Source organism: Lissotriton vulgaris, chromosome 8 (genome assembly GCF_964263255.1).
Source record: "Lissotriton vulgaris chromosome 8, aLisVul1.2, whole genome shotgun sequence".
Classification (NCBI taxonomy): Eukaryota; Metazoa; Chordata; class Amphibia; order Caudata; family Salamandridae; genus Lissotriton; species Lissotriton vulgaris.
In genome coordinates, this window is record NC_141696.1 from 351869152 (window position 1) to 351941240 (window position 72089).

Here is a 72089-nt window from a genome sequence, read left to right on the forward strand (position 1 = left end):
CACCCATCACCATTTGGTAGTCAGGGCACCTCAACGCCGGCGCTGACATCCCATAGTTCCTTGCCCTGAGTGCACATTGCCCTGTTCAGTGGCATCTGCAGCCCTGCCATGATGCACACTACGGCGCCTGTCCTGTGGGAGCTGCAGAGTGATGCTGCTACTGCTTGATTGGGCGCCCTCCTCCAGTGAACTGAGGACTCTTGTTCCACCAGTAGCAACTGTCCGCAGCTGGTCCACAGCACATGTGACCTGGACTATTCCCCTGGCCACGTCCTGGCTGCAGTGTGCCACCTCACTCTGCATGCTGATGCTACGCCTTGATTGCACTGAGGTGGCTGAGGCTAGACAGTTGACTTCCCTTGTAAATAGGTCAAGGCGTGTGTGGAGGCGCTGCCTCTCCCTGCACCTAGCATCATGGTCCTCCCTTATCTCAGCGTGCCTCCAGGGCACCCGTAATGACCCTGAAGCCCACCCTAAGCTGTCTCTGAATTGACCTGATGCTTCTTCCCTGCAGGCACTGCACTTCAAGCATGTTCCCTTCAAGGCCGCTGAAGACTGTCTCCTCTCCTGCGGCAATGTACTTGGGGATGGATGTGCCCACAGTGCCTGCCACACGGTGCAAGGATTGGCCCACAACCTGAGGCTGCAAGGAGAAGGGGGTTCTGCTAGGGCCCCCAAAGTTGCTTTCCGACAGGCTTTTCTTGTCGGAAAGCCCAACATGATAATCCTGTCCGAAACCAACATCAGAATCCTGATGACATAACCAATGTCCGTAGGGGATTATGTGTGGCCCTCTACTGGCCGACGGGCTCCTTGAGCCCATTGGAAGCCAGCTGGAATGACCGTTCACTTTGATTTATGTTATGTTAAGTCCACTTGTAGTGCATACGGATACTCATGAGTGTCCCGGCGCAATGCCTGAGAGGTACAAGAGGAAATTAACAAACAAAAAAGTTCGTCTTGAGTTTCTTTTTGAATATGGCAGGATTCTGAGTAGACGGCAGAGAGAGGGGGAGGGCATTCCAGGCTGCGCTGGCTTTCACTGTGAGGGAACTATCACCCATCCTCTGAAGCCTAAAGCGGGGCACCCGGGCAAAGCATTGAGTCCCAGATCGAAGAGCACGAGCCGGGGAGTAGAAGGAAAACCGCTTCTGAAGATAGAGGGGACCAAAGCCATAGAGGGTATGGTGGGCCAAAACTAAAGATTTATACCTGACCCTATCGGCAACAGGAAGCCAATGAAGAGAGCGTAATTGAGAGGTCACGCTATTCCTAGCCGAGATGCCCAATAGGAATCTCGCGGCCGTGTTCTGGACTACCTGAAGTTTTTTAAGCAGATATCCAGGGGACCCAACAAAGAGAGCATTGGCGTAATCCAGGCGGGAAAGGATCAGAGTGCAGGTAAGTAACGGTTTCTCTAGCAGCTTGAGGAAGATACAGGAAAAAGGTCCGCAGAGTCTTAAGGAGACTGAAACAGCAGCCTGCCAGTTTCTTAATATGGGCAGAAAAGGAGAGACTCTCATCAAACCATACTCCCAGGTTTTTTGCAGGCTATCCCGACACAGGGGGGATCTGGGAGTCAGGGTGCCACAGCTGGGAGCGAAAATTTGCGGGAAACCTGCCAAACAGTAAGATCTCTGATTTTTGTTCATTGCATTTCAGCTGTGCATCAGCCAGCCATTTAAAGATGGAGACTAGGCACTGTTGAGCTGCTGAAACGGAGCTGGAGGTCTTATCCCAGGTGAACAGCAACTACGTATCATCAGCATAGGCCATCACCTTAGCCCCAAGCTCCTCTTCCAGATGTAAAAGAGGTGTAACATAGATGTTTAAGAGGAGCGGGCTAAGGGAGGAGCCCTGAGGGACTCCAGTGGTGAACATCTGGGGGGAAGAAGAGAAAGGGGAGCCAAATCTGCTCAGCCCGCTCTTCCAGAAAGGACCTAAGCCAACCCCAAGCCGCTCCCAATACCCCAATCTCAGCCAGTCGGGCCAGAAGGAGAGCATTGGGGACCGTGTCAAACACGGCCGAGAGGTCAAGCAAGATCAATGCTGCGTCCAGACACTCCCGAATAGCCTCCACCACCTCCACTAAGACAGTCTCAGTGCTGTGAGAGGCATGAAACCCTGATTGTGCTGGGTGCATGAGTCCCTCTGTCTCCACATACTCTGTGAATTGATTGTTGACAACCTTCTCATGGACCTTAGCAATGGCCGGAAGAAGGGAGATGGGACGATAGTTCCCTGGAGTAAGGGGATCAAGAGAGGCTTTCTTAAGAAGGGGCAGTATCTTCGCCTGCTTCCACCTCAGAGGGACCACTGCAGTTTGAAGGGACAAGTTGACAATACAATTCACCTCAGTATTCACACTCTCTGCCACCGCTGCCAGGAGCCTAGCCGGGCAGGAGTCAAAAGGAGAACCAGACGAAAGCCCCCTGAGGATTTTAAGAGATTCCAGGGGAGCAGTTGCTCTTAAAGCTGAAAAAGAGCAGGCAGAGGCGGCAGGTTGAACAGCCAAAGGTCCCATGCAGCAGCCATTGCCCGAGGAGAAGGAAGCCTGAATGGTCTGAATTTTCTCTCTTAAGCAGCGGGAAAGTGTGTCACACCAGGCGAGGGTAGAAGGAATAACACTCGCCTGGGCCCGAGGTGATGTAAAATTCTGCACTATGGAGAAAATTTCTTTAGCATTATTCCTAGCTGAATCAATGCGGCAGCAAATAATTACCCTTTAGCCACGGCAGTAGCCTCATAGTAGATTTTTTGCGTGACTCTCAATTTCCTCTTAGCTATAGGGCAGTAACCGCTCTGACGCCAGGCATGCTCCAAGACCTTGCAGTCATGCTTAGCACCTTTGAAAGTGGCATTAAACCAGGGTTTGGACGGGGAATCTCTAGCAGGTCTGAGAGGCCGAGGAGAGGCTGCAGAAGCCGCCGACTTGGCAACCCAAGTGGTGAACCCTGACAGACACTCCTCCAGTTCTCCAGGCAAAACAGGTCTAGAATGGTCAAGAGCCAGTTTAAATTCCAAAGGATCGATCCTACCAAAAGCAGGTTTCTGGCAGGATTGGACCCGTGGAGCTACACTAAATAGCACCCAGGAGAAATGGGATAAAAAAATGGTTGGACTAGGGCACAGGGCAGGGATCTCCTATGAAAAGTGGAAAATTAGAGCAGATAGGATCTAAAAGATGGCCCGCCTAATAGTCGAAAGGTGGACGTGCTGGACAAGTTGGGCCAGATGGAAAATATCCAGCAGGTCAGCCGCTTCCCTAGTGTCAGGACAATCCAAGTGAATATTGAGGCCCCCCAAGATCAAATAATGCGGGAACCTGACCGCCCTAGAGGCAATAGCATCCCCACAGCTCAAAAGAAATGAGCCCACGGGGCCAGGATGCCTTCAGATCAAAGAGGTCCCCAGAGTGAAGTGTGCGGAGAAGCGCACACTAAAATCAAGTACCTAATAGTTAGCCCAGGCAGAAGAATCCCCTAGACGGAGTTCCCAAATGTCTTTAAAAGCTACGGCGACTGCCGTAATCCTAATACAGCAGTTGGAAATCAAACCAAGGATGTCAGTCGGAAAACCTCCGCCTTCTAACCAACATCCTAATGGGAGCCCGAGTAATAAGACAATATTTATAGAGAAAGCAGCTAGAAGGCTAGCCATATCTGTTTACGTTTTAAGGATACTAGGTTTAGATCTCACACTTCTCTGGAAACTGAACTCATGTTTCAAATAAATTTGTAGAGAATGCTTAATATAGCATAAATCTGCAGCAAATGTGTATTATTGAGTTCTTAGGTGAGTTTTCTTTGTCTTGTTTTCGCAGTTACAGTTCACAGGTTTTCAGCTTTCTGGCGTATTTCAATGTATGTTTGTGTTTTCAAATTCTTACAGACCTTTCTTTTGTTTTCTGCTTTGATAGTGTCCCATTATTATGACAGTTTATCACAGTGTTTTTTGTGAGCTTGACTCTTTGAAGCAAAAAGCTTGATATGCTTTCCCCCAGTCATTAGCTGCTGCTAAATAAGTCCACTAAGGTGCCACATAGCTTCAATTTGGTACTTTGACTCTTTTCAACTTTCTCACAGTTGCTCCATCTTCATCAATATCCCTTTATTCAGATTAACTCCAGACTTCAATAACAGTTGGGGGTACTCAGCCTTCAGTCAGAATTTGCTCAATCTGTCAGTTCTCTTAGGCCAATGGTCTTCATGTATCACTCGCTTTTTGCTTGCACTGTTAACAACAGTTGGATCAATATTTCACATAGTGAGTTCACTCTTTCCATTAACCTCAATACCAACAGGGACTGACTCTCTCAGACCCTCATTTGAACCAGTGCCTTGAGACCCAATAGCTGGCGGCCACTCTTCTGTGTGACTGACCTGAGATGGATGTCTCACTGTGACCACTGGTACATCCACTACAGATGTCGCATTTTTAAGGGGACATGTGACTCGGCGAGTGTGGGCAGCCTGTACCTAATTAGGTTGACCACCACATTTGACAGCAGTTGTGGTAACAAGAACCACTTGATATGGCCCACGCCAATAAGGCTCCAAACATGATTTGCACATTTTATTTTTTACCAGTACCCAGTCACTGGGAGCAAGGTCAAGGCACTGCTCCTTTTGAGGTGAAATGGCAGCTTTACCAGTCTGCTGGGACAAAGAATGGACCACTTCAGCCAATCCTTTACAGCAATTGAGTACCAAATCATCAGTAATATTTACTAACTGGTTTGCTGGGACTGCAAGCTGTCTCATAGCCATCTTCATAATGATTTCATGTGTGGACAGTCAAGTTCTTCTGCCTGGGGTATTTCTCAAACTCATCAACACCAAGGGCAAAGCATCAGGCCATTTCAGCAAAGTGGTCGCACATTCTTTTGGCAATCTGGATTTCAAGGTTACATTAACCTGTTCGACCACTCCAGATGCTTTTGGTCGATATGTGCAATGCAACTTCTGCTCAATTTGTAATTTTGTACAAAGCATTCCTACGACCTCATTATTAAAATTAGTTCCTTGTCCTGATTCTAAATGTGGTATGAGCTCTCTAAGGAGTAGTTTAGCTACAGTTAAGCTATCATTATGCCTGGTTGGACAGGCTTCCATCCAATGAGAGAACAAACACACAATAACTAGAACATATTTCTGAGCTTTGCAAGGGGGCATATCAATGAAATCAAGTTTCATCCTATTAAAGGGTCCTCCGATATCCCTATATGACACTTTGTGACTACTGTGTTTTTCCCAAGTTTTGTTGCTGACATACTACACACCTTTGGCAGACCACCTCTGCAACTACTCTGAATCGAGGATTAAACCAAGTTTGTCGAAGAGACGCATCATAGCATCACTCCCAACAGGTTCAGGACCATGGTTGTTTCTTGCCATAGGTGACAACAAACAATCAGGTAAAACAGTTCTTCCATCTGTGCATACCCACACCTCATCTTCCTGTCTTTGTGTACAACCTGTTTTGATCCATCCTTGTCTTTCAGTTTCTGGCACTTCATCCTGCAAAGCCTTTATTTCTTCCCATGTTTCCACAGCTGACAACATCAGCCTACATCTGTGACATCAGTTTTCTCTTTTAATGGACCTCCATTGAAGTAATAAGAATATAGGGTGCAATAGCGTCCACATAGCGGTTTCGACCATTACGTAATCATTGTCTTGTTGATGGGCTGGGCTTTTTACCACTGCAATTTGGGCAGGCAGTTGTAATGACAGTAGTAGATTTTTCAAGCACTCTCCGTTTCGGATGGGTGAACCCGAAGACGTCATGAATCCACGCTGAGACCACAACAGCCCAAAATCATGAACAACTCGGAAGCAATATTGGCTGTCAGTGAAAATGGTAACGAACTGTTCAGTAATGCTGCAAGCCCTGGTTAAAGCAATCAACTCAGCAACCTGAGCTGAATTTATCTACTAGCAACCACAAGGCTTCCACCCCTCCCACAATGTTACACAGCTCTCAGAATTCCTTATGCATGCCTCAAGCACGATCCATCCACAAACAACACATGATCTGACTCAGGTAGGGGAACATCCAGAATGTCCGGTCAAGGCTTTTACACAATTCATTCACATTCAAACAGTCATGATCTTCCTCATCAATCACAACTTAATTTCCTCGGAAGGGTACCAGTATAGCTGGATTTGAACGTACATCGCACCAATGACAGGTTCTTACCCCATATTTGGTCAGTTGCTTACTTGTGAGCTGTTGTGTTCGAGTAAGAAAAATCTCAACAGAATGTGGCAGATGCACTTTCAACAGATTGACCCATCACAATGCTCTCACACTGTTCCAAAATCATGCATGTAGTAGCAACAGCTTCTAGACATCCAGGCAATGCTGCACCTATGGGATCTAATGTAGCTGAGAAATATGCAGCAGGTCTTTGTGTAGTTCCCTGCATCTGAGTTAAAACTGACAATGCGCTGTTTTCGCGCTCACTGCAGAACAGAGTGAAACTTTTGTTGAAGTCAGGCATTCCCAATGCTGGAGCTCAACATAAACCCTCTTGCAGTTCATTAACCCCTTCTATGCTTATGACGAGCTCAGGTCGTCATGAGGCCCAGTGGAGCTGTGCTCATGATGAGCTGAGCTCGTCATAACTGCTGTGGCCCTCCCACGCGTGGCTAATTCCACGCCAATGCAGGAGTTCTATTTGAGGGGGTGGAGTCGTGACGAGCCTAGCTCGTCATGAGCACAGCACCACTGTGCAACATGACGAACTGGGCTCGTCATAAGTACCGCTGCGCCGCGCGGCCTCTCTCCCCCGCACCACGGTGGAAATAGCCTTGCGTGGAAGGGGTTAAATGAGTGCATGCATTCGTCATTCCATGGAACTGAATCTGACACATCTTTGTGTTTAAGTCTCTGAAGTGGTTTGGCTGTCAAGGAGACATTTGGAATCCATTGCCGACAATAGCCAACCATAACGAAGAACATGCAAACATCCTTTTGTGTGCTCGGTGAAATCATCTGCAGAATTGCAGTAATCCTACCCTATGATACCTTTCTGGCTCCCTTTTCAATGTGATGTCCTAAATAGAGGACTTCTCTCCTCCAGAATAGTAACTTCGCTTTTGACATCTTATGTCCGCTCACTGCTAGATGATTCAGTAATGTAACAGTGTCACATATACAAGTCTCCTGAGTGCCTGTTGCTACCAACAGGTCATTATTGTACTGAACCAGCACAGAATGATTTGGCATTACCAATGACTCTAGGTTCTTCTTCAATATCTGATTGAAGATGGATGGACTCTCTGTATACTCTTGTGGAACTCGGCACCATGCCAAGACACAGTTTCCGAACTGGAAAGCAAATAAAAATTGGCTATCCAGGTGCAAGGGCATGGAGAAGAAAGCTTGGCATGAATTGATTACAGAAAATCATCCAGCTTCATAGGGAATCTGATACAGTATCACAGCTGGATTTGGCATAATAGGATAACATGGAATCACAATCTGATTAAAGCTGGGCAAATCCTTTACGATTTTATACTTATTGTTTGGTTTTTGAATTCCCATAATAGGTGAATTACATGGACTTCCCATTATCTCTCTCAAAATCCCTTGTTCAAGCGATGACTAGATTAAAGGTGTTATGCCTGCAATCGTCTCTCGGCTCAGATTGTATAGTAGGATTCAAGGTAACTCATCACTCATTAGAAAAAGGAAATAACCCTTCAGCTTCAGAATAGCTTCATCTTTGGTGTGAAACTCTATTCCTTTCACAGTACAATAAATGGAACAGTTTAGTTTTCAAAACAAATCTCCTCCCAAAAGGTTTACTAAACTACAATCACAATATTGTGCAAGTCCGCAAATGACCCAATTTGTACTTTAAAAGGCTCAGATACAGGGGTTGACATGAATCAATTAGAAACTCCTCCAACTTGGATACTTTCTCCTGAGAGGGGTAGGTTGGTAACTTCTGCTGTTCTCAAGTGGAATGGGTAGCACCAGTGTCAACAAGAAACGAAATAGGTGTTCCACTTACCTTGCCATCCATATAGGGACAACTGATCTACCTCTAGGGATGCGCCAAACACACACTCCTCCTCCCCTCTCAGGCATTGTCATGGTGATACATCAGAATCACTGTCACCAATCTGTATCAGATAATGCTGGGTAACATTTGAGGTTAAGTCAGTTTGTTCACTAGTGTGGAATCCCATGTTCATGTTGTATTTTTGAACCTGACCAGTCATGTGGGGCATAGGATCTTGCAGCATGTTTAAATTTAGATTATTTTGTCTTTGAGTCTGCTGATTCTGCCTCAAATCACCCGTTGGGACTGTGTATTTTTACTCTGGGACTCCTGTCCATTTGCTTGATTTAGGGGATTAAACCTACACTCCCACTTCCAGTGCCCTAACTTGCAGTAAATATGACATGTTTTGGTCTTTTTCAACATTTCTATTGAAGTTCCTCTAACTCTACCCTGAATCGTCACATTCTGTTGCTGTGCACCTGCTACTCTCCGCATGCCTGTATTAATTTGACCATTTCCCTGTACAACAACAGTGATCCTCACAATCGGACTTGACAAAATCTTATCTTCATCATTTGAGGCATACCTAGTGGGATTTGGTCAGGGGAAGTAAGGGTCAGACATTATCCTCATACCACTTGTCACAGAATAAAACACTTGACAGGGTAATAGGGTACTTCTTGAACAAGTCTGAGAGCCTAAATATCAGTCTCCCTTCATAGAGGATATTGGAGCTCAAAGTGCAATGTCTGATGAAATGGGCCAGCAAATCAATCAAACTCTCCATATCACAAATCTGGTGGGGGAACAAAGGCAAATTGTCCTTCTTTAGAGAGCCAGATAAGGACAGACCTTGCAAAATGGCCTAACCTATACATTTGAGCATTTTTATTGAATTTTGGATTCATATAGTGCATCAGTCACTGACATGTATCAAGACATTTCATAAACCTCTATGAAAGCCTGCTTACTCATATCACAGAAAAATCTGCTCATCTTTTGGAAGGATCCAGGTTTTCACATATTTTCAGAAAATTGTCAAGGAAAATTCAGTGCATCGATTTCTTGGTTGGCTATTACACTATTCGAACGTCACCACAGAAAATGCTTTCCCATCAGTGTATTGCCGAATCTGGGCATTTGTGCCAAACATGCTTTTTCTGATCAGAGATTGAGCTTTGGTTTGTATATCACTAATTTCTTTGACAACAGATCCTGTCTACAATTATAAAAAAGCATTATAAACTAAGCAAAATGTCTAGAAAATAATTCTTTGTTGTTCTAGGAGCTAGTGCAACTTGACCAATGCCACTGAAATAGAATTGCATTTTTTCATATAAAAATAATCATGCAGCTGAACTTTGTACATTCAATTATTTATACAATTTCTTTGTAGTACCAAGAAAAGGTGTTATAATGTCCTTCGAAATGTGTTACCCATATTCACAACTTGTAACCCTCATGATTACTTGCTCTTTTACTGTAAGTTGCTAGTCAGCCTTTTTATTTTAATTTAAAATTTTCACTTGAAAAAAACTAGGCAGGTTCTTCACCCAATGCCCAGGAAGCGAGCTCTTCTATCAGGTATTCTTTGTAAGGGGCCAAAGCCTCTGTTTTGTTTACAGCAAACTTAAGCTAATTCCAACACATCAATCCCTCAACTCTTTAGAGGCAGTCATATGGTTTGACTGTCCTTGTTTTCAAATTATCAATATACTAGAAAACAATCTGTATATTGTCCTCATACAAGATTGAATACCAAAATGAAGAGACCGGTGCTGCCGAATGGGCAATACATACATTAAACAGTACTGAGGACAGGATATATCCTTGAGGTACTTCACATGACAGCCTCCTTGGATGTTGCTGTTCCAGTATTAACAGTTTTCTTGGTGGAGTCTTCGCAATCAGGACTGGATCTCTGAACTCAAGCCAGGGCAGAATCTTCGCACTGCAGTTCTCAATCTAGACATCCCGCCCCTAGTGTAGAGACTCCATCATGAGTACAGAGACTTCACACTCGTAACTTTACTACATTTGGGTACTTTTGCGAAGCGCGCCCTGTGTGTCTGGAGAAAAATCCACTTCCAAAATCAAAGGAATAAAATAGCGATAGCACCAAGGGTTAGCAGAGGGGACTGATGGGTAAGTCAAAGCAATACATGTATCATTATAACTCAGAATATCTATTGTGGGCCCTTCTCTTTGAGTAGGGTCACAAGGTGAAACATTGAAGTTAAGTAGATAGAGTCAGAAAGTCTCCGAAATGCCTTTGTGCAACATTTTACACATTATAATAAAGAATATTGAAATCTCTGATGAATATTTGTTCACTCTATTAGTGGCTAGATTGCTAATATAAGCTGATAGGCTGTCATATGCCTTACTGGGGCAACTATGATGCAGTGGATAACAGAAAAGTTAATTCCATTGCTTCTGCACATGGTCACCGAGTATTGAAAGAGAGCAATGTAAGCCCTCCAAGACTAGAGAATAATTGAACACTACTTAAAAATATTCAATATACCACCTACCCACTCTATTTTCCCCACTAATTGCTCAAATTATGCTACAGTCCTTGGGGGCAATGTCACTCAACAATGTACAACAGTGCTCTTTCCACCATGTCTCAGTAGAACATAGTTGGGCCTGATTCAGAAAGGTAAACTTGTACTTTTGTGTAAAATTACAATTTTGTTTGCTATTCATAAACTCATAATAGTAAGTTTACGACTGCGGAGACACCACAGTCAGGGCAGAGAACCCTGCACATAAAAATATAGGACACGTCTATCTTTTTATGTGTGGAGTTCTCAGCCCCAACTTCAGATTCAATACAGACTTTAATATGCTCAACTCAGATGTTGTGTCATTCAGCCATAAATAGAACAGCAGCTATAAGGCAAATCACCCCGCTAAAGACATATGGTATATAAAAAATCACAAAAGGTCTCATCTTAATGATCTTCTCCATCCTGAACATTGCCGCAGTGATCAGTAGATGGGTCCTCTCCAAAGTTACTACAGATATACCCAAAAGCATTGAGCTAGTGTTAAAGATATGCAGAGGAAGTGGAGCCAATGATTCATATATGGTGGGAATGTGCATCGATCCAAATGTATTGACAAGAAGTGGCTACCCATGTTGACACAATTATAGATTCTGCCATATACTGGTATCCCAAATCCCTTCTATTACACACTAGGACATTGGTCTTTTCTATGAGTGCAAGAATACAGAGCACTCCAGTGTATCAACGGCTGGAGGCTGCTAAGAGTGTGAGTAATGTTCATTGGAACCAAAAAAGCATCCACATGACCATGATTACCAATTTCATGCATTTTGAAATGTTTAGATGTGGTTGTTTAAGAATAATCAGAATTGAAGAAAGTAATGCATAAACTAAATTTTGTTAGTTTGTTTTATATCACAGGGGTCTCACATTTAGTTGCAATTTTGTATGAAAAGTTATGTTTGCGATAATGGATGAAACAGACACGTTTGCAATATTTGCCCACTTGGGCAGAATTAGAAAGGTTGGAGCATGCGGAATCATATATGCCCACTGAGGCAAAATTGCAGATGTTGCGTTAAAAGAGATACGAGCTTCATTTGAATATATAACGTTCAGCGCGTGTCTTGTATTTTGGAACAAGATTTGCACTGGTATGCACTTTAACAGTTGCTCACTTTATCGCACCAACTTATATTTTATATTGTATTGATTGTCATTTTGTAATAGAATGTACAAAACTACGAGTCTGTTTTCTAATGCATTGCATTTGTTGTTTGACATGGGATTAATCACAGGCACAGCATAAAAATAGTGTTTTTTGACAAAACAATGTTGGTGAGCAAGCCTGCTGGTTCAGGCGAAACGCGTCCAACACTTCTGACGATTAATATCTAATATGAATTGTCAAGACATGGCGTTGTCAATCCTTATTTGCTGAGGAGTCAAGTCAAGTCAAGTTTAAATTTGTATAGCGCACTACTCACCCAGAGGGTCTCAAGGCGCTTGAGGGAGTGGGGAGTTTTACTTATCAAATATCCAAGTTTTTAGTTGTTTTCTGGAGGAGAGGTGGTTCTGTGTGAGGCAGAGGTGGGTGGGGAGGGAATTCCAGGTCTTGGCCGCTAAGTAGGAGAAGGATCTTCCTCCCATGGTGGATCTTTGGATGCAAGGAATGGCGGCGAGGGCTTGATTGGACGAACAAAGTTGGCGGGTGAGGGTGTTGAAGGACAGGCGCGTGTTGAGGTATTCGGGTCCTAGGTCGTAGAGGGCTTTGTGTGCGAGGGTGAGGAGGCGGAACGTTATTCTCTTGTTGATGGGGAGCCAGTGTAGGTCTTTCAGGTGACCGGAAATGTGAGCTTGGCGGGCGATGTCTAGGATGAGTTCGGCTGAGGCGTTTTGGATGTGTTGGAGTTTTTTCTGTAGTTTGGCTGTGGTTCCGGCGTAAAGGGTGTTTGCGTAGTCTAATCGGCTTGTGGCCAGAGCATGGGTGACCGTCTTTCTTGTTTCGGTGGGGATCCAACACAAGATTTTGTTGAGCATACGTAGGATGTTGAAGCATGATGATGAGACGGCGTTGACTTGTCTGGTCATCGAGAGGGAGGAGTCCAGGATGAAGCCCAGGTTACGTGCGTGGTCCGTTGGTATGGGTGCGGTTCCCAGGGCCGGTGGCCACCATGAGTCGTCCCAGGCGGAGGGGGATGATCCTAAGATGAGGACTGCCGTTTTGTCCGAGTTAAGTTTTAAACGGCTGTTCTTCATCCACTCGGCTACTTCTTTCATCCCTTCGTGTAGGTTGGTTTTGGCGGTGTTTGGGTCTTTGGTGAGGGATAGGATCAGCTGAGTGTCGTCTGCGTAGGAGATAATGTTGAGGTTGTGTTGGCGCGCAATGGGTACGAGGGGACTCATGTATACGTTGAAGAGGGTGGGACTGAGTGAAGACCCTTGGGGTACGCCGCAGATGACTTCGGTGGCCTCTGATTTAAAAGGGGGGATGCGGACTCTCTGGGTTCTTCCGGCGAGGAACGAGATTATCCAGTCCAATGCTTTTCCTTGTACTCCGACGTTGCTGAGGCGTTGTATAAGGGTGTTATGACAGACTGTGTCGAAGGCTGCGGAGAGGTCGAGTAGGATGAGGGCAGCAGTTTCTCCGTTGTCCAGTAGAGTTCGAATGTCGTCTGTTGCTGCGATGAGGGCGGTCTCGGTGCTGTGTTTGGCTCGGAAGCCGGACTGTGAAGGGTCGAGGGATTTGTTGGATTCAAGAAAGGCGGCAAGTTGACTGTTGATGGCTTTTTCAATGACTTTGGCAGGGAATGGGAGGAGCGAAATGGGGCGGTAGTTCTTAAGTTCAGTGGGGTCTGCTGTAGGTTTCTTCAAGAGGGCGCTGAGCTTGGCGTGTTTCCAGCTTTCCGGGAAGGTGGCGGAGTTGAGGGAGCAGTTGATGACGTCTTGAAGATGGGGTGCGATAGTGGAGTCTGCTTTGTTGAAAATGTGGTGGGGACATGGGTCGGTTGGCGATCCTGAGTGAATGGTGTTCATCAGGCGGATGGTGTCTTCAGTGGTGATTGGGTTCCAGGCGTAAGCGTTGTTGGATGGGGGTTTTAGTTCGGAGGTAGGTGGGGTGGGCTGGTCTCCAAAGCTGTTATGTATGTCAGCGATTTTGTTGTGGAAGAACAAGGCTAGAGAGTCGCAGAGGTCTTGGGATGGAGTGATGTCGTTGGTGCCGGCGGTGGGTGTGTTTCTAATTTTACGGACCGAGGTTAGGAGAGCTGCTCGACGATGCACCCGCTGTTCAGGAGCTGCAGCGGCTGTGCGCAAGCATTTGGAAGCAAAAAAAAAAAAATATATATATATATATATATATATATATATATATATATATATATATATATATATATATATATATATATTTTACAATCCACAATTCTGCCAATAAGCAAGGTCGCGCACTCAAGGGGATTCAGTCAAAGCTATTTATTCACCGGAATTCGCTACGCGTTTCGACACACCAAGGTGTCTTGATCACACGATAACCTTTCCCCCGTGTTGAACAATTTAAATACACAGTGAATGTTACAAGGATAGTAAACATAAATGACGTGCATATCCCTCAATGCATACAAGGCAGTTACATGTCGGCCATATTGGAATGGAGTATATGCAAAGCAAAACATGATTTAAATCTCAGTTATATGTCATTGCAATTGGTAATAATATATGAAAACTAGGATAATTTACAATAAAATTCATTACGCCTAGTATACTAAATTAAACGACCCATGTGGTAATACTGAACAAAAAGGTCTAAGTAAAGCATATATACGGACAAATGACCTCTATAAATTATATACATATTACCCAGCCGGCAATTATTAGAACACCAGTAAACAAGGTAGAACAGAACCAAGTGGTACAGTTCCCTATTGGTACTCAATTCATAGTTCCCAGGTGAGGAGCAGAATACATTCCATTCATAATAAGTGCATTCGGTCTAGTGCCTTGGTGTCAGAAAAAATTGTAGGGAAGCAAAAAATATCTCGCAGCCATCTATGTAAACCGGGAATACTATCAGTTCAAAAAAGAGAGGAAAAAAGTGCCCATAGTGAGAGTCTTATCTTAAACAGGGTGACGTGATATCTTCCATTCAGACTGGAGAAAGGAGGGGCCGTGGTGAAGTGAGGAAGTGAGTGCAGTCCCCCATCCTACTCTCCTGAAAGAGACATAACATAAACATGATTAAAATCATTTAAAATATATACAAAAGTATATCTGATACACATAATATTTGCAAGATATTAGAAACAAAGATCAGCTATGCACAGTGGGAGAACATGATGACTGTCCTGCAGTAAATCTTTGCAAATAAGAATAATAAGCAACATAAGAATAATAAGCAATAAATACAGTCACAGTATGCATCTATTATTCATTATGAAGATGAGTTGCCAGTTCCTCATCCATGTTGTGCCCCCCCGGGTATCTGGTCTCGAGCTCCATGATCCATCTTGACTCCCTTTTACGGAGGGCCAGTTCCCTGTTGCCACCCCGTTTACCTATATGCACTTGTTCTACTGCATAGTATCTTAACAAGGAATTGTTGGAATTGTGGAAATCCTTAAAGTGTCTGGCTATGGGATATTTGGTATCTAAGTTGGTAATAGCTCTGAGATGTTCCAGAACTCTTTTTTTGGCCATGCAGGTGGTACTGCCAACGTATCTGATGTTGCAGGGGCATTCTAAGACATAGATGACATAGTTGGTGGTGCATGTGAGGAATTGCTTAATCTTTTTGCGTTCAGAAGTACCAGGGATAACTATGTCTTTGACCATGACGCTGGCTTTACATGCTCGACAATGCCCACATGGGTAGAAAACCTTGAGTCCTTCTATATGTTGTGTTTTGGTCTCAGTGATATCACCTTTGACCAAGATGTCTCTAAGGTTTCTACCTCTTCTGTATGTAATTTGTGGTCTTTTAGTGATTTGTGGGCCTATGATGTTGTCTGCTTGTAGTATTTTCCAGTTTTCGTTAACAATTTTCTGGACTTTACTGGATTGTTCGTGGAAGGTGGTAATAATTCTGGTGTCAGTGGGGGCAGATTCACTTTTGGTTTTAGGTGTCAGAGTACTGGATCTCTCTATCTCTTTGACCTTTTTAACCGCTTTAGTGAGGACCCATTCTGGGTAGCCACGTTCTCTGAATCTAGACAGCATGGTTTCTTGTTCTTTAGCGAAACTGTCCGGGCAGCTACAATTTCTCCTTGCTCTTAAAAGCTCACCGTATGGTATACTCCATTTCAAGGGATCAGGGTGGGCGCTAAGAGCATGGAGTAAGCTGTTCCCTGATGTTTCCTTCCTATGAAGTTTGGATGTTAAGTGCCCATCCGTGATTTCTATGGTGGTGTCCAGAAATTCTACACTGTTGTTACTGATGTTATAAGTCAGAGTTATGTTATAGCTGTTAGAATTCAATTTGGCAATGAACTGTACAGCTTCTGCCTCCGTGCCCTGCCAGATGATGAATAAATCATCGATATACCTAATCCAGGTTTGGACTTTGGTGAAGTCTGACCCAAAATCTTTTTCTCCTCTTATTTCCTCCTCCCATTTGCCTAGGAACAAATTAGCAAAATTGGGGGAAAAAGCAGACCCCATGGCCGCACCTCTTGTTTGTTTATAGAGTGACCCGTCAAATAAGAAGATGTTGTTTTTGAGACATAATTTCATCATGTTAACAAGCATGCATGTATGGTCTCTGTATCCCATGTCTCTTTGTTTAAGGAAATGGTAACAGGCCTCCATGCCCTGGACATGGTCAATTATGGTGTATATAGCATTTACATCCATAGTGATGAGAAATGCTCCTTCTTTCCATACAATGTTTTCGATTTTATTTAAAAAATCTGTGGTATCCCTGGTGTAAGATGGGAGAAGACAAACATATTCACGTAGGAAGTGATCAATGTATACCGATAGGTTCTCATTGATACTTCCTATGGAAGAAATGATGGGCCTCCCAGGAGGTTGGTTAACGTCTTTATGAACCTTAGGGAGAAGGTAAAAAATGGGCATCTTAGGGTAATCGTTTTTAAGGAAACAAAATTCCTGCCATGAAAGGAGTCCCTCATTTCTCCATTCCAGAAGATTATCCCAAGTTTCAGAGATACTGGAATTGTACTCTTCAGAATTGGACTTACTGTAAAAGGCACTTCCTTCTAGTTGTCTAAGGGCTTCAGTGATGTATAAGTCTCTACCCCACAAAACAATGTTACCCCTTTATCAGAGGGCCTAAGAATGATGTTTTTATCATCTGCAAGCGAAAAAATGAAATCCATTTGTTCTTTTGATAGGTTGTAATTTTTTGCTGCTGTTCTGGTTTGTTTATGTTTGAGTTTGATAAGTTCCCTGGTCACTACTTCATGAAATGTATCGATTGCATCATGTGGTAGTATGGGAAAGAAAAAAGATTTGGGTTTAAAAGGAGTACATGCAGCCCTGTCAGTTCTCGTTTCTCTAGCTCCTATTAAAGAGATATCATGTTGGCTGTCACCGGACACTTCAGCCAAGGAATATACATCTTGGAGAGTGTCGAGGTCACCAATAGTAAGCTCAGGAAGACCTTCTTCTAATACAATTTCAGGTTCTATATTGTTAGGTCTTAAAGAATGCCATTTTTTCAATTTCATCTTACGGACAAATTTGAACATGTCCACCCTTGTACCAGCATAGTCAAATAGTTCAGTGGGGCAAAATGTTAGTCCCAAGCATAGGGTTCGTTTTTCTTTCAAAGTTAGTGATCTAGAAGATAAGTTAATTATAGTTTTGTTTACCGTTGTGTCATCCATGATTATCTCCTTTTTCTGTAACCACCTCTTTTGGTTCCCACTGGCTTTTTGTTGTTTCCTTCGTCTCTGCTGGAGCTTGATGCGTCTCTGGCGTGATCTCCCCGTCCTCTTGCTCTTCCCCTTGGCCTGCCACGTGTTGCTCTTGTCTGGAAGGATTGTTGTTGAGTTGTTTCTGTTTCCTTCTTGCGCCGGGTTCTGAGGACTCTGAATTCGTCTAAAAAACTCGCCGGTCTTTTGGTGACTTCAGTTTCAGACAGGGTGCTTGTAGTTTTTCTTGAACCATCTGTATCTGACCCACTTGTGTTGCTCAGTGTTGCGGTTTCAACCCTGGTTTCTGTGTTGTCAGATGCTTGTGTTTGTGGGGTTGGTTGCTTATATAGATAGTCATATTTGGGGCTGTATGTGAGGATTCTTCCACTATCATAATCCCCACAGTCTCTATGCAGTTTGCGCTGCTTTCGGTATTTGATGTCATCCTTGTGGTTTTTTAGTCGGCCTTTCAATTCATCCATGAATTTATTTATTATATCCTGATCTCTGCTGTTTTTGAACTCTTCTTCAAGTTCTTTAATTTGTTTCAATATTTCTTCTCGATCCTCCCATGCATATTTAATCAGTATGCATAGCATATTTTTGCTACTAGCTGCTGAGTTCTGTGCCCATTCCTCGAGCATTTTGGTGTTAGGGGATTCATGTGATGGTGTGATGTAAATCCTGAGGCCTCGTGGGACCATCTCTTTTTCCACGTAATCTTGTAGAGAGGTGGCTTCCCACCATCTTGCGCTCTCCTGTTTCTTGAGCTTTTCATATTTTCTCAATTGCATATTAAGAGGATTGGTGTTAGGTCTCTCCATTATTGCAGCCCCTCCTCCCCCTTTGCCCGGTGCTCTGGCAAAAAGGGCTACTGCCTCCTTCCGTCTTTCTCCCTCTTCTTCCATCTTATAGTTGTTATGTCACTGTGAGCTGACTGCACTGATCTTGCACAATTAAATCAACGCTAGGCACTGATGGTAATAATCCGGTGATAAAACGGAAAAGCTTGCCGTTTTGTACGTTATCTAGGACTTAAGTCTCTAAACTGAATCTCCTACTGCTTGGTTAAGCAGTTCCTGATGCCGCTTATGTCCCCACAGAGAGTACACCTCAAGAATTGCGGAGATCAAAAAGTCTTAATTGCGACTTTATCGAGTCGGTATTTACCTCCGTCTAGAGAACCCCCACTCAACCGGGGCAGCACACTCTCCTCGCACGCCCCCGGTCTCGGAGGAGAACAGGCACGGGAATGCCGGCTCCCCCCTCAACACGGCGGCGAACACAGAAAGGCTTACCCGTACGGGAGTTGGAGGCGGTACTTCTCCGAGGTGGTTCCAAATTAAAGTTGTAGGTGGTTTCCGCGGCCGGCACTGGGTCCCTCCGTGAAGTATTCCAAGTACACTGGGTCTTGCTGGGTACCTCCTCCCGTCGTCAGGTGGCGCGAAATTCGGCAAACCCAAAGCCGAAAGATTCAATTTACAATCCACAATTCTGCCAATAAGCAAGGTCGCGCACTCAAGGGGATTCAGTCAAAGCTATTTATTCACCGGAATTCGCTACGCGTTTCGACACACCAAGGTGTCTTGATCACACGATAACCTTTCCCCCGTGTTGAACAATTTAAATACACAGTGAATGTTACAAGGATAGTAAACATAGATGACGTGCATATCCCTCAATGCATACAAGGCAGTTGCATGTCGGCCATATTGGAATGGAGTATATGCAAAGCAAAACATGATTTAAATCTCAGTTATATGTCATTGCAATTGGTAATAATATATGAAAACTAGGATAATTTACAATAAAATTCATTACGCCTACTATACTAAATTAAACGACCCATGTGGTAATACTGAACAAAAAGGTCTAAGTAAAGCATATATATGGACAAATGACCTCTATAAATTATATACATATTACCCAGCCGGCAATTATTAGAACACCAGTAAACAAGGTAGAACAGAACCAAGTGGTACAGTTCCCTATTGGTACTCAATTCATAGTTCCCAGGTGAGGAGCAGTATACATTCCATTCATAATAAGTATTCTGCTCCTCACCTGGGAATTGCCGGCTGGGTAATATGTATATAATTTATAGAGGTCATTTGTCCGTATATATCCCCTTGAGTGCGCGACCTTGCTTATTGGCAGAATTGTGGATTGTAAATTGAATCTTTCGGCTTTGGGTTTGCCGAATTTCGCGCCACCTGATGACGGGAGGAGGTACCCAGCAAGACCCAGTGTGCTTGGAATACTTCACGGAGGGACCCAGTGCCGGCCGCGGAAACCACCTACAACTTTAATTTGGAACCACCTCGGAGAAGTACCGCCTCCAACTCCCGTACGGGTAAGCCTTTCTGTGTTCGCCGCCGTGTTGAGGGGGGAGCCGGCATTCCCGTGCCTGTTCTCCTCCGAGACCGGGGGCGTGCGAGGAGAGTGTGCTGCCCCGGTTGAGTGGGGGTTCTCTAGACGGAGGTAAATACCGACTCGATAAAGTCGCAATTAAGACTTTTTGATCTCCGCAATTCTTGAGGTGTACTCTCTGTGGGGACATAAGCGGCATCAGGAACTGCTTAACCAAGCAGTAGGAGATTCAGTTTAGAGACTTAAGTCCTAGATAACGTACAAAACGGCAAGCTTTTCCGTTTTATCACCGGATTATTACCATCAGTGCCTAGCGTTGATTTAATTGTGCAAGATCAGTGCAGTCAGCTCACAGTGACATAACAACTATAAGATGGAAGAAGAGGGAGAAAGACGGAAGGAGGCAGTAGCCCTTTTTGCCAGAGCACCGGGCAAAGGGGGAGGAGGGGCTGCAATAATGGAGAGACCTAACACCAATCCTCTTAATATGAAATTGAGAAAATATGAAAAGCTCAAGAAACAGGAGAGCGCAAGATGGTGGGAAGCCACCTCTCTACAAGATTACGTGGAAAAAGAGATGGTCCCACGAGGCCTCAGGATTTACATCACACCATCCCATGAATCACCTAACACCAAAATGCTCGAGGAATGGGCACAGAACTCAGCAGCTAGTAGCAAAAATATGCTATGCATACTGATTAAATATGCATGGGAGGATCGAGAAGAAATATTGAAACAAATTAAAGAACTTGAATAAGAGTTCAAAAACAGCAGAGATCAGGATATAATAAATAAATTCATGGATGAATTGAAAGGCCGACTAAAAAACCACGAGGATGACATCAAATACCGAAAGCAGCGCAAACTGCATAGAGACTGTGGGGATTATGATAGTGGAGAATCCTCACATACAGCCCCAAATATGACTATCTATATAAGCAACCAACCCCACAAACACAAGCATCTGACAACACAGAAACCAGGGTTGAAACCGCAACACTGAGCAACACAAGTGGGTCAGATACAGATGGTTCAAGAAAAACTACAAGCACCCTGTCTGAAACTGAAGTCACCAAAAGACCGGCGAGTTTTTTAGACGAATTCAGAGTCCTCAGAACCCAGCGCAAGAAGGAAACAGAAACAACTCAACAACAATCCTTCCAGACAAGAGCAACACGTGGCAGGCCAAGGGGAAGAGCAAGAGGACGGGGAGATCACGCCAGAGACGCATCAAGCTCCAGCAGAGACGAAGGAAACAACAAAAAGCCAGTGGGAACCAAAAGAGGTGGTTACAGAAAAAGGAGATAATCATGGATGACACAACGGTAAACAAAACTATAATTAACTTATCTTCTAGATCACTAACTTTGAAAGAAAAACGAACCCTATGCTTGGGACTAACATTTTGCCCCACTGAACTATTTGACTATGCTGGTACAAGGGTGGACATGTTCAAATTTGTCCGTAAGATGAAATTGAAAAAATGGCATTCTTTAAGACCTAACAATATAGAACCTGAAATTGTATTAGAAGAAGGTCTTCCTGAGCTTACTATTGGTGACCTCGACACTCTCCAAGATGTATATTCCTTGGCTGAAGTGTCCGGTGACAGCCAACATGATATCTCTTTAATAGGAGCTAGAGAAACGAGAACTGACAGGGCTGCATGTACTCCTTTTAAACCCAAATCTATTTTCTTTCCCATACTACCACATGATGCAATCGATACATTTCATGAAGTAGTGACCAAGGAACTTATCAAACTCGAACATAAACAAACCAGAACAGCAGCAAAAAATTACAACCTATGAAAAGAACAAATGGATTTCATTTTTTCGCTTGCAGATGATAAAAACATCATTCTTAGGCCCTCTGATAAAGGTGGTAACATTGTTTTGTGGGGTAGAGACTTATACATCACTGAAGCCCTTAGACAACTAGAAGGAAGTGCTTTTTACAGTAAGTCCAATTCTGAAGAGTACAATTCCAGTATCACTGAAATTTGGGATAATCTTCTGGAATGGAGAAATGAGGGACTCCTTTCATGGCAGGAATTTTGTTTCCTTAAAAAAGATTACCCTAAGATGCCCATTTTTTACCTTCTCCCTAAGGTTCATAAAGACGTTAACCAACCTCCTGGGAGGCCCATCATTTCTTCCATAGGAAGTATCAATGAGAACCTATCGGTATACATTGATCACTTCCTACGTGAATATGTTTGTCTTCTCCCATCTTACACCAGGGATACTACGGATTTTTTAAATAAAATCGAAAACATTGTATGGAAAGAAGGAGCATTTCTCATCACTATGGATGTAAATGCTCTATACACCATAATTGACCATGTCCAGGGCATGGAGGCCTGTTACCATTTCCTTAAACAAAGAGACATGGGATACAGAGACCATACATGCATGCTTGTTAACATGATGAAATTATGTCTCAAAAACAACATCTTCTTATTTGACGGGTCACTCTATAAACAAACAAGAGGTGCGGCCATGTGGTCTGCTTTTTCCCCCAATTTTCCTAATTTGTTCCTAGGCAAATGGGAGGAGGAAATAAGAGGAGAAAAAGATTTTGAGTCAGACTTCACCAAAGTCCAAACCTGGATTAGGTATATCGATGATTTATTCATCATCTGGCAGGGCACGGAGGCAGAAGCTGTACAGTTCATTGCCAAATTGAATTCTAACAGCTATAACATAACTCTGACTTATAACATCAGTAACAACAGTGTAGAATTTCTGGACACCACCATAGAAATCACGGATGGGCACTTAACATCCAAACTTCATAGGAAGGAAACATCAGGGAACAGCTTACTCCATGCTCTTAGCGCCCACCCTGATCCCTTGAAATGGAGTATACCATACGGTGAGCTTTTAGGAGCAAGGAGAAATTGTAGCTGCCCGGACAGTTTCGCTAAAGAACAAGAAACCATGCTGTCTAGATTCAGAGAACGTGGCTACCCAGAATGGGTCCTCACTAAAGCGGTTAAAAAGGTCAAAGAGATAGAGAGATCCAGTACTCTGACACCTAAAACCAAAAGTGAATCTGCCCCCACTGACACCAGAATTATTACCACCTTCCACGAACAATCCAGTAAAGTCCAGAAAATTGTTAACGAAAACTGGAAAATACTACAAGCAGACAACATCATAGGCCCACAAATCACTAAAAGACCACAAATTACATACAGAAGAGGTAGAAACCTTAGAGACATCTTGGTCAAAGGTGATATCACTGAGACCAAAACACAACATATAGAAGGACTCAAGGGTTTCTACCCATGTGGGCATTGTCGAGCATGTAAAGCCAGCGTCATGGTCAAAGACATAGTTATCCCTGGTACTTCTGAACGCAAAAAGATTAAGCAATTCCTCACATGCACCACCAACTATGTCATCTATGTCTTAGAATGCCCCTGCAACATCAGATACGTTGGCAGTACCACCTGCATGGCCAAAAAAAGAGTTCTGGAACATCTCAGAGCTATTACCAACTTAGATACCAAATATCCCATAGCCAGACACTTTAAGGATTTCCACAATTCCAACAATTCCTTGTTAAGATACTATGCAGTAGAACAAGTGCATATAGGTAAACGGGGTGGCAACAGGGAACTGGCCCTCCGTAAAAGGGAGTCAAGATGGATCATGGAGCTCGAGACCAGATACCCGGGGGGGCACAACATGGATGAGGAACTGGCAACTCATCTTCATAATGAATAATAGATGCATACTGTGACTGTATTTATTGCTTATTATTCTTATGTTGCTTATTATTCTTATTTGCAAAGATTTACTGCAGGACAGTCATCATGTTCTCCCACTGTGCATAGCTGATCTTTGTTTCTAATATCTTGCAAATATTATGTGTATCAGATATACTTTTGTATATATTTTAAATGATTTTAATCATGTTTATGTTATGTCTCTTTCAGGAGAGTAGGATGGGGGACTGCACTCACTTCCTCACTTCACCACGGCCCCTCCTTTCTCCAGTCTGAATGGAAGATATCACGTCACCCTGTTTAAGATAAGACTCTCACTATGGGCACTTTTTTCCTCTCTTTTTTGAACTGATAGTATTCCCGGTTTACATAGATGGCTGCGAGATATTTTTCGCTTCCCTACAATTTTTTCTGACACCAAGGCACTAGACCGAATGCACTTATTATGAATGGAATGTATTCTGCTCCTCACCTGGGAACTATGAATTGAGTACCAATAGGGAACTGTACCACTTGGTTCTGTTCTACCTTGTTTACTGGTGTTCTAATAATTGCCGGCTGGGTAATATGTATATAATTTATAGAGGTCATTTGTCCGTATATATGCTTTACTTAGACCTTTTTGTTCAGTATTACCACATGGGTCGTTTAATTTAGTATACTAGGCGTAATGAATTTTATTGTAAATTATCCTAGTTTTCATATATTATTACCAATTGCAATGACATATAACTGAGATTTAAATCATGTTTTGCTTTGCATATACTCCATTCCAATATGGCCGACATGTAACTGCCTTGTATGCATTGAGGGATATGCACGTCATCTATGTTTACTATCCTTGTAACATTCACTGTGTATTTAAATTGTTCAACACGGGGGAAAGGTTATCGTGTGATCAAGACACCTTGGTGTGTCGAAACGCGTAGCGAATTCCGGTGAATAAATAGCTTTGACTGAATCCCCTTGAGTGCGCGACCTTGCTTATTGGCAGAATTGTGGATTGTAAATTGAATCTTTCGGCTTTGGGTTTGCCGAATTTCGCGCCACCTGACGACGGGAGGAGGTACCCAGCAAGACCCAGTGTGCTTGGAATATATATATATATATATACACACATACATGCAGAGAGATCTATATATTCACTAAAAAAAACAAAGGTTAAAGGGATGTTCTAGTTAGACTCAGATTTCACTTTTACAAAACCATATAAATCCAGCAATTTTAGCTACCTGAGATAACTATAACTTACTCCCCTGTAATTCACTGCTTATGACCTCACATACTAAATCACTCATGGCAGGGTCAGTAACATCAGATGACATCTCACATGACATCACTGATGACAGCACAGAATATGGAGTTATGTTTGCTTTTGCTTGTTGGGAGCGGTCCGATTCCACTAAGAAAAAGCAAATAGCTAGCTTCCGAGGGAGTGCACATCGGGAGGTGCCAGGAGACGACCCTGGGGCCTAGTGGTACCCTGGGCCTAAATGGGTCCATTAGGGTGGGTCGCATGCCCCCTCCAGCTTAAATCATTGCCCTAGGGAGTCCCTGGGGCCGGGAGGCCATGACAGACACCCTACATTCATTTTTTGCAGACCCTGGGAGTTCACGGTCCCCTGTACTCAGGGGGCCATGCAGCACCTATAATTCAAGACATTTCCTCTGGAAGGTGGTGGTCCCTGGGGTACGGGGGTCCATGCATGCCACCAGCATTGATGTTATTGTTTGCCTCAGGGAGGTGGCAGTCCACAGGGCACATGCAGGCTCAGTGGTCCCACCTACATTTATTTTCATAATGCCCCAGGGAGGTGGTGGTACCTGGGGCTGTGGAGGGGCGTGCGGGCCCTCGCATTAATCTAACTTCACTTGACCCGGGGTGGTGGCGGGCCCCGTGGCTAGCAATAAGCTGTAGGAGGGGGCTCTGTGTGCCCCCCTCCTTTATAAAAGTATTCATGCCCCCAAGACCTGACCCACCCGGGGCCGGTCAACATTACAGGTGTGTGGGAACCTGCGCTTCTTTTATTTTAGTTTTCTGTGGGATCCATGGATCTAGTGTGATTCCTGCCAAGTTCATTTTTATAAATGCATCTTTTGCCCCCCCAAAAGGCTTATGGGGCCAGAGTATTCCTACCTGCCCCTTTCTCTCATTCTTTTATGCTTTTTGTGCTTTGGCTCAACCAGAGTCTCAAGATGGCTGGCAACATTTCCTGGTTTGAAGTCTTGGCAGCCAATCAGATCTCAGCAGATCGACAGGGTTCATAAAGCCTTCGTATTCCTATACATACAAATGTACATTTTTTTTAATAACTTCGCAACTACTGAACTGATAAACACCCAATCACAAAGAGGTACTTCCCTGGACCAATATATACCTCTCCAGCAAATTTGGTGTAATTCCATTCATCAGTTCAGGCTGTAGCCATGTCTTAATTTCTCTGAGAATAAAACATGGGACAAAACATGTTTTGGGATACACGACCCCCATTTTATACGCCCCCGCTTGATGGATCTCCCCAAACTTTCAATGCTGCAGCTGAAGGGAGTGTCAAACTAGTTTTGAAAATTTCATTAGGATTCGTCAAACTGCATCACAGTTTTTGGCAGAACACAAAACGCTTTTCCTATGGAAAAAAGGTCCAAACTATAATTATCCATTGCCAACCTACAGTAGGTAATATAGAGATATATGCTATATAGATATATATTCACTAAAAAAGCAAAGGCTAAAGAGATTTTATAGTTAGGTGGAAATGACTGAAACTTACCAGTTATATTTATCACAAATATCTATTACTAGTGCCCTAAGGGAACTATAACTCACCTATTTGGGCTGTAGCTGTGTCTAAATTCCTACGAAAAAATGAATAAGCAAAATATATTTTGTGGCCCTCCATTTTTATTGGCCCCTGCTTGATGAATGACCCCAAAACTTTCCAGTTTTAGGCTGAGGTGAAAGAACATTTTGTTTGGAATGTTTCATAAAAATTTGTCAAACTGTGCTAAAGTTATTAAAAGAGAAAAACTGCTTTTCTGGTGGAATATGATCCTAATTATAAGTACCCGGTAGCCACTGCCATCATCCTGTGTTATTCTCACAAAAATTATGTATTGCCTTAAAAAGATATCATTTTGTAGGCTCAGGACACTTTCCATATTCACAGTTAAACTATATGCATTTTTTACCTGGTGTGTTTCTACACCAAGTAAATCTGATATTGTGGGACATGGAAAAGGAGCATAATCACATCTTGCATGCCTGGTGTTAAGCATTTATATTACTGGATGTGGAATTACTGCACCAAATAATAAATTAACTCATAATGAATTAGCTAAACACAAATTTTCATTGTTTCAAATAAATTGTATTTTGTATTTATTTTGTAAATTTCCTAATGCATATTTGTATTACTTCTAATGCAATATTATAATAACGTGCATGCTCTTTCTGCTCCAACATAGCTGCCAAATAAGAACATAACTTGATTCTGCATATATTTCTCTATGTATGATCTTGGTCCTCATGTACTAAAATTCCAAATCAGAAATTGTAAATTGTGACCAATAACAATTTGCAATTTGCTATTGCTTCCTTGGAATGTATTAACATGGATTTGGTAGAAGTAGTCACAATTTGGGCACTGATATCTACAAACTGCATTGGGATTTTATGAACTAACCTACATATGAATAGGTTGGTTCACAAAATACAGAATCATAGTGGGTTGGAATTTGACCTACCTTATTAATATGAATGACCACCATGTCTGTGATTGTTTTTAAAGAAAGCAATTTTTTAATAAAATGCAGCATATTGTCCTTAAAATAAAAAAATACACATACCTTTTTCAGAAGTAGGTAGTGGGACCATGGCCTACTCCTTAAAAACGTTCTTCTTCAGCATTCACAAAGGGACAGGGTTTTCTTGAAGTTGGGAAATTAATACTGTTTTGTAACCAGACTTAAGATGCAAAATATTAATACCTTCCTTAAGGAATCGGTATTTGAAAGGGACACACTTAACACATCTCTTCCAATTACAAACTCAGTACGCATTCTCTAATGCAAATTGCCATTCCATAATGTTATTCCATAACATGCTACACTCCTGTTATTTGCCCTGTACCTTGCAATACCCAATGATATGAGTTTATGGGTAGAAGGGATGTAGAGTGGTGCGTGATAGATAGCTGAGGGAAAGGCCTGAGTTGAGTTCAGCTTTAGCCCCCATTGGGTGATCAGCTTCACTGGTGTATAAAGCTACTATCTCCTATTTTTTTTCTCCATAAAAGTGTGAGTCTTGTAATCAGAGGCACAATTAGGTACAAAAGTAACTACCCTTGATCCGAAAGAAATAGAGCCATTGTAAAAAAAACTCCTATTTCATTAGGCTAGATTTAAAAAATATATATTTTTATGAACAAATTACAAATCAAAGACATCAGGTGACATTGTTCAGTTACACAGGTGTCAATTGTATAAGTCCATACTTCAAACAATACATACAAGATGATGATCAAGGGATCACAGGGACTCCTGTGCCTCCTCTTCTTCCAGTTTGTTAGGGGGCGTACAGATGTCACCACGGTAGCAGTTCCAGTCTGTCCAGATCTTACCCCACTTTTGGGGACAACCTCTAGAAGCGTAGACCGACCTTTCCCTAAACATGCACCAGTCCATATCATCTGCCCATTTCCCAATCCGGGGTGGCTGTCCTGCACCCAACACAGCTAGGCAATGTTGCGCTTGGCAACCATACATGCTAGCGTTACCTACTGCTGCTTGTACGCACACAGATCTGTGGGTTCCCAAACATTTAAAATACATCATTGAGCCTCTGGCCTTATATCTACCCCCAGGACATCTCGCAATGTATCATGGATCTCTACTCAGTAGACCTGTATCTCCCTACAGTGCCACAAAATATGCATAAATGTGCCAGGTTCTTCACACCCCCTGCGACATTCCCCGCTCTCTGACCTACCCATTAAGACCAGTCGGCCCCGTGTCATACGATCTAAGGAGAATCTTTAACTGCACCAATCTGAGCCTCATCTGTATTGCCACTACCCATGGGGAGGAGACCGCCTCCCGCCAATCCTCGTCATCCAACTCAAGTCCATCTGCGCTCCACTGTGTCCTTATTAGTACCAGCGGGTCGCCCGTATTGTTAGCTAATTTTTTATATATTAGGGAGATGGTCTTCTACGGAAGATGACCATCCAAGACACAGTCTTCAAGGGGAGAAGCATCTGGAAGTATTGTGCCAACCGGGATATGCGTAAGTAATGCTTGTCTGACCTGGAGATAGCGGAAGTGTTCCATACCATGAAGGTGATATTGCTGCTTAAGGGAATCAAACGTGTGAATTGTATCTTTCCCCCAGACGTCTTTAATCTGTGAAATCCCGATAGTTTCCCACTTGTCGAACCCCTGTTGATTGCGAACCCTGAGTACCTCCCAAATATGGCAAGCACATCCAGGAAAACTAACAGGGAGCCTCTTGGATTGGTGAGATAGAGCAGAATATCACTGGCATACAATGAGATTTTATCCTCCCAATCCAACATCCATCACAGTCCTCGGATCGACCGGTCCCATCGAACCCACGCCACGAGCGGCTCCAAAGCTAAAGCAAACAGGAGTGGGGATAGGGGTCATCGCTGCCTTGTGCCTCTGCTAAGGGGAAAGTCAGCAGACTTATGATTATTTACCACCACTCTGGCAAGGGGATCTGCATACAATAGATGCACCCAGCCAATGAACTCTGGTCCAATGCCCATCTTACCCAAGACTGCAAACAAGTAAGGCCACTCAACCCTGTCAAATGCCATAGTAGCATCGAGCGACAATAGCACCAATGGCTCCTGGATTGGCGGGGCCCTTCCCAAAACTCTGTGTAACCTGCGCAGATTAAGAGCAGTATTTCGGTGCGGCATAAAGCCAGACTGGTCCGGATGAACCAGAGTAGTGATGACCTTGACAAGTCTTGTCGCCAGCAATTTCGCTAGTACATTAGGTACATTAGGGTAGATTTTTAAACAATTTTTATGAAGCATTACATCGCTGTATATAAAAACATAAAATGCCACACAAAAAAACAACACAGAATCAAGCCACTGAGAAGAGGATGTATCCTGATTTTCCATGATATGATATCTGTCTATCTGCCTGTCTTTCTATCTATCAGTCTGTCTGCTATCTATCTTTAAACATATATGTGTATATCATCAACATATCATTTCTTTGAACAACCCTCAATCACTAGTAGTCATCCTATGGTGTAGAACACAAGCCATAGCTAATAAATAAAACTCATCACATTTTTAGTAGTCAACGGTCACTGTAGTTTCAAATTCCTCAATTTTTGCATGATTAATAAAAGCATTTGCAAAGTGTTATAAGAACACACAAGATCATTACCAATTAAAAAGAATTTAGATACAATGAGATATAAAGAGAAACAAGCAATCTGAGGTCCACAGCCAATAAACACAGGTCCTACACGTGTCAGAGAAACCAAAAGAAGAGCAATACTAACATAAGTGCAAAAGCAGCAAGGAAAAATGGTGAAAGGTACACAGCCATTTAAATCTCAGTTAATTTGTACCTGAGAGATGCAAAGTTCAAAAATCCCACATCAGCACCAGTTAAGTGCAAGGATACCAAAAAAACAAAACAAAAAAGCAGTTGGCCAGGGGCCAATTACAATCAAAATCCGCTGATAGAATAGCCACCAAAATGCAAATGACATGATCTAAGTTGAGTCTTGAAAAATACTGTGCTAAACCTAGTGATACTGATTAGATGCTAGTTTAGAAAAGTTTTTTTTTCAACAGTAACCTTTGGGGCTGGAGACCACAGCATTCAGCATCTTTACAGCAGATTTCATAAATGTAAAATATCTTGCAGACAATTGGCACAAGTCCCCCTTTAAATATCAGCCTACTGCCCCTTTGAGAGATCTAATGTCCAACTGTCTAAACATTGGTACCAGGTAGAAGCTTCTAAGGCAGAAAAGCTAAGGACACAGGTAGTTAATATGAGAGAGAATCACTGTTGTGTATCAACATCACTGCATGTGACATCCTGACTACCTGCTAGTCTCCCGTCACTTTATGGTTTCAGAGGTTTCAAACCACATTATTACCAAAGTTTAACAACAAGTTTAAAAGGATGAGATAGATATGTTAGCAGGGTTCAGGACTAGTAAAGGTCCATGATTAGTGTTGCATGGGCCTTAGTATAGATAACTTGCAGATCGTCATGAGCTGACAACAACCTCGCTTGTTTAAAAGACATTTTTGCTACCTAGTGAGATTTGCATAAGATCTTTTGCTCCAATCGTGTCAATTGCAGCCTGGTAGAAATTGTCCATTTCTGATTTATTATCTTGTAGAATGCTCCGCAAGAAGTGTTTGGTAGACCCCAGCTGGCAGATTTCAACTTAGCCCAAAGAGTAAGAAATCATGCATAAAGTTGATAATGTTGAAGAGCCAGATTAAACTCAATCTGGATTTGAGCCTCGCCACGCATGACGGTAGCTAGAAAAGGCGTCTTTAGCATTGGCATTGAGCAAGATCCAACCAAGTTGATACGTGTTTTTTTTATAGACTAAGGAACCATATATGAGGATGGACATCAATTTGCTGCCAATAACTTTACAAATTGCAGAAAGATCTGGGCCCGAAAGCTTTTAAAGGAGAAGCTGAAAGGCAAAAATTAGGGCATTTGCCTTAGTTGTTAGTGCCACAATTTGTGCAGAATGGTGACCCCAGCCATTTAGCCAACCCCATAGCTACTTGATTGTGGAAACCCTTTTGACTTTCTGGCAAGCACCATTTGTTGCCTTTGTTTTACTGAACACTAAGGGGTCCATTAGGATGGCGGGCAGACTACAGTCTGCCCGCCACCCTGGTGGCGATGAGACTTGCCGCCAGTGGTGCAGCGGTCCTGTGCCGCCAATTAGGATGTGACCACCACCATGGGGGTCGCACCACGCATATACAACAATATGGCGGGCAATGCTGTGAGCAACACCCACCACAATGTTGTACATTGGCATGCACAACGTGACAGGCACTGTGCAGTGCCTTCCAGATTGTGTATGCCAATGTAGAAGGTTTCCATGGGTACCCCCAAGTGCACCCCCCAGGGGGCCGCAACATGCCCCCAAAATAAACACTGCGTGCCTTTCCATGGCTGAGTCTCTGCCATGGAAAGGCATTAAACCGCCAACATCATAATATGGATGGCGGTGCCTGCAAGGCACCCCCATCATATTGACAGCCTTTTCTGACCGGTAGGCAATTGTGATGATTGCCTACCTGCGGAAAAGCGGCAGACGGTCTTTTCGTCGGCTGCGGTACCCCCACCATGCTAATGTGGCGGTAGTAAAAGTTTGTCCGGTGGGGTGTATTGGCAGGTGGATCGCCACCGCCCACCATGCTAATGGGCCCCTATGATCTTGGTTTTTAATGTATTGATGCTGCACGTGTCAATTTTACAATAATCAGCCGGTCTGGCTGTACTTAGATGGCCACTCAAATCTGCAAATACAAATTAAAGGGCAAGGGAGCCAATATTGAGCCCTACTTAGTGTTACACACGCAATCATCAGAGCAATGCACACTGCCACAGAAGATAGGAGAAGTGCATCTCCTGACTCTCAAATAGGACTCACCAAGTACGGAAGGGTATTTCACCAGCTGGTTGGGTGGTGGAAATTAGCAGGTAACCCCACAGAAGACTAAAGGAACTTCTTTCTTCTGATGCGCGGAGAAGGAAAATCACACTGTGCGGACTACAGTTTCCAATGGTGCAGAGCGGAAGTCATTGTGTATGCCTGGGAAAAGAGCATTCATAGAGAAGAGCATGACAGTACTAAAGGTGCCCAGGGATAATGAATGATGCTGATTATTCATTTCACAGCTCAGTATGGACTCTGCAGCTTCAAGTTGTTTAGACCGTTAAGGGTGAACTTGCACCGAACGGATCCCTGACCCTATTAGAAGTTTCTTAGCCTGCGGCAGCCTCGTTGTGTTGTGCCGAGTGCGGCTCAGCTGAGGACTGCATTGGAGTATTACAACTCTGCCTGCCTCACAGAAGTTATTTACGTCATGGTGGAGCGTCTTGGTTAAATTTTTTCAGCGTTTGACATTGCGCTGAGGATATGTTTGGTGACAGTTAACTAGGGATAAAAATACATGATATTCTTTATGGATTGAAACACACAATAATTGATGCGAATTGTGATATTTCTCTTTAGCCAGTACATGTTTTGTTAGGTGGTTTAAGTTAGTAGAAGATCCACACTTATCTGTACTATTTACATTTCAGGTCTCACTCCCAGATGATCCCTACCCTTTCCTCCCTCTGCTTGATCGTTCCGAATACCTGTGCTATTGCAGTTACTCCGAGTTGGTACTATCGAGGTATGATCCTAATTTTAGCAACCAACCATTCCTGAGGAATAACTGAGCTGACAGTTAGTGTAAATCTTTGCAGAGGTGAACCTTTATTCGAGAATTTCCCTGACACTTTCATATACCTCCTTAAACGAATTGTTGACCAAAGATTTTCAGTTTTGATTTGTGTTTTTGTATCATTTAAGAAGTAATTTAGCTTGAGCAGACATTGCTAATCCAAGCAACATTTTTCTGGACGACATTTTTAAAAATGGTGGATGTGTTGCAGTGATGATGTAATATTTCGGGAACCATGAGACCTATATACTTCATTTTGGTGTCAAAACATATATTATCGGGGTCAAGTAGTCTTATAGAGACATGAAATAAGTCCTCAGAGCAACCCTTTTACCATTTCCCAAAATGGTGGCTCTATAATGATTTGTTTTAGCCATCATATTGGCCATTTATTTTAATATTGTTTTTGTTCCAGGTTCTTAGTTGATTCAAATTCGTAAATATGAATGAAGCTGATGATAGCAGAGAGTCTTTACCCCCGATAGAGTGTTGCTAACTACAAAATCTGAGGACTCCTTTAACAACGATAAATGTTTCATATGCCAAACTAATCCCAACGAAAAGCTAACATCATCTGTGGCTGAACAGAAAAATAGAACAACAAAGTTCACAAAAGATTGAAACTGATATGTGAAGATGATCAAATATGTTATAGTTGTAACAATAAGTGATACAAGTCATATACAATGGGAAAATGCCTTGAAAACAATTGTCAAAGAATAGCATAAATCAGTGAATCTCAACCAGAATCCGAGTTTTCTGAGAAAGTGCATACAACAAAGCCCAATGCCCATCCACTTAGAAGATCAATGACTACGCCTCTTCCACCTCCAACAACTGATCAGAGAGAAGAGGATCTTCAATGTGTTATCTGTGGTTTAGCCAGAACAAATGCCAAAGAGATTGACGAAAGAACAAAGCACAAAGTATTTGAGTCTCAAAGGTCAACCAAGTTTTTTTATTTACTACTAGCTTCTTCCAAGATTAAGTTTTCAGCTGAGTAGCTGAGCTAAACAATGAAGTGAATGTATTTGCAGCAGATGGAGGCCCACCTGAACTTCATGCGTACACACATTTGAAAATATAAATGAACAATGAGCTCCCAGCAGCAAAGTAACCAACAACCTTCAGCTAAATTTGCACTCTTTCAAAACGCAAATTAAGTTTTCAAGTCACTCTTGAGTGCTGGCTAAATGTTCATACTCAGTGACATCAGAAAAATAATGGTGAACATTGAGAAAACTGTATTGATCCATAATAATGAAATTAAGATTTTTCTGGTGAGAATGTACAGTGACAGAATTTGTTTTTGTCAGTCTAACAAAAAGAATGAGCCGCTTATGGTGTTCTCAGCTGATTTGACTCCTGAAGTTCTTGCTGCCAAAATAATATCAACAGGATGCAGCAAAATCAGCCGGAACCATTTTAAGAAACGTCCTCAAAGATTTGGATTTTGGATCTAATGACACATTTTATGATGTCCCGCAAATCATAGGAGTCAACAAAATATTTGATGTTGTCTTAACATTTTTTACATCATTGTTTTAATATCAGTGAAGCAAAACTGTTACAAACTAAAGTTCTTGAGTTCGGAACAGAAGCAAAAAAACTTGATGATGCCTTTGAAGATATAAGCAAAGAAGTGGAAGGCAATCCCATGAACTGACAGGATTATGCTGTGCAAAAATACTGTCTTTTCCAAACCATGTTTTATGAATTACAGCACTGCAAAAAAGAAAACTCAGCTACACTTGATGACTGCCAATGCAATCCATAACAAGTGCAAAACCAAAGCTAATCACTTCAATGAATAGGAGTGGTGTATCAACAAGTTATAATGACATAGTATGTAGCAGGATTGTGTTAGTAGCTCAGGCTTTATCTTTTTGTGAATCCTATAGCACACCACTTCCTAGTCACTTTACTAGAAAAAGATTTACAATTGCTACTCTTGAAATGTTTTGATTCTGAAGGCAGTCAGCTGTTCTTTTTTTGGAACATTCAGCACATATGATACTGCCATGGTGCTTTCTCAAGACTGAACCAATAAAGTAGCTGCTGGAAAACAAGCTGTGTCAGCTATAGGCATAAACAAATGAAGCTGCAAACTTATGACCCAACTGTCTTGTCAACGTGTGCAAAATCACTACAAGCCATCAACACGTCCCAGTCTACCAAAAAGTTTTAAAGTGGCTGAGGACATAGATTTTCTACTGCCTGATGCTGCGGTCCTCAAAGCTGATTTAACTGAATTTTTCATAGTGCGAATGTAGTATGAAGAAAAAGTCCGTTCCTCTGTGTGCTGGATTTCATGCTCTGATCTCACAGAATACCGTCCCACTGAAGAAGGTTGGGTTTTTACCAAAAATACCATCTCCAGTTACAAACCACGCAACAGGAATACACCAAATGTGCATACTCAGCTTAAAAAACAGCTTATCCTGCCAATTGTCTGCAATGAAGTTGTTTTCCGTATTGTAGCTAACATTTTTATGAGCAATTCAGTAGAATTTGATGATCCTTATCCAATGGTGAGTATTTTCCACATGACAAAACTTAAGATGCAGTGTGCAGGATATTAACTCAGTGGATGTGGCATAGAGGATGCACTTCTTGAGGCTGAAATCTTTGGAAGCAAAACTGTCCAGTCCACATTTATCAGAACTCATTATGTTTGTTTGTTACAATGTAGACATCGTTATCAGAATTAAACAAGAAACTAACAATTACTACATCAAAAAATCATCATTGATTTTGAATAAATAAGGATACAAGCCATCCTGTAAATATTCCCCACACAGCAATACAAGGGTGATATTACCAGTTTAATCAGAGCATATGGAGACATCTTCAGAAATCTACCCTCAGATTAGAATATGCAACCAACGGCCATTTTGCTTATGAAATAAATAAAATAATAGTACTAGCCTACGTTCCAGTAAACAAAGTTATTAATCATTACAACCTTTTAATTGAAAGCCCCTATTATCAAGCCTGTGAAAATAAACTAACTCCCCTGCTTGAATATTTTGAAGATACCTGGGTGGGAAGACTACATAGATCTGGGCACAGACGGCAACCAACATTCCATCCATGCTGGAATGTGTACAACAGTACCCTAGTCTAAGAAGCAAAAACCAACAATGCAGTGAAAGGATGCCATAATGCCTTCCAATCGACAATGGGAAGAAGTCAACCCACCTTACATAAATTACTAGAATCTATTCAAAATGAACAAAGCTACTAAGAACTAAGGGGCAAATTACATTTTTGGCACAGTTGCACCGTCTCTCCGCTGGCCCAGCTTTGCAAAGCACCACAAGGATAGCCAACCTGATTACGAGTTCAGCTTGTGCAGGCAGGCGGTCTTTTGCCTTTCCCATGGCGGTGCCAGAAAACCGGCACCACAATGGGAATGGCAACAATTTTCCAGTCCAGCATGGACTGTGAAGTACATGCCATGCTGGAACCGGTGGTGCTAGCAGGTTTGTGGACACATGGTGTGCCCCCCTGAATGCATCCCCATTGCGGGGTGCATGGGCCTTTGTTTCCCAACTGTCATCCTTTTCATGATGGACTTGTGCCCATAAAAAGGCTGGCAGTGGGGAAACTCGTAATATGTTGTGCAGGACTGCACCAGTCCCACTACGCATATTGCATTGACGATCTGCCATGCAACCACAAGAGAATGGTGGTTCACTGGGGAAACAAGCAATCCACCTGTGGAACAACTCAGAGAGCCGTAAACCGGCAGCCGGAGGACTGGCGGTAGTACACCACTGAGAGTGAGGCGGCCATAAGACTGCCACATTCGTAATCAGGCCCTAAGACTAGAGCAATCCATAACAGAACTGTGCTCGAAACTAACAGAACAAAGTAAAACAATGTATGAGCATTTACAATTCACAGTTAGACTCTATCCACATACTAAAGGTCTAGAATAATTAGTGACTGATACAAGTTTGGTGCAACAACGCCAGCTAAGCACTGGCTTTGCTGCGCCAAACCCAGTGCAAGGACCGCCGACCATATCATGAGTTGAACTCATGTTACACAAGCTCAACTCATGATACAGTCTGCAGTTCTTTGCCTTTCCCATGGCAATTCCTGGAAAACAGCAATGGGAATAGCAAAAAGTGTCCAGCATGGCATAGATGTGGACCTCCATGTTGTGCTGGAACCTTGTAGGAATTTTGGCAGGGAGGGGCTTGTTGTGCCCCCCTGAATGTATTCCCATGGCACAGGTGCCATGGGGGCCCTGTAGAGACCCCTTGTACCTCCACCCCTAGCCTTATCATGACAGGGCTCCCGCCATGAAATGCTGGTCGTGGACAAACACATACTATGCTGAGCAGAACTGCCAGTCCCCGCTCAGCCTGTTGCATTGTGGCGCAGGTGCACCATGGCCAGGAACAACTGATCCCTGGCGCAGCTGGTGGTCCACCTCCAATTTGACTTTAACTGTCATAATACGGCATAAGGTGGGCTGCCTGTGCAAGTCTGGCGGTTGCAAGACCACCAGACTCGTAATCATGCCCTATGAAACCAAAGCAAAATCTATGCTCTAAATCGAACTCTTCTCCAACGAAAAATGTAATGGAAAGTAAACAAAACAGCAAAGTAACTCAAACATTTTTTTATATTTAAAATATCTGTATTTTGTCAACAAATATATATGTAATTATTATTTGACAGAATAAAAATATTTATCTTTAAAAAAGTTATAACTGAATAAATATCCTATAACAAATTTAAAATGACCAAACAAATTTACCACAATCCTCCAACATAGAAATAAAACAATTCAAATTACTCATGACTAAAAAAACACAATTAAATAAATAATAATTTCTACCCACTTAAAAAAATTAAAGACTACTTACAGTTTCGTAGTTGCAGACCTTCATCCACACAACAGTTAGTAAACAGAAAACCTTGGAGATCCATTTTTGTATTAGAAAACACTCAAAAATGGAAAAATACAACTGTCCAAAAATAAATTCACCAATAGAATCCTCCGTAGTGAACACCCATAAAATAGCTGTAAAATAGATTAAAAAAAGAAACGCTGCAAGAAACTTGAAAAATAAAGGAAATATACTATAATTATTAGTTTATAATAAACAATAAGGAACAAATCCACTTGTTAAAAAGAAAAAACAACACAAATCTCTCCTGCTCAAACATGTACTAATAATACTATACCATAACTAATATTCTACAACACTACATATAGCTAAACATACGATGCCTTAACTATACTACACATATTTTTACGGATTTACTACACCACATTACAAAACCCACCAAAACACTATACAAACCCTATACAATACCTAACTACCTCAACCTTACTCTCAAATTACATTAAACATAATTTGTAATAAACGTATTTAAACAGATGTGCCGCAGCTTCAGTCCACAAGCTTCTTTCTCCAATAGCACCTAAATAATATCAGGGAGAGGATAAAAAATTCACTTTGACTCAACTAAAATAACCACCTAATTAAAATAGAAAAAAGACTATTTCACATTGAAGTCAATTTGAAACAATGTTATTATAAAAATTTATTTTTCAAAAATGTATTTCATTGGTAATTTTTTAATGTTATACAAAAGTTTTAAAACATTGTCCAATAAATAGTATTAATGTTATAATATAATATTATGTTTTACTATGTATTAAAAATAATGTTCTTTTCTTAAAAAAATACACAACTGTTTGAAACAATTATGCCAATGATTAAGAATATCACAAAAATATAATTACAAATAAAAAAGTATTTTAAAATAATGTTTTAACATTGTAATTTCTTTTCTACTTATATTTTAAATAATAATATTTATAAATATAACATTATTTAATATTTTTTTTAAATTTACATATAAAAATAAATGTACCATAATACACTGTAATGTTTTAAAATATATATAAAATTATAATAAATACTATATATAATTATTTAATATATTAAAAATAATGTAAAAATGATGTAAAAAATGAACAATATAAAACAGTCCAGTGGTCTGATTTGGATGTAGCGCAGAGAGCCTCTGGCCAGTAGTCGGATAATCTCTGCCCGACATCCTTAGGGTTCCCTCCAACTGCTGTATTTTGATTGCAGTGGTCGGAGAGAAACTCACAGGAGGATTCTGCTCCTGTTCTAATGGGCTCTGTGAGACTGTCGGAACATGAGCGGAATAGTAATCCCTTCAATGATGGGGTCGGGCGGTCCTGTTTACGTGACGGTGTCGGGCAGACACAAGTCTGCCCAGCATCGCAATAAACCCCTTAATCTTTAAAAATGAATGTCTCAAGTTCTACTTATAGGATTTTTGTGTTTTTGGTCTTCTTTTACTCTAACCTGTGGAGTCTTTTTGTGGTATTTTCATTAGGTTACTGTAATTTAAGTGTTACACACATACTCTACACATTGCCTCTTAAGTTAAGCCTAACTGCTCTGTGCCAAGCTACCTGAGGATGAGCACAGGTTAATTTAGATTGTGTGGCTGACATACCCTGACTAAAGTGGTGGGTCTGCCTGGCTTGGGTGCATACATTAGCCAATCAGAAACCCCATTTGTAACAGTGGAACTTCCAGGATTCAAACTGTGACTGTGCAGTCAACAGAGCTCTTTATTGGTTGTATGAATCTATTGAGCCATTAAATCAGCTTGGGATTTTTACTTTTGAACGTCTTGAGGGCAACATAGTTGATGATTGCCTCCAGTAATATTGTTTTATGAATAAAGTGTTTATTGTGTGGTAGATTATATTATTTTTGATCGTTTTTGATCAGGGTCTTTGAAATTTTACCATTTTGCATTCAAATGTTTAGTCCAATGTTATCTGAATGTGTCTAAAAGAATGATTATTTGTATAGATCATCACACCCTCTTCTGTCCAGACTGCAGAGTACCCCTGTGGTAAAATGTAGGGAAATGTAAAAAATATATTTAACACAAATAAATATAACAAATATGTTTACATTAAATATTAGTTTAAATTAATTTTATATATATGTATTTTAAATGTAGAACAAATAATATAAAACATAACTGCTAACTTAGGGGCCGATGGCGGATGGATTGCCCCCGCCGGTCTGGCGGTAGCCACCGCCGGCCCGGCGGGGGCAATCCGTCCACCATCCTCACTGAAATGACCCCCGCCACATTAGGATGGCTGGGGGTCCGCAGCGGACGGAAAACAGTCCGCCGCTTTTCCACCGGTCACCTTTGCGACTGGCGACAAAAGGGCGTACATATGGTGGCGGTGTCTGAGAGACACCGCCAACCATATTACGATGCCTGCGGTCCTATGCCTTTCCACAGCAGCATTGCGGTCTGTGCTTTGGGGGCCCGTTGCGGGACCCCAGGGTGAAGGGTGGGTGAGGGGTGCACATGGGGGTACCTATGGTACCCCCCTGCGTTTCAAAGTATAACATGGAAGGCACCGCGCGGTGCCTGTCATGTTGTGCTTTGAAACGCACAACATGCATTTTTACCATTGCGGTGGGCGGTGCTTTCAGCGCCGCCCGCCGCATTGTTAAAAATGTGGGATGCACCCGTCACTGAGGCGGGTGCATCCCAATTCGACGCACAGGACCTCCGCCCTTGTGGCGGACGGTCCCTTCCCCAGACTTGTCCGTCCGCTATCCTAATCTGCCCCTTAATTTTGAAATATAGCTTTAGATAATGGAAATGCATTAAATTAAATTACAATTATTTGTATGAAGTTTAAGTAAAAAATTAAATTTCCAGCTCCGGAAAAATGATTTTAGTATTCATTAATAATTATTAAATGTGATAGATGGAAATAATTAATATTAGTATAGTTATATTTTAATAAAGGATATTGTTACATTACTTTTTACATTTAAACTAGAGTATACAATATACTATTTTGAAGTATTTTTTAAAATTAAATCATATTTATGAATATTTTTTATTCTTTTGTATAATTTAATTTAATTTAAGTCAATATTATTTTCTATGGGGTTTTATTTTCCTACCTCCATTATTTTTTATGGGGAGTGGGGCAGTACCAGGGGTTGACTATGTGTGGTGCTGGACATAGTACTGTTTTTAACTTTACTAGTAACTCATGCTCAGATTTTGTGGATAAACAAAAAGTAGTAAACTTATTTAAAAGTGTAAATTACACAAAAGTGTAATTACCTGTGCGAATCACTCCCTCCATGCCTCATTTAGATTTAGGTGGCAAAGGAAAATCATTCAATTTATGGAGCAAATGTGAAATCAAGAGAATTCACCGGTGGAACTTGCGCCCACATATTCTTTATATGATAAAGAAATTCACTGTTGGCCCCAACCCCATGTCACTGAAATACCACACTTTCATTCTATCACCAACCAACGCAACATTTAAAAATAAACATTTTATCCAAACATGCAAATTTTGTGGCCAATTGATATTTTTTAGAGACACATCCCTAAAAGTTACAAAATTTGTTAAGTACCAGTTATGGACGCAATCATAGCATGGTTGATTCCAAAATTGTTATGGCATCTAGTGTATGTTTACAAGCAAAATCTGTATTTAGCTGTTATCCAATGCTTGCAGTTCTATTCGCCAGATGTATAGTCCGCAGGGCTACCTGAGTGGGCTTCCCAGCACTATCAGTACTAGAAGGAGTGAGAAAACAACTGATGGGGAAAGGAATGTCTTAGGGAAAAGATGGGTTTTCAGTTTCTTTCTAAAACTCATGTAGTTACGATCTATTCTTAGATAGATAGGTAAAGCATTCCAGAGTTTAGGTCTCGGGTAAGCTCGCTTTGCTCTGGGAACAAGAAGAAGATCGAGGTTGTTGGACCTAAGATCCTTATTGGTCCGGTGAGAAGTGACCAACCTGTGGAGAACATGTGGACTCACTTTGTGTTTAGCCTGGTGTACAATGTAAAGAGTCTTAACATGTGTTCTGTCAGTTATGGGCAGCCAATGAAGAGTTTTAAGTGCTGTATGTGCTGATTGTGCTATTGCAATGCCCAGCAGTATTTGTGCAGCAGTATTCTGAATAATTTGGAATCTATTGATGACTGCCAGTGGGCTACCCAGGTAAAGTGAGTTGCCATAGTCAAGGCGAGAAAGGATCAGACATTGAATCAATGTTCTGAAAGCCTCCATTGGAAGCCATTTCCAGACCTTGCTCAGAGCTGTCAGGAGACTGAAGCAGGTGCCAGACACCTTTTTGCATTAGATGACATGAAGAGATGCTTATCCAGTGTAATACCTGCGCTCTTGACATCCAGTTCATGAGATAGATGTTCTCCAAGGGAGGAGGGACAGTTTATCTGGTTCCACAGTGTTGGATTGTTACAAACTATGGTGACCTCTGTTTTCCCCCATTCAGTTTTAAGCAGCTGGCTGCCATCCAGCTGGATAGGTTCTCTAGGCAACTATTAAGTCTCATAGAGGTGGAGCCTATATCAGGGGATAGTGAGACAATAATCTGTGTGTCCCCTTTGTACAATACCATGTTAAAGCCAAATGAACAGATGATATCGGAAAGGAGGCAGACATACAGATTGAAAAGAGAGGGGCTCAATGGGAGCCATGAGGAACCCCACATATCAGCTGTTATCTGGCAGAGCTGAAAGTCCCCTCACTAACTTGGAAGCTAGGCTTCTCCAACAATGATGTGAACCATCTTATGACATTCCCCGTAATACCAGCTTCTTCCAGACGATGGAACAGGATCAGATGGGAGACCCTGTTGAATGCAGCACCTAGGTCTCACAGGATCAGGGGCGCTGAGCCACCTTGATTCAGGACCAGTTTTGGATCTTCTGGGGCTCTTAGTTATAGTGCTGCAACCCAAGCTGAAACCTGTTTGGGTGGGGTGTAGACCATTATTGGCTTCTAGGTGTGCCACAAGATGACAATTATTAATTTTTTCTAATATCTTACTAACCCCTCGAAGAAGATATAGGTCTGTAATTTTCTGCCACCTTGGATCAACAGTAAGGGGGACAAAGTCTGCCCGCCATCCTCCTGGGGATTGGGACCACCCGCCATAAGGGCGGGGGTCCCGTGGGGGGTATTAGGATGCACCCGCAACAGTGGTGGGCGCATCCTGCATTTTTAACATTGTGGCCGGCAGTGTTTCCAGCACGGAAAAGCGGTGGTCGGTCTTTCCGTCCGCCACGGACCCCCCCAGCCATCCTAATGTGGCGGGGGGTCATTTCAGTGAGGATGGTGGGCGGATTTCCCCCACCAGGCCGTCGGTGGCTACCGCCAGCCTGGCAGGGGCATCCACCCGCCATCCTAATGGGCCCCTAAGTTTCTTAAGTAACGGCCGAATAATGTCAAGCTACCATTCTTCCGCAATCCCTACTCTTCCTCAAAGACATATTATATAAGCCTGTCAAGGCAGCGAACACTGCATCTCCCCCTTTCAATAGGATGTCTATTGGAGCAGGGTCAAGTGACAAGCCTAATTTAACTAAGCTCACCACAACAATTACATCCTCTTTGGCCTTTCAGGGGAATGTGAAAAGCTCAGATTTTTTGCTATTAGTTGTGAGCCTACCTACTGTATATTTGTAATGTAGTACCGATCCTGATAGGGCAACATAGATGTTTCACACTATACTCATGAAAGTGTAGTGTAGTTCCTATTTTCCCAATAGGCCCTGCACATTGGAATAACATAAACAGTAGAATGGACGTAGAAGTGCGGATCTTCCAGGTCTCCACTGACTATGCTAAACTTAATTGGGTTTGTTACCAACTAGCTCAGAGGTCACTGGAAACTTTCTTGACTGAATAGGAAGTGTTCAGCTTCCCTGGTACAGACAAGAAGGGATTCAGTTTTCCAACAACCGCATAAACAGGTCGACTTTGCACCTTAGAATAAGAGTCAATCTCTAGAGTTGTGTGAAACAATAGACAGTTATTTTACTCAGTCAGTTTTGTGAAGATTACTTTCACCAAGATGCAGAGAAATAGAGAGACGGGCGTTTTCAATAAAAAGGTATTATTTATTGAACAGTCTTTCTTCTCGTGCAAGAGAAATGAATTGCCGCAATTGCAAGACTAGTTATTGTAAAAAGTGCGTACAGTAAAATGAGTATTGCGAAATAATACTGTAAAAGCATTGATATGGTTTCTTAGCCATACAATGGTTTAAAATGAATAAAATATATACATTCATATATATATTCAGCTAACGTTCTCAGCTGGTGCTTCTAACTACGCCTACCCCAGTGTACCTGACCTAAGCCTAATACTTGGGAGGGAGTAAGTAAGTAGCAGTTTTAGTTAAGATGGTTTTGCCAAGGTTTGCTTCAAGAATTCTCTCTAAGGGTTTAGTCAACACCATACCTCTGGATAAGAATGTTGCAGGTCTTGTATCTCCTTCCAGGACTCGATATCCCAGTCGCTCGCAAGAGTAGGCTGGAAACGCCAGAGCTGGATTTTCTCGGCAGGAGAAAAGACAGCGTCTCTCTCAGAGCGTCGAGGAGGAGGAGGAGCAGCGTCCGTGGGCAGCTTGCATCTGCTGGGCTCTGTAGGGACTGCTGTTCTGCTCCTATGTTCACCACACCATCGCTATCATCGATGTCGTTGAGGCAGCGTTTGCTTAAGGCAACGTTGGTAATATTCATACCTGAAAGGTGCCTTGTTTGACGTAAGTTTTTGGACATAAGACGTCAATAAAGATGTCACTAGGAAGTGATCGTCTCTCAGTGCTCATTAGAGTTCTATTACTAATCAAAACATAGCAAGCGGGGCTTTCCCAGGTTGCTGAGTTTTTATCTTGTTGAAGAACTCGGAGTTTAATCTAGGAATCTTAGATAGTGGCTTCTGCTGTGTCATTTGCTCTAATGAGCTGCAGAGGAAGCGATTCTGAAATGTGGCTCTGATCGTGTTAGGCCAGAGACGAGTTTCTGAAATATCACTCTTGATCGTTTATGCCATTATAGGGGTACAAATGGATTATAGCCGTATAGGGGCATAAGGTCACAGTATTGATCGGGGTCCTAGATTAGAACGCGACACCCACTCCACAAATTTATGTCCATCAATTTACTAAAAAACTATAGCAAAAGATGCATGTGTAACATTACCCACCCCAAAATACATATATGCATTTGAAATGGCGTATCTGAAATACGTGGTAATTTTGGTATTGTACGTTTTTAAGCATAGAAATCATTCAAAATTATAGCATATGTAATCAGTGAACGATTTTGCGAAAAATTACACATGAAATATCTCTTAATACAGAAAAGAAAGGCGAGATAATTTCATCACATATAAATGCATTTGCTGTAACATGTGCTAGAGGCTGATGTAAAGTTATTATGTCTCTAGAATTACCTAAAAATAGAAGCTTCTGTTCTTTATGAATAGGTCTACTTTAAGCAAAGAATTTAGTGCCAGAAAAAGGTAAATATTTTTAAAAAGTGTTCAATTAAAAAAAAATTCTTGTTGAATGGGGGAATAGAGTTCCAACGCTTTCCAGCAGTTTTTGTTGATCAAAACTGAAGGCTGAATTCAGAGTTCATGGGAACGCTGTGTGTTGGAATGCTTTTCTAAAATTATTGTTTCTGTTCGGGGGAGAACATCATATCAGACAGGCTCTCAAAAAATTGGTCTACAAAATCAGGTGACAGTTCGACCAAGTTCGATAGTGCTGTAACTTGGCAGGTGTGAGAATGATTGCTATCATCAAAGTCTGGATCAGCAATGCTCACAGAAGGTCGTACCTGGGTGATGTTGCTTTTATTTCTCGCTCCACTGTCACCACCTAGTCGTAGCAGAGGAGTCTCAACGAATGCCATCATAAGCATTGGTAGCCGCTCGGGACAACACAATGCATGAGCCGTTATCGGACTTAGCAAAGTATCGATATCCATTGGTACTGCTGATGGAAGTGCAAGACAGATGTCCAACATGCACTCATCTCTGCATAGCATACATCTAAGCACAGGTAAGATGCAGGTCTGCCATATAGGTCTGAATGAAAGAAACCAGGTCATGTTCAGATCTCTCAGCCCGGCCAATCCAAGAACTCTAGTTATTCGGTCCCGGTAGCGTATTGCTAGGATCGTTTCTTCCATTCCTGCCGGAGTCATGTCTGTATTTTGGCTTGCCATATCGGAGCAGGAGGGTCAAAAATAAAATGCCTGCTACAAGTCCCAAAATCAGGGGTATGCCACCAAAGACTGAATGGACAAAATTAGGAATGATTCCCAGAATTGCTTTGAATGGTGTTAGCAGTCCCGTAAGAATCGTCTTAAATATGCCTGGGATGCCTATGGCGCTAGACATGTTAAGGATTTGGCTAAGCATTTCTGTGAAATGCACGGGGCAATTTGTTGATAAAAGGTCATGAATCTCTGATGTTGTGCTTGCAACTTGGAGTTCATACGTCTCTTTTGATGACGTGATGGGCACAGTTGTCTGCAAAAGCACAGACTTCATTCTGCTTAAAGTATCAATTTGCATAGAAGAGAAATTCAAACGAGGCCATATGGGAGTCTCAGTGTCTCCAGGGCCGTTTGGAAACAATGCTTGCATACAGCATTTGACCATGGAAGTTACGCTTACGAGATATGCTTTCCCTGGCAAAAGGCCACATCAGCTGTGATCTGTTATTAGAATGTAACTCCCATTCGAGAGCTGCATAAAGAAAGGCTCTATCTGCGTTGCAGGTGTGACATGCTGGTGGCATGAAAGGTTGTTAGAATATCCTTCAAAGGCTCCGTGTAAATTAATACCCTGGCACAAAAGTATACCGCTTAGTGAATGTTTACAGTTTTCACCACTAAGAAATACATTTTTGTTGCTGTCACTATAGCATGTGTGTGTGTATGGTAATCTCCATGTTGACTTAATGTATCTTTTACCCAATCGTTCCTACTGGCCAGTAGGTATGTATTTAAGGCACTTTTTAAATCGGAAAGTTGTTATCGGAATTGTGATAATCCCGCGTATTATCCATTCAATGACAGGACTTTCTGACATTGTGAAAGGTAATCTCTCAAGTTTTTCGATGCTCAGGATTTTATAATCTGCTCCTTTCTGTGCCAAGCTGATTTGTTTATCAGTAAGGTTAAAGATGGAAAACAATGACGTTGTGTTGATTAAACGCCAAGGCACACAGCCTGAACGAAGATTTTGCAGCGTCCAGCCTAACTGTACAGTAGCACGCAATTGTGACTGGCCATGCTGTAACATTAGCAAGTCTTTGTCTATTATATCTATGGCAGATGATACAATATTGCCCAGTGAATATATTCTGGAGGACAGAGTCATTAACCCATTGTCCACAACAGAAAGTGATTTTTCCAAATTAATACGATCAATTTCTCGTATTTTTTCAGCTGTTTCAATTTGTGTGTTTTTCCAAGCCTCGTTGTAAGCCGCATATATACTGGTCGCTATGAAACGCTTTTGACGCTGTTTGCGTGGTCCCAGAATGAAATCGTGCAAATCAGCACCATCTTTAAGTAAAGATAAGTGTTGCTTAATTTCAGCCAGTGTGGATGATTCTAGCCATTCAAGGCACAGCTTCCCTACACTGTATGTTGTTACTATCCCTGGATGTTGTCTCTGGGAGTATCTAGGGTCTGGTCTGGACATTGTTAACCCCTGTGTTTTATTCAGGAATCTATCTTGACAGTTGTTTGTGTCAGTAGGCCAGATTAATCCACTTCTCCAATCAGGATGTGTTCTGTTTAGATGTAAAATTTTTGATACGTCTATCTCAATATCTGTTGTTGCATTATCAGGTATTGGCTTTGGAATAGACGGTTTGTTAAGGTCTTTGATCTTAGCTAGGCCAAGACAGGTTGTTTGGTGAATTGTGTCATTTAAAAACAGTATTTGTTCTGGGATCATGCAGGCTCGAAATAATGCTTCTAGGCCTTGTACCTGCCAATCTTTTGTACCCCAGATTGTTTCAATGTTATTTTTCCAATAATCAAAACCAAATGTCATCATTTTTTCATAAAATGCATCTGAATATATCAATTTAATATTTGTCAGCATAGTTTTCAATCCTGTTTTATCTAACAGTTTATAATAAAACGTTTCTGCATCACTGGTGTTAAACCCGGAGAAGTACTGAAATTTCTCATAGAATGTTTTAGAACTGCTTTTAGGTGGAGTAGCACAATGTTCCCAATGGTTATACTTAAAAACATTTCTAGGTCGTGCCGATTTATGCAAGTAATGATCACCATAATGCGAGAAGCAGTACATCTGTTCATAATTAGACAAACCTTGTGAATAATCATGTTCTGTAAATCTTGCTGACAACACTAAATCAGACATCATATTATTAATACTTTCAAAATCCCAATCATCAGAAAATGTACTTGGTTTTACAAAGTCACTTAGGGAAACCTTGAACTGATGAGGATATTTCAGGATTTCGACCGGACCATATATTTCATAGTCAGTTTTGTCCCATACTACCCCACCGGGTATTGGAATGGCTGTGACATTTACTGTTGACAGTTCTCTTTTCTTCACGTGGGATGATCTGTGTGGTTTGAGGACTAAGTTGATGTTCTGACTTGCTGTGTCCATTGAACTGTATTTTCCCTCAATGAATTTTCCCAAACAAAGTACCATGATGAGCCAAAGCAGGAGGAAAAATATACCTAGACCAAACCAAAACTCTAACCATGGAGAAACAAGATAAATTTCCTTGAGTTGATGAAAGAGTTCCGTTGCTTTTTCTTTAAAAGTCTTTTTTGTTTCTGGCATCACTTCGGGGTCGTTTTGATCTTCAGAAAAGTTATCGAAGTCGATGAAGTAGCCAGAGGCAGTTCTGTCAATTGTTGGAATTGTTCTTTCAATGTGTCTTTCGGTAGCACATTCTGATGCCACATCATTGTAGACTGGTGTTTCTTGACGAACTGTTTCAATCTGTGTTTCAAGAGGCACGAGTTATATGGCATGATTGCATAGTCCCTCTCTGTGCACTGCAGGTTTATCGAATGTGATTAGTCTTTCAGTTTGAACCTCTTGGATTGTTGCAAGTTTGAGTATTCTGTTGTTTCTCGGGAGTCCACTGGGCCTACTGTTGATTATAGGCCACATGCTTGTGGTTTTACCATGTCGATTGATACATCTCTGTTCTCCTTTTTACCAGCAAGGGGCGGTAGTACTACTGATCTTGTTTCGTTGATAGCTAAGACAGGTACTGCTTTTCTGTAAGAAGGCCCAAATTCCTTCTTCACCGCTATTTTTTCTCTGACTATATCCCCAATCTTTGGAATCCAGATAGGCCTTGCTGGGGCTGGTGGTGCCTCGTCAGTGGTAGTTGGCTGTTGCTTTAACTTTATGTTGCTTAAGTATTTTCTTGTTTTATTCAAGTCCTGTAAAACAGCCAAACGATCTTTGATGTCAAAGTCTGTTTTCTTATCTTTTACCACTGATACCTGACTATCTAAGTCCTGAATGTGCATTCTAGTTCTGAACAATAGTTCGTAAGGGCTGAAACCTTTTAGAGAATTTCTTGGCAAATTGTTAAGACTTAACTAGACACTTATTAAATGTTTGACCCACCCATCACCCAAACCTAATACCTTTGCTGTTATAGATTGCTTTATGTCCCAGTTTTTTCTTTCTACCACACTGTTCCCTTCGGGGAGTGACGGACAAGAATATCGCAAGCCAACGCCCATGCTGGCCATGGCCTCCTTATAAGCTCGAGAGTTGAAAGCAGGACCCTGGTCAGAATGGAACATGGCAATTGCGTATGTGCCAATAAAGACTCGCAGATCTTTGATAACCGTTCTGGCGTCAGCCGAGCGCTGGGGCCACATTTTTTAAGTGGATTATGTCTTAATGATATACAATGGGACGCGTTTCTCTTGTTTGATAGCGCGGATAGATCGCCTTATGCTTTCTATTAGGGTTCCTGACACTACACTGGCCGGTTCTTCACTGCGATCTCTGTTGCAGTCTTCACAATTTTTGGCAAAATCATGAATTCCTACACTCATTTCCGGCCACCAGTACTCTGATTGCAATTCTCTCAGAGAGTCCCTGATTGTTTGGTGTCTCAGACCCAACCCCATATGTGCCTCCTGTAATAGGAATCTTCTCCTGTTCATGTTTGGAATTACCCTATCCCCAACTCCATGGATTCGAGCCAAAGGAACGGAGTTTGCATCAATTACGTATGCATAATTGAGTGGATAGTTCACGGGTAGCGCTGCACAGTCGCCTTTTATGGGAGTTTTTACTGCCAGCATGGTTTCCCCGTCTATGTATTTTTCTGAACGCATTTTTGTGGCTACGGAAGCCGGTTTAGTTGCTTCCGCTATGGCTGTATTAGCCAATGAATTCCCTGCAGTGTGAACGCCATCACGTTGATGACTCAGAGTGTGTATCACGTGAGTCTTTTGTAGTTATTTCTGTAAAAGAGCTACCTGTTTCCAAAGCATTTTATGCTTTATTGTGGCACCTGTGTCATCTTTGTAATCATTTTCAATCCAGCTCTGTAACTTATTATTGTCAGAGTTGATGCAAAAATGCGAATCGCACACGATTAGTCTCGGGAATTCACGTTCTGCATTTTCAAGCGCCATCTTTAAAGATCTGATTTCAGCTCTCTGAGCCGAACAGTTTCTCACTGATTCAGTTTTTGTTATTTTCGGTCTGAATTTACCGCACAGCCAGCGACCTTTAACAATCGCACAGGCTGCATCGTAGGATTTGTTCTCTACGTTAACATGCTGTACAAATCTATCTGTATAGATTAAACAGGCGTACTGTGGGAGAGGCAGTAGTTCGATTGGCAGAGGATATTCTTCTTCATAAGTCAATTCATTCAGTTTTTCGAATTTCGGGGCGAAATAGTATTTCACATCTTCCGCTCCAAGAGAATCTATACACTGTATCCATTTCGGATCCAGTGACACTGTGGGCAGATTTACTGGGCTGAATAGCGCCTCGAAGGCGGATTCCGCTGTGAGGATATTGATCCTTTTGCCATGTGCTTGTTCTCGTTCATTCGCTAATGCAGTTTCTACTGCTTTCACAGTATTTTCTGTGGGACTGAATGTTTTTTCCGCTTGTGTGTACAAGTGAGATTTAATTGAAATTGGTACCTTTTCTCCCTCATTAGAGGTCAGGTACGTGAATCCACATCTTCCTGGGATGACTTTGATGACAAGATTGCGTGTGTTGTCACGTGTATCTAATTTTGTTTTTGCTAACATGTCTGTTTGCAGTGATCTCAAAATTTCTGTGTGTTTTTGAGTCCAGTTGATTGGTTTAAAATCAGGTTTAATTAGTTCGTAGAGAGGTTTAACCCTCTCTGCGTAATTTAGAATGTACGTTCTTCCCAAATTCCCAAATTCAGGAAACCTAGAATTGATTGTAAGTTCTTCAGCGTTTTTGGAGATTGGAGTACAGCGCACTTCTCTAAGAAGTTGTCCGCTAGGCTTTTTCCTTCACTTGATCATTCGTATCCTAAAAATAATACTGTTAGATGGGCAATTCGAGACTTTTTAAAGTTAAATTCGTAACCCTCTGCTGCGAACCCAAGTATATTGGTGTTCACTCTTTTCAAGTGAGTCTCCAAGTCGTCGTCTGTGAGATAGATATCATCTACATAAGATAATGCCTCATCACCATACATTTGTAGTACCTCTGTTACTCTGGCTGAAAATAGTCCTGGGCTGTTCTTGAATCCCTGTGGTAGCCTACAGAAATTTTTCTGAGGCCCCATTACTGAGAAAGCGGTCAAGTATCTGCTTTCTGGTGCAATGTTTTGACAAAAGAAACCATTAGATATGTCTAATGTCCTTTTATATTTTTTCCTAACTATGTTATTCATTAGTGCAGCACTATGCGAATTTTGTACTGCAAATGTTTTGCAACATAAGTTAAGGTGTCTGTAGTCCAAAACTAGACGATTTGAATTGTCTGGTTTGGAGACAGGAAACAAAGGATTGTTCATTTGAGAGGTGCATGTTTCAATCACCCCCTGGTATTCAAGCTGATCTAAAATCTCCCTGACTTGTTTTTTTAGCTTCTTGCTTAATGGGATACTGCCTTTGTGCAGTTGGTTGACTTTTTAACTGGATTTTGTGAGGAGGAGCGTCCTCATCCCATCCTACATGATTTTTATATAATGCTGGTGCCTGGGCTACTGCCCATTTCCTTGCGTAAGTATATTTTTTGTGAATCGGAATGTGATTCGAGAATGCAGGCATAATCATTTCTTCGCCACGAGGGCACTCCCTGACAAACTCTGGGGGGCAATCTTTTTCAGCTAACAGAATATCATAGCCTTTTGAGAGTTTATCCCAAAATAGACCCCTTATTTTCCTAGTCTTATCACCCTCTATACGCAGTGTTATTTCGTATATCTTATGGGGCTCGCTAACTCTGGTTTCGGCAGTTTCTACTTGAATGCATTCATTCGTATCCACTGTCTCCAGATGACTCATCAGGATCTTGCGAGCTATACTGATTTCTGCTGCACTGTCTAGCATTGTCTGTGCCCACTCCCTGTTTTTCAACTGTGTCCTCAGTATTCTCGGCATGTTCGATTACTCTAATACTGGCTACCTTCTTTATTGGAAATTTAGATTTTTTTGCTTTGAGCAGGTTCCTTGTCTTTGGACTTGGTGTGTTCTCCTGGGTCTGACTGTCCTCTTCTTTCCGATTTCTGCGAAAAAGATCGAGAGGGAATTATATCAATACTTTCATATCTATCAGGCTTCTTCAAATTATCCCTATTTCTAAGGTTATATCTTTTCTCAGAGGGCTCCCTCTGGGGAGACAGGTGTTCTCGAGTCGGAGTTCTTTCCCTCCGTCGAGGAGACGTTCCTCTGGACCAGAAAGCTTTTTCTTTGGGAGTGGATTGTTTATTTCCATCCCAGCTCTTTTTAGGAGTGTTTGAATTATTTTTAATAAATAATTTTTCAGGATTTTCGAGCAGTTGGGGCTTTACTGGCTTTCCACCCAAGCTGTCTCTACCTAGTTCTTCATAGCATTTTTCTATGATTCTGGCAAGCTCAATTGGTTGATCTGTTATATCTGTTTCCTTCAACTTCTGGCGGATTGTTTTATCCTCCATTGTCAATTGAACTAACTCTCTATATGCCTTTGTTAATTCTCTTATTTTAACTAAGAGTTCTTCACTTGACATTTTATCAATGTCTGGATGTGGTGTGTAGCTGGCTAGAACCGGCCACGTTGCTCCTGGTCTACCTAGTGGACCGAGCCTGGTAATATGATCATTATGTTTTAGGGCGCCTTTAAACCAGAGCAGGTGCTCTTGGAATTTTAATGGAATTTCAATCTCCTCGAAAGGAGCGTACTCTTCCGGTGGATCCCCTACTATGTAGTAGTGGAATTCGTGTGTTGCGGTGTTTGCCGCTGGAAATTTTATCCATGAATAGAATACCTCTGTCTGCCGATATTCGTGAGCCTCTATCACGAAGACGACTGTGCCACCTTGTGTGGTCAGTCCATTTTCTATAAGTTTTGACGTTATGGATTTTCTTAAATGTGCCGGGATGATTATTGCACCCGGTTCAGTAGTACCGTCTGGACCCTGCTCAGTCGCATTTACTGCGGGTGCAGCGGTTCCGTTTTCTCCTGGCATTGTATAAATGCAAGGTTTGCAGAGCAGGTCTCCAAGGAGACAAAGATTAGGTGCACAATATTTTGGAACTCTGTATCCTTCAATGTTGAATAAACCAGAGCTTTACATAGGAATCTCTTCCTACTAAGTTCGGGCGGATTTTAACCTTTCACCCACTCCAGACGTCTATTGGAGTATTTACGGTAGAAAGGTGTCTGTGTGAAAAATGCACGACTGAGTTACTCTAATGTCTTGCGTTAGTTTTATCGCCTTACCAAAGGTTGGGCTCCATGTAATGTAGTTCCTATTTTCCCAATAGACCCTGCGCATTGGAATAACATAAACAGTAGTATGGACGTAGAAGTGCGGATCTTCCAGGTCTCCACTGACTATGCTAAACTTAATTGGGTTTGTTACCAACTAGCTCAGAGGTCACTGGAAACTTTCTTGACTGAATAGGGAGTGATCAGCTTCCCTGGTACAGACAAGAAGGGATTCAGTTTTCCAACAACCGCATAAACATGACAACTTTGCTCCTTAGAATAAGAGTCAATCTCTAGAGTCGTGTGAAACAATAGACATTAATTTTCTCAGTCAGTTTTGTGCAGATTACTTTCACCAAGATGCAGAGAAATAGAGAGATGGGCGTTTTCAATAAAAAGGTATTATTTAATGAACAGTCTTTCTTCTCGTGCAAGAGAAATGAATTGCCACAATTGCAAGACTAGTTATTGTAAAAAGTGCGTACAGTAAAATGAGTATTGCGAAATAATACTGTAAAAGCATTGATATGGTTTCTTAGCCATACAATGGTTTTAAATGAATAAAATATATACATTCATATATACATTCAGCTAACGTACTCAACTGGTGCTTCTAACTACGCCTACCCCAGTGTACCTCACCTAAGCCTAATACTTGGGAGGGAGTAAGTAAGTAGCAGTTTTAGTTGAGATGGTTTTGCCAAGGTTTGCTTCAAGAATTCTCTCTAAGGGTTTAGTCAACACCATACCTCTGGAATAGAATGTTGGAGGTCTTGTATCTCCTTCCAGGACTCGATATCCCAGTCACTCGCAAGAGTAGGCTGGAAACGCCGGAGCTGGATTTTCCCGGCAGGAGAAAAGACAGCGTCTCTCTCAGCGCGTCGAGGAGGAGGAGGGGCAGCCTCCGTGGGCAGCTTGCATCTGCTGGGCTCTGTAAGGAACAGCTGTTCTGCTCCTATGTTCACCACACCATCGCTATCATCGATGTTGTTGAGGCAGCGTTTGCTTAAGGCAACGTTGGTAATATTTATACCTGAAAGGTGCCTTGTTTGACGTAAGTTTTTGGACATAAGACGTCAATAAAGATGTCACTAGGAAGTGATCGTCTCCCAGTGCTCATTAGAGTTCTATTGCTAATCAAAACATAGCAAGCGGGGCTTTCCCAGGTTGCTGAGTTTTTATCTTGTTGAAGAACTCGGAGTGTAATCTAGGAATCTTAGATAGTGGCTTCTGCTGTGTCATTTGCTCTAAAGAGCTGCAGAGGAAGCAATTCTGAAATGTGGCTCTGATCGTGTTAGGCCAGAGACGAGTTTCTGAAATATCACTCTTGATCGTTTATGCCATTATAGGGGTACAAAGGGATTATAGCCGTATAGGGGCATAAGGTCACAGTATTGATCAGGGTCCTAGATTAGAACGCGACAAAAGTAATGCACAAGTGATTCACAGAGCTCTCCAGATGGGGGAAGAACCGCCTTGGGCTAATCAGGTTTTAGCGAGGCCTTTACAATTGTGTAAATTTCTTTAGAGGTGTTGGAAGATTGCTATATCCTCTTAACAAAGTCGTTTTGCATACTGGTATTTTTTCAGTGATGTTTTATAGACCTGCTTACAGGTGTATTGTAGCTGATTCTCCACTTTTCTTTCAACTTTTTTACATTCCTTTATCAATTGTCTTAATTCCTGTGAAAACCAGGCAATTTTTTCCCTGTGGTGGCGTCTGTTACTGCTTGTTAGTGGAATTAATTTATTAAGGGGCTTATTAATCCAATTTTTAAAATCTAGATAAGATGTGGAGGCCTCTTGAACTTGTGTAAAATTAGAGGCTGATTTGCACAAGGCTGCCTTCCAGCTCGTCATATCTAGTTTGGACCACTGCAAAGGATCTTCCAGGTCTCCACTGACTATGCTAAACTTAATTGGGTTTGTTACCAACTAGCTCAGAGGTCACTGGAAACTTTCTTGACTGAATAGGGAGTGATCAGCTTCCCTGGTACAGACAAGAAGGGATTCAGTTTTCCAACAACCGCATAAACATGACAACTTTGCTCCTTAGAATAAGAGTCAATCTCTAGAGTCGTGTGAAACAATAGACATTAATTTTCTCAGTCAGTTTTGTGCAGATTACTTTCACCAAGATGCAGAGAAATAGAGAGATGGGCGTTTTCAATAAAAAGGTATTATTTAATGAACAGTCTTTCTTCTCGTGCAAGAGAAATGAATTGCCACAATTGCAAGACTAGTTATTGTAAAAAGTGCGTACAGTAAAATGAGTATTGCGAAATAATACTGTAAAAGCATTGATATGGTTTCTTAGCCATACAATGGTTTTAAATGAATAAAATATATACATTCATATATACATTCAGCTAACGTACTCAACTGGTGCTTCTAACTACGCCTACCCCAGTGTACCTCACCTAAGCCTAATACTTGGGAGGGAGTAAGTAAGTAGCAGTTTTAGTTAAGATGGTTTTGCCAAGGTTTGCTTCAAGAATTCTCTCTAAGGGTTTAGTCAACACCATACCTCTGGAATAGAATGTTGGAGGTCTTGTATCTCCTTCCAGGACTCGATATCCCAGTCACTCGCAAGAGTAGGCTGGAAACGCCGGAGCTGGATTTTCCCGGCAGGAGAAAAGACAGCGTCTCTCTCAGCGCGTCGAGGAGGAGGAGGGGCAGCCTCCGTGGGCAGCTTGCATCTGCTGGGCTCTGTAAGGAACAGCTGTTCTGCTCCTATGTTCACCACACCATCGCTATCATCGATGTTGTTGAGGCAGCGTTTGCTTAAGGCAACGTTGGTAATATTTATACCTGAAAGGTGCCTTGTTTGACGTAAGTTTTTGGACATAAGACGTCAATAAAGATGTCACTAGGAAGTGATCGTCTCCCAGTGCTCATTAGAGTTCTATTGCTAATCAAAACATAGCAAGCGGGGCTTTCCCAGGTTGCTGAGTTTTTATCTTGTTGAAGAACTCGGAGTGTAATCTAGGAATCTTAGATAGTGGCTTCTGCTGTGTCATTTGCTCTAAAGAGCTGCAGAGGAAGCAATTCTGAAATGTGGCTCTGATCGTGTTAGGCCAGAGACGAGTTTCTGAAATATCACTCTTGATCGTTTATGCCATTATAGGGGTACAAAGGGATTATAGCCGTATAGGGGCATAAGGTCACAGTATTGATCAGGGTCCTAGATTAGAACGCGACAAAAGTAATGCACAAGTGATTCACAGAGCTCTCCAGATGGGGGAAGAACCGCCTTGGGCTAATCAGGTTTTAGCGAGGCCTTTACAATTGTGTAAATTTCTTTAGAGGTGTTGGAAGATTGCTATATCCTCTTAACAAAGTCGTTTTGCATACTGGTATTTTTTCAGTGATGTTTTATAGACCTGCTTACAGGTGTATTGTAGCTGATTCTCCACTTTTCTTTCAACTTTTTTACATTCCTTTATCAATTGTCTTAATTCCTGTGAAAACCAGGCAATTTTTTCCCTGTGGTGGCGTCTGTTACTGCTTGTTAGTGGAATTAATTTATTAAGGGGCTTATTAATCCAATTTTTAAAATCTAGATAAGATGTGGAGGCCTCTTGAACTTGTGTAAAATTAGAGGCTGATTTGCACAAGGCTGCCTTCCAGCTCGTCATATCTAGTTTGGACCACTGCAAAGGAGTTTTAGGATACATGATTTTGCAGTGTAGTGTGATTGCAGGTGTGAAACAATGAATCACTAATATTTATAGGTGTTAATATTACTTAGAAAAATATCATTCATGCGATTGCTCTCAGAAGCATGGAAGGATTAATCAGCACTGCAATACTCCAATGATTCGAAGGACTAGCCAAAACATGTGCCTCCAAAGATAGGGAAATAATTAACTCAGGTACCTTTATTAAACAAATGGTAGTGTTTGTCTATGCACAACTAAAATAGGGGCCTGATGCACAAAATACTTGAAATTGGGAAAGCCATTGTAACTGACTTAGCAAAGAAAATTTCCACTTCACAATGCCCAAACGTATTTTGCAATTTGTAATCACAATGTACATACTGCGATCACTTGTGATATACAAAAGAATTCATTGAGAAAAAAGCTCCTCTTTATTGTTTGAATGCTCCTTATTTCAAACACCTGCCAGAAGTAATTTTACATATTTCAGTATTGCCAGACGATCATATATGAAGCATATCTTTGAAACCAAATCTCAGTCCATCAAATGTTATATTGATTTGGCCAACAATGGAATGAAAATGCTTTTAGATGTAGTCAAAGCCAAAACAATCCATATGTCTCCTAGGAATAACTGATACTTATGTCAAGAAGATAGAGATATCCTTCTCACTTTAACACACTACTCCTTGTCCAGTTATAGCTGAAAAAACACCAAACACATGGTCAAATTTCACAGATATATCACAGATCAAACTTCTTTGCATTATCTCTATGTTAAATCTCTCAACTACTTCGCTGACCCTTCATCTTCTAATTTTATGAGAAAATGTGCAATGACTTAGCTCCACATTGGTCTACCCTCTTGCTAAAAGAACTAGAGTGTCCAGCCTCACTTAAAATGAGGCAAGTGTATCCTCTCTAAACTGACAGTACACTCAGAAGGTCTCAGTTACTGGGCTTCCAAACCCTTGCCAATATCTTCTTAAGCGGTATGAACACACAATGTAAGTAATATGTCACGGACAACAGCCTTTTTGATGGTTTCTGGTGTGACATTCCAGCCAGATGCAGCACAGAGCCTCATAACATGCAAATCACTGATGACGCTCTGTACATCTTGGATATTGGTGACTCATTTCTGATAATTGTACGTGATCATTCAACAGCACGCTATACTACTAACAAAGACATTCCTATCCACACATTAAAAGACTTTATGGGGATCGAAGGGAAAGTCCTTTAATGGTATACATCTTATCTAGCTCACCACTGGCATTGTTCAAATTGGACAGCTCACTGTACGATCCAGTAGCTGTTCGCTGTTCTCCAAGGAATCCCTCATGGTTCTATGCTACCCTTCGCTCTCAACCATTTTTATTTTGAACTGTTGGGTGATATCATAAAGGAATCCAGCATCTGATGATGCCTAGCTCTAGTTGAAAGTTTATTTTCCTTCTGTCTCCTTACTAGCCTCAACTCTTAGCACCATACAGTCGTAGATGACAATGTATCACCTAAAGTCCAACCCACAAAAAATACATTGCTTTTTATTTTTCACCAAGAATCCTCTACACCAACACAAGAATGGTTAGACTCCACACACATATTAGACTGCTCTACCACCATCATTAAAAACACAAAGGACCGTATTTAAAGTTTTGCAGATGCGGGCCGATCATCAGAAAACAGCAGAAGTACCATCCACTAAACTTAGTCTTCACCAAAGCTCTATGAAAATTACAGATCATACACATATAGCACCTATATTGTTCATGGCATTCCTTTAAAAATATGTAAACACGTGGCCTGAAGATACAACCCAATAAACACTGCTCTGAAAAAGATGGGGTACTTTCCTTGTGGAAATAAAACTTAATTTCAGAGTTTTAAAGCATCTTTGGATATCATTTTCCCTTATTCAATAAACATATGAACCGTATGTTTGATCTTTTACAGCTAATTCTATTCTTAGTGCTCTGCTTATACCCATTATAGGTTTAATATAACTGACAATTACATACATTTTCAAAGTGTTCCTGTCATACAGTTTCATAAGTTCCATTCTCAGCTTCATTGTGCTCAATTTAATGCAGAACATAAGAAGAACATGTTGTTATAATTTGTTAAATGATGTTTCACATTCTAATCCATAATAAAATCAACTAGACACAGTAAAAATGTCAGATTTTGATGAAAGCCTCAAACTCCTTAAACGATATTACAATACACCATTAACATGCAGCTATATATTTTAAGCGTATATCAAATAATTTACTTTGTTTTTCATGAGCTTGACGGATTGAATCCAGCACTCTAATGGCAAGGCAAGGCAGGTTGGAATCAAAATTTTGTGGAGATTAGGTGAAATTATGGATAAACACCCAAATTAATCATTCCTAATTGCTTCCTTGCATCAATTTCTGACGTTAAGATGCATTTTGTGCTAAGAAAAATATAGCAAAAAACATAAGTGTAGTGAAAAGTTGCCAATCGTGTTCTCATTGTTCACGTTGTTCCTGTTGCATGATAATTTGCCAGTAAACTTTGGCATATTTACGCAATGCAATTTTGTGAACTTTGTATACCTAGCATATTCGGAAATTCTAAAAATTAAGAGAATTTTGCCAGTGTCATTTATATTTCACCCAGATCTCGTTGAAAAATGCCAGTCAATCAGCTCCAGAAGTGAGGTCATTGTGTTCTGGTTATTTTTTTTATATAGTTTTAGCTCACATAGGAATTCTTAAAAAACAAACATTTGTGGTTGGCAAAGCAGACACCTAGAATGCAAATTAATTCAATTCATTAGTCCTGGCTAGGATCACGAGCTCCTCGGAAGTATCAAAAAGAACAAGCATGCTCAAAAAAATGTCCCCACACAAACAACATCATGGGGGTAGTTTTGATGGCGGTCAGACCACATCCGATGGCTATCTGCTGCTGCGGTCTGGCCAATGCATTACAATGCATGCGGTCGGAGGCAGCAGGCGGAGGGACAGTCCAATGCTTTCTGACCCTCGGAGGGTCAATAATCCCTACAATAGGGAAGGTGTCTGCTCAGGCACCGCGGGAGGGATTACAACGTCCCTTTCCGCCTCCCCTTTCATGGGGTTTTGCCCGGTCATGAAAAGGCAGGTACAAAATGGCTTTGGGGGCCCCTAGCAGGACTCCCTTCACCCCTGGCCTACCGCTATGGGGCCTGGGTCAGGCACCTATGGTGACACCCTAAGCATCCCTGCATCATGTGGCAGGCACCGCATATGGATGAAGAGCCAGTTACCGACTGGTCGACAGGCTCCTTGAGCCTGACGAGTTCTGCCAGAATGACTGGTTAGTTTCACTTCTGACCACCTAAATTGTAACTAGGCAGGTGTGAGTGAAATTGATAAACTCGGTCGGAAAGCCTATGACCTAGGGACGTATGCTTTTCAATTGAGATCATAATCAGCCCCATAATGTGAAAACAGAGCTTAGAAGTCACTAGCGGTCAAAAGGTCGATGTCACGAGGGACCGAGGTAAAGTCAAAGCTCAGGCCGACTGCGATTGGCGCAAGCCAGGTACAGGACCCAGACAGGTTTCACTGAAGAAATACCTTGGATGAAGCTTTGGTCGATGCTGAAGACTGGAGGCGAACAGTCGAGGAGGCGCTGCATTGTCGTCGATCCGTAGGTGGAGGTGAGCACTTATCTGTGCTGTCAATGATACTTCAGTGTTGATCCTTTTTGATGCAGGTGCTGCGTTGATGTCAAGCAGCGCTGTCATCATGAAGCAGCTTCGGAGGTAGAATCACTATCATTGTCGAGCCGCGTTGGCACTGGAAACACAGTCACCGAGTAGCTGCTGCACTGGAAAGTAATGCATCAGTTCAGATCAATTTAAGCCACTGCTGCATCAATGTTGGGGTAGAAAATGGTGCAGAAACCCACTTATGAGGCCCTGGACTAGAGGAGCACCTGCGGCATGGATAGGGCTCACAGATGGCAAAGTACAGCAGCATCAGCAGGATTGCAGGAAGTATTTTCTGTCCCTGAGACTTCTAAAACAGAAAGCAAGACAGCAAGCACTTGGAGCCACTCCGGGTTTAAGTGGTTGGGTCCAGTTTTTGTCCTCAGCAGGGTAAGATCAGTAAGGAGCAGGCAGCTTAGTAAAGTAGAGAAGCACTTATTTGAAACAGTCAGTCACAGCAATGTGGCAATCCTTACAGTACATCATTCTTCACTCCAGCAGACTTCTCCCCAAATCCAGTAGTGTACTGGTTTGATAAGGTCGGAGCCTCAATAATACACCACAGTGTCTTTAATGTATGGGTGACTTCAAAAGATCCTTCTGCAGTGGACAAGGATCACTTTCACCTCAGCCCTGGCTCCAGACTAACAGTAGGGTGAAAATGGTACAGAGCAGGAATATCGTCGTAAAAATATCGACTAACCTAAATATCGCTGCAAAAATATCTACAGGAAGAAATATCGATGACAAAAATATCGTCTGACCAGAATATCGACAGACAGGTAAGTAATATCGTTAACATTAATATAGTTGTAATAAATATCGTTTACAAAAACATAGTTTACAATAATATCGTTTTTTAAATAATTATAAGTAATGTAGTGTTTTTAATGAATATTTTTAGTCAAAGTAGTATTTTTAGTAGTATATTATTATTTAATAATGTATTTTCAGTTGAATTTAGTATTAATAGTTCTGTAGCGGGTTGTGGGTTTATAGGGGAGTAGGGTGGGAAGTAATTTAAATTTAATGAAATAATACATTAATTAATGTTTTAAATGAATATAAATAGTGTAATAAATAATAGTTAATTAATTTCAATTAGTTAATTGAATAATAATTATGTAATTAATTATGTTAATTTTTTTATTATTTTTAGGTGTGTGTACAGGATTTTTTTAGTGAAAATGTTTTTGGGTAAAGGGGTATTTTTAGGGTTCAGGGTCAGTTTTCAGTTTTTGGGTAAAGGGGTATTTTTAGGGTTCAGGGTCAGTTTTCAGTTTTTGGGTAAAGGGGTATTTTTAGGGTTCAGGGTCAGTTTTCAGTTTTTGGGTAAAGGGGTATTTTTAGGGTTCAGGGTCAGTTTTCAGTTTTTGGGTAAAGGGGTATTTTTAGGGTTCAGGGTCAGTTTTCAGTTTTTGGGTAAAGGGGTATTTTTAGGGTTCAGGGTCAGTTTTCAGTTTTTGGGTAAAGGGGTATTTTTAGGGTTCAGGGTCATTTTTCAGTTTTTGGGTAAAGGGGTATTTTTAGGGTTCAGGGTCAGTTTTGGGTTTTTGGGTAAAGGGGTATTTTAATTATATATATGTATTATTGTTGTTATATAAAGTAATGTGTGAAATCAATTTATATGTCCACATTTATTAAGTTTATAATTAAAAAGTGTAGTATTTTTTTTTGAAATAGTTAAAAAATAAAAGTAATGTAATGTATTTTGTTAATAGTACTTATATTTATTTATTATTTAATGTAATTTTAATTATTTTAAAAAGTCGATATTTTTTACATCTATATTAATTACAACGATATTTTGGAGTCGATATTTATGTACTTACCTGTTTAAGTATAGGGTGTCGATATTTTTGTAAACAATATTTTTGCAGCGATATTTATGTCAGCTATATTTTTGTAATCGATATTTTAACACCCTACCGGTGAAAATCAACCCTTTGTGTGAGGGCAGGACAGACCCCATTCAGATGTAGGTGTGAAACACCTCTCCCTTTCCAGGAAGACTAGCAGTATGCAGATGAATGCAAATGTAACCCCTGTCACACCCAGCCCTTCCTGTGTTGTGGCTGTTTAGTGAGTAAACATAAAGTGTAGCTGCCACCCTGCCCAGATGTGTATTGAGGCAGACTGCAGGCACATAGAGCTAAGTTAAGAGCAGATAAAGTCAACTTTCTAAAAGTGGCATTTCTAAAATTGTAGTTTCAGATCCAGCCTTACCAAAGTCAAAGTCAAACAAAACTTTGGGGGTCATTAGGATTGCGGTTTTTCCGCATTCTCCGGGCCGGCGGAAGTGTCCGCCGGCCCGGAGGATGCGGAAAAACCGCTGTGGAGCCTTCAAAGACCCCCGCCAGATTAGGATGGCTGGGGGGTCAGGAAGACCGTCTGCCGCTTTTCCGCCGCGGTCGCCTTACGACCACGGCGGGAAAGCTCTAATATGGAGGCGGTGTCTAACAGACACCGCCAGCCATATTAGGATGGGGCAGAACAAATGCCTTTCCGCGGCGGCTTCTCCGCCGTGGAAAGGCATACAGTGTTTTCTTTGGGGGCCCGTTGCGGGCCCCGAGGGTGATGGGGGTGGGGGGTGCACATGGGGGGTACCTATGGTACCCACCTGCATTTGTATGCACAAAGCGCAGGCACCACGCGGTGCCTGTCGCTTTGTGCATGCAAATGCGAAGCATGCATATTTAACCTTGCGGCGGGTGCTGCTTCAAGCAGCACCCGCCGCAATGTTAAATATTGAGGATGTGACCGCCAGGGTGGCGGTCACATCCTTATTGCACTGAAGGGAACGCCGCAGCCCCTGCGGACGTTCCCCCCACCTCGAGGGTCGCGAGCGGACGCAGGTCGGTCCGTGATCCTAATCGGCCCCTATATTTGGTGCAAAGTATGACAACATAAGAGCATTCTAATCGGAGTGATCGGTTACAGTTTTTCTTTTAAAAATGAGGGTATACAGTTGAATTTATAAATGACAAATTATCAGCTCAGTCGATACATCAAATTACAATACACATTACATGATACGCAGTGCAAATAGGCAAAATAACCTATGTCATATAGGTACAAAAAAAGTGTAAAGTGCTTATTATATATACTGATAAAAAAACACAGTAAAAACAATCAAAGTGACCTGTGTAGCTAGGCACATAAAATGCATTGTGCTATTAAATAAATGTCCTTATAAAACTACAAAAGGATAACGATAATAGGTTGAGGAGGCTTTCTATCACATAAAGTGCATTTGTGCTATTGTATATCCCAGAGTGCTATTGTATGTCCCACGGGGCTGTACATATCGTATCTACACACACTTGTTAGGATTTTCATATACCAATGCATCCAAATGTGAGTAAATTTTCCTTCTTATCATTGCCATTAATATGACCGAGATGACTGCATTCGTAATTTTCTCATTTTTCAGACCACATACCAAGTTAAAAGCATGTTGGTAATGGAAAAGCATATTAAATAAAAATAAAGGTTTTAAGACAAATTTTTGAATAGCCTTAAAAAAACTACAAAAGAGTAAAAGATGCCGTGTAGATTGGGGGACTTTCTATTACACAGACAACTTGGCAGTTTGAAGCACCACTTTTCCATTTCAGGGAATGCAATAACATAATGAAGTGGGCCAAGCCTAAGCCTCGTTAAATAAAATCTGTGTTGGATATTTCTTACCTATGTAAGATATAATTGTATGCCCCTTACAAATGGGGGTTCGCAATAAGAAACAACACTGTGTTTTTGGCTAACTTCAACCCCTCTTATTCATTCCCTAGCATTCATATATCTGAGCTTGAGTACACGTCTGCTATAATCCTGGATAGATGCAGGGTTCTTTCTATCAATGTATATCTTACAGCATATTAAAATGGAGACAATGTGCTCTAACCAGGGGATTTTCCTGCTATGGGCAGGGGCCGGACAGTCTAAGATCAAATCCTTTGTAAATTTAGTCTCATCTTTGGTCCATATCCCTTGCCAAAGAGTGATCCCCGACATATTTATTAAATCACTTAAGTATGGTATGGATAACTCCTTGTGCACTATGTAGAACGCTGTACTGCCAACAAATATTTCAAGAATTTATTTTCTAGGATTTGAATGGCAGCAGAATTTACTCTTCCCCATATGGCAGCCCAATAACATACTAATGTAACACACGTACTTCGGTATAGAGCAAGAATTTCCCGTATGGGTTTATTTCCACTTTTTCCTGAAAATCTATGAATAGCTTCAGTTGACCTTAGAAATGTCATATTATAAGATTCTAGATGTGTGTTCCAAGTCCCACTTCTATTATAAATCAGACCTAGATATAAACAAGTTAAAACTTCATTTATAACTACCCCTCCTACATGATGTTTTCTGTTTTTGAGCCTATTGCTCCTGCATGTCATCACAAAGGTTTTTTTAAAGTTTTGTTGGAGGTCTTTTTCAGCCTTACCACTAAAGAGGATTTATCACAACCATTCCAGAGATATTAAACATGATGTAGCTAAACCATTCAAATCAGGCATTACAGCTTACAATGTATTTTAAGGAATCCCCAATGCTAGCCTATGGAAGGAGTACGCCTCGCAGCAGTGAAAAATGAATTTAGCTGTTTGTTTCTGCCAGGACATGTAAATGTACATGTCCTGCCTTTTGGTTACACAGCACCCTGCCCTTAGGTTCACTTAGGGATACTTTAGGGGTGACATGTGTAATAGAAAGGGCAGTTTAATGCTTGGTAAAGGGTTTTAAATACCAAGTCGAAGTGCCTGTAAACTGCACACACAGGCCGTACTATTGCAGGCCTGAGACAGCTTGAAAGGCTTCTTGTGTGGGTGATATAGCTAGTGCTGCAGGCCCACTTGTAGCATTTAGATTACAGGACCTGGGTATATGGCATACCACTTTACAAAGGACTTACAGGTGATCTACACATGCCAATGAGGTATACACTAACGTCAACATGATTTGTGGAGAAGCACATGCACGTTAGCACTGGTTAGCAGTGGTAAAATGCTCAGAGTCCTAAGGCCAACACAAAGATGCAGTAAATGGGAAACAAAAGGCGGAAAGTTGGGGGAAAGACCACCCAAAGGATGACAGGTCTAACATCCACTCAGTATTTCATCCCTCTAAGGTCAAGAGAATGCTCCCCAATATGATGGCTAACAATAAACATATATAATCAGTGCAGGAAACTGCTTATATTGTGAGTGTGTGGTTTACAAAATAGATTGCTCTTTTATCTGAGGCTTTCTTTGGGTGTCTAAATTAGTTACCAGGTCCAAGCTTGTCTTTGGGGATGAAAATTTGGCTACTCCTTATTGACTAGTGCATTACATAGGACTATGAATTCACCTTCAAAAATAATTCTACCTCTTGATGGTCTGTATGAGGCAATCAAAACCAGGAATTTGGTTTCAGAACTGAATGCTTGCAGCCCACTGCCGAAAATGAATCCAAGATTCACTCTCAATTTGTACACAATTAACTTAGTCTCCAATCAAATTACATAACATTCAATTTTAATAAAGGTTTTTTAGCATAACAGTCAAATGAACCACAACAGAGCTTTTCTAAGGTAGTGCAAATATTTCTATTTTGTATGTATTTGCAATTCTTTAATACAATTGCATTTTACAATTAAGAAACTCATTTGACAATGTAGCATACATACACTGAAAACCCTTTCAAGGGTGTTTACAACTGGATCAAATAATAGATTAGTGGAAAATGCATTATCCCATATGATAGGGCTCAAATAGTACCATGGGGGCCCCAAATACAAAGACTGACTGATAATATTAAACTGTCCATTCCCCAAGAATAAATTGCACATTATAGAATCTCCTGAAGTCACATTGGTTATCTAATTACAGAAACTAGAAGCAGAAAACGACATTAACATACAAACAGAAAGCTTGAAGAAAGAAGTCAGATATTATGGGCAGAAAAGGTTTATCTATATTTAACTGAAGAACAGTACTCAACAGCTAATGAATAAAAAAGAAATATTTCTGACATAGACAAGTGGTCAAATTTTCTGAAGTCTCTAGTTAAGGGATTAGTTGAACAAATAATGATTCTGGTAAACAATGTTCAAACTTTCAATTGCTCACAGTAAATCAATATTGAGCAACAGGGAGGCAATGAAACAGTTGTTTTTCTGCCAACAGGAAACCAAAGAAGATCACAATAGATCCGAATCAGAAGAGCCAATGAGATGGATTCAGAACCCAGAGATGTAATACCATTGATAATTATTACATGTAATAAAGTCCAATATCATAGAAGCTACTCTCCCATACTCTGATAATGCATGAAACAAATCCCTTGAGCAAAGCATTAGGGTGTGTACTAGCTACCGCTCTAGAAAAAGTTAATCAATACATAGAGATCAGGAAATATTTCTGCTCAACAAGTTTGGGACTATTTTTAAATGAACACAGTAGATGAATTGCATCAGGATGAAACAAACATAGATGGCAATCGCTATAAAATACTGTGTTCAAAATAAATGGATCCAATGGTGAGTGTTCTAGTGCAGATAGGAGTTTCTAATAATTCAAACGGATTTGTACAAAATTAATATAAATAAATAAAAAATTCAATATTTGTACTATTCATAAATGGCTCTCTTGTGCATCATTTTGAAGGTAGATGAAAAGATCCTTGATGAAGTATGGTTATTGTGTAAACATGGCCAGAAATAAAGGTGATACTGTATAAATAGATGAATCCTCTGGTGACTTAAATGTATATTTACAGTAGTTTCAGAAGGTGCTAAGACAAACAGAGGAGAAGCGCAGATAAAAAGATTCCAGTCCATCCTTGAAGCTCAGTTAATTTTGGGCGCGTGGGTTCGAGTGGACCTCGAGATGAGCCAGGCATTCCACTTGAGTCTGGATTTGAGCTTTCGATGGCTCGCCCATCTCTGAGACTGGGTCAGGAATGAACGAAGAGGTATGTGTGATGTGCAGATATGGCCGAGGACACAAATCTGATTGGGCATTGTCTTACACTCACTTCTCTCATTGTGCTGCCTGCATGGCATTAAGTGCTTTGGGTCTTAAAATGTCTCAGATGTGGAAGAAATCAAAAACTGTATTTGGAATGGGCCCTTGTTGGGTTCTAAATTCATGTCTTTTACAGGAAAAACACTTGATTTCCCAACGACTGTAGAAAGCTGTGAGGTTATCCATATCACTGATGTAAGCCTTGTTTACATTTCATTTTAACTACACCTAGTAGTCCCTAACAGTATTTGTTTTTTCCATATGTTATGTTTATGTAGTTTTTTCATGCAACATATTATTCTTTTATGTGAACTGGATCGCCTCCAGGCGTATGAGTGATTTTTGGCTGTGGGTGAGTGTTCATGACAAGACATGAGTGAGAGCACTAGAGACGAGTCAGCAGCAATGTAGATTTCTCACAGTACTTGTCAGTGGGCCATAAGAATATTTCTTATTTCATGTACACGCAATCTTTGTCCTCTTGCAGAGAATGATGGTCACATGTGTGCCAATTGTAATTGAGTGTTTATGTAAAAGTGTTTGAAAGAGGTACAAACTGTCATAGCCAAAGGAAAATAAATTGCAGTGCTTAAAGCTAAGTTGGTGTTTGTTATGTGTGGGAGATGGTGAGATGAGGAAAAAGAACAGAAGTATGTACAAGAACAGAAAGGCAAGATAGCTAAAGAGGAAAATGATGATGTGTGAGATATGTGTGGAGAATGTCAGAAAGATGTCAGAAGAAAAAGGTAAATACTTCTGTAAATGAGTAGGAAACAACAGAAGAAAGTTGCATAACGTATTTTGGACATGGCCCTTCTTAGGGGATTTACCTAAAACAGTTTGCTTTTTCTCCTCCTCATTGTTGCTGATTCTCTATTTGTGGTCTTAGGACTCTGGGTGCTTTCCCACTGTTGTGCAATGTTAGGAAGTGGTGCTTACTTGATTGATTTAGGTGTTGAACCTGTGAGTGCCCTCTATAAAGGTATACCATGAACCCAGGACAGGTACTACACCAGCTAATGGTGGGATTCAGCACTGATGGTGGCACCCACTAGAATAATCTTTCAAACACCTATCAAGCCTGCATTGCAGCGTGTGGGCACGCAGTTGCGTCAATGCCCAGGTTGGCATTTCCAGCTCATTAGCCAACCCTCATAGTTCCTTCCTCTACCACTACAGCACCCCTAGGGAGGTGAAAGGCAGGGTAGGTACACACTGGTGTTCCCTGCCTAGATAGGGAAGAACCCCCGGGTGGGATTTTCCTACCTAGGAGGTCAGCTCTTCCCATGCGACAACGCCGGGGTTTTGCTCATTCTTGTTTAGTGGCCTTAGGGCTCTGGGCACTACCCCACTGGAAATATGGGGTAAAAGTGCACACGCCCTTCCTACACAAGTTTGGAAGTGGTACTTACCTGATGTTTTTAAACATGCCCCAAGCCTGCCATTGCAGGCCTGTGGCTGCGCACTTGCACCTAGGGATTTTTTAATATGTATCAAGCCGGCCATTGCAAGAGTAAGTGCATGTGTGTGTGTGTGTGTGTATGGGTGTGTGCGTGTGCTTGTGCGCATGTGTGGTTGGGTGTGTGTGCGCCATTACACATATGCTCAGGTTGGCCTTTCTAAACCACTTGCTAAACCTGAGGGGACCTTTCACTACCACTAGTGTACCCCTGGGGTAAGTCTTAAGGGGTTAAACAAGTGCTAGGTGAAAGGCAGGGCAGGCACAAATTGGGGTGTTCCCTGCCCATGTAGTGAAGAATATCCATGTATGTTTTAACTACCTATGAGGTATGTTCTTCCCTTAGGTTAACATTGGGGAATAGTTGAAATTTCTTCAGGTTGCAATAGTGACTTACACTAGAGCAGCATCATTTTGTTTCCTATCAGTGGATTCACAATGACAACCCCTCTTGTAGAGTAAAGAGGAATGTGTCATTAATAGCTTAGAAATCCACTCCTAGATAGTGCAAAAGAAACAATTAAATTGTAACTTCTAGAGAGTGGTTATTTCTCTGCTCTAAAATTATTTGTATACCTTTTAGCACCTCTGTGCACTCCTCAGAGATAGCTATAAACACTGGGCATGCCCCTGGAAAGACAGACGACTGCCATTTGAGGGCCTGGCTGGATAGATTGGAGGGAGCGGTTTTGACACTTGGCCTCTTGGAAGCCAGATCATGGCCCAACGAATTATTAAGATCTGCATTCCACGATTCAAAGGCAGTCAGGACTGAAATTTAGGGGAGACATCTGTGGTTCAAAGGGAAACCCTCTGAATCACCATCAACTTCAAAGGCACATTACAGTATAACTATTGGTGCCATACTTCAGCAGAGAAACACACTTGTGGGTATGTGGAACCAGAGATCCTGGATCTGCACTGTGCAAACTGCCAGAGGAATTTGTTGTGCACAAGGAGGATTACTGCCATTGGAATGAACCATGTACCCTTCCTGAAAAGTGGCTGGCCTTTACTGACTACCTTCTGCTGTGTGGCACCCTGAAGTGTGCTCTCAAAGGGGTTGTTGGCTTGATCCCTGTTCTTGTGTGGAGGTCTCAGGGACATCAAAAACCTCACGTGATGGACCTACACTGTCTGCTTGTGACACCTGGAGAGCGGTGCCCTATAAAGAGCCCACATCATCTGCTGGATCCAAACTGGCAACGCGGCATGAGCGTGGAACAAAGTATTGTGCCTGGAGGCCGTGATTCCTTGTACGGAGTCCCAAACGTACTGCCCACATCTACGGAGGTGACCCTTGCATTGTGGGGCATCAACATACATAAGCTTCTTGATGATGGTGAATGGATCCACCTCTTGAGGGACCCCGCGTAGCCCACTTTTTTAATTGTGCTTCATTTCTCTTGTGCAAAACACCAGCTGCATGCTTATTGCTTGTGGTGTAAAATTCAAAGGTTGCGATTTTCGTAGGTGTGGACATACCCATAGTAGTACCTCATTCTACCTCATGCAGCACTGCTGAACAAGTGCCTGTGTGTTTGACTGGAATTCATTTCCAGGGAGGTGTAGAATTTGCAACTCTTCCTTGGGTCAGACTGGGATTTTCTGTTGCAACTCAAATCAACATGCACCAGACATTATGCCTCATTTCCAGGGGGGTACAGAATTTCCAACTCTTTGTTGTGTGGGACTGGAATTGTCTGGTATGACACAGATCAACACATACCAGACATTATGCCTAATGTCCATGGAGGTACTTAGTGTGCAACTCTTCATTGTGTGTGAATGAAACTCTCTGGTGCGACTCATACCAACGCGCACCAGACGTTATGCCTCAGTTCCAGGGAGATGCAGAGGGACAGATTTGTGTTCTGTTGTGCCCGGATTGACTGGGTGCTAATTTGATTGACGTGGGTCTGATGGGGTGCCTCCTTCATCAGAGAGGATCCCCTGCTTCATCCCCCATTCATTGATTGTACCTATTATGCCCTCAGTGCGGTACACCAACCCTCTTCACCCGGCCCCAACAGCTTCATGTTGCCAGGTAGTATTGCCTGGATTGGGCATGGGTGGTGAGAGCAATTGACTGGGCTAAGGAACACTTCCAAGAGCAATCAGAAGAGGGTCAAGAAACTGCGTGACCCCCCCTGTGCTTCGTAGAACTGGGCTGGTGCTGGAAGGCACAGTGTGAAATCCCTGATTGAATAAATATCACCCTCAGCCCGCTTCTGCTTCTAATACTGTGGATGAACTCTCTGAGTAGTGGCCAACCCCCAATTTGTCGACGACTGGCTAATTAGCCCTTTTACCTACCCCCGCCTTCTGCACTAGAACCCTGACTAAGTGTGACTCCGACTGCAATCGGCCTAGTA